This window comes from Oncorhynchus keta, chromosome 19 (genome assembly GCF_023373465.1).
Source record: "Oncorhynchus keta strain PuntledgeMale-10-30-2019 chromosome 19, Oket_V2, whole genome shotgun sequence".
Taxonomy (NCBI): Eukaryota; Metazoa; Chordata; class Actinopteri; order Salmoniformes; family Salmonidae; genus Oncorhynchus; species Oncorhynchus keta.
In genome coordinates, this window is record NC_068439.1 from 24,391,048 (window position 1) to 24,463,136 (window position 72,089).

General features: G+C 43.5%; 1 protein-coding gene across 1 annotated transcript; it reads right to left on the reverse strand.

Annotated features, from left to right (window-relative positions):
- Positions 1-988: 988 nt before the first annotated feature.
- Positions 989-50,989, reverse strand: LOC118371978 (enhancer of filamentation 1). Its single transcript, XM_052470071.1, has 7 exons — positions 50,729-50,989; positions 21,849-22,247; positions 6,343-6,441; positions 5,908-6,063; positions 3,601-4,803; positions 2,679-2,768; positions 989-2,067 (listed from the first exon to the last, which is right to left on the reverse strand). The coding sequence occupies exons 1-7, from the start codon at positions 50,738-50,740 to the stop codon at positions 1,504-1,506; spliced, it is 2,523 nt and encodes an 840-aa protein (XP_052326031.1). The 5' UTR covers positions 50,741-50,989; the 3' UTR covers positions 989-1,503.
- Between the last annotated feature and the right edge of the window lie 21,100 nt (positions 50,990-72,089).

A 72,089-nucleotide genomic window follows, 5' to 3' on the forward strand; every position in this document is an offset into this window, starting at 1 on the left:
GATCATTTGGCATGGATGGACTCTGCGCTGGCCCTGCCCTGCTTACCGTGAAATCCTTTTAGCCCCGTCTTTCATTGTCCCATCTGAGGCTTAGATGGTATTTAAAAAATCCTCATTGAATATGACATGGAATGGAAAATAACACGAGGATCCAGGAGAATAAGAGCGAAGGTGAGGCAATTTATCTTGATGTTAACCTGATTGACTGCATCTACTACTGAGTATTCCAAGAATTCCAAGTCTACTTCTTTAACATACATTTCTGTTGTTGTTACGTTCTCATTTATATTCAAACATGACTAGTATCTTCGTCCGTATGTGAAAAGGTTTACCATCTGGTCGTTATCATACCCATTTTATTTATTTCCACCACACCCAGCACTAGGTGAATGTAAGAGATGAATACCAGGCTTTAGCTGTGAGTTTCACTGTTGGTGCCGATATTGTGTACCAGTCCAGCCATTTTACCCTAGTTACTCCAGTTAATAATATCTCTGACTGGTCCACCTGTTGCGTGCGTGCGTGTGTGTCTGTCTGTCTGTCTGTCTGTCTGTCTGTCTGTCTGTCTGTGTGTGTGTGTCTGTGCGTGTGTGTGTGTCTGTCTGCCTGTGTGTGTCTGTCTGCCTGTGTGTCTGTGTGTGTCTGTGCGTGTGTCTGTCTGTGTGTGTCTGTCTGTCTGTGTGTGTGTGTGTCTGTCTGTGTGTGTGTCTGTGTGTGTGTGTGTGTGTCTGTCTGTGTGTGTCTGTCTGTGTGTGTGTGTGTGTCTGTCTGCCTGTGTGTCTGTGTGTGTGTGTCTGTCTGTGTGTGTGTGTGTGTCTGTGCGTGTGTCTGTCTGTGTGTGTCTGTCTGTCTGTGTGTGTGTGTGTCTGTCTGTGTGTGTGTCTGTGTGTGTGTGTGTCTGTCTGTGTGTGTGTCTGTCTGCAAACAAAGTGGAGCCCACTAGTCTCCAGCAGTTCTTTTTTTTTTTTTAAATAAAAAGACTCAGTCATATGGGTAAGAACAGTCCTTTACTTTGTCTGAGAACCCTACCGCTTTCAATAAAAGAAGTACGACATCAAACCATTTACACAAAGTACTACTGTAATTTCCAGCAGTAGGGTGCGTCAACAATTTACAGGTGAAAATGAAAGAAAAAAAACGGACATGTCATCATCATAAGTTGCTTTATAATATATGAAATTGGAATGTTACGAAAACATGTCCAAGTAACCCTAAAAAGCCACGGATATCACATCTATATATTCATATCATAATTAATTATATAAAACAATCTACACAAAAATAGAGCCTAATATTTACAGAACAGAGAAAACGATACTATTTACAACAGCCCAAAAATGTACTTTTAAGATTAACAATAAGCAATTATATATATATATATATATATATATATATATATATATATATATAGAGAGAGAGAGAGATACTGTATATAGGGTATATAAACAGGTTGCTGTGGTGAAGTAGGCGGGACCAGGAAGAGACAAATGACAACGCAAACTATCACAAAGCAGCCATCTGCAGCAGCTGTTCTTTGAACTGTTGAGCGTGGTGTGAGAGATCCGTGACTCTGTCCACCATGTCCTGCACGTAGGCTGTGTTGGGGTAGTGCAGCGCGGCCGTCTTGGTAGCTCCCACCACTGTCTTCAACAGGTCACATAGCACGTTGCTGGAGTTCATCACCCGGTTGGCCACTTCGGGCGTGGCTGCCTGCCTGGACAGGGTGTCACCGATGAACACCAGTTTGTGGGCGCTGAGGATGACGAACTTGCTGTGCGCCACGAAGATGCGCGGTGGCTGGCCGGCGCCCACGCAGCCGAAGAAAGCGTCCACTGCGTTGAGCAACGTGACAAAGTGCTGCTGGCACTGCTCCGCATAGAAGCCCAGCAGCTGACGGTCCCGCGCACACAGCTGGGCCCCGCCTTCAGCCAGGGAAGGGGAGGGAGAGGAGGAGGAGTCTGAGGGGGAGGAGGAGGGGCCTGTCGGGTGCTGGTGGGCGATCCACTGTGTGATGTCATTCTCCACTGGTTTGATCACCTCTTGCTCCAACTGTATGAACTGGTTAATCTGTGACATGAAAGAGTAAAGTCTGATCAATATTTTTGGTTCCATTTCTCAATTGTCTTAAAATGTACACAAGTAGATAAACTGTGTGGTATTATGGAGACGGACATCTCTAATGTACACAATAAACATGATGAAAATACATCCTACATATCAATTTCATCATGGAATTCTCCTTCTTCCATAGAGAACATAATTGCTGCATGATTACAGGAGTGAAAAGGTTAATCTCCTGTTCTACGGCAGTATGTTTGACTGCTCTGTCAGAGTGGGCCAGATGTGTCCTCCTGGCTCTGTTCTATTCTAGGAGGTAGGCACTGTCTCTGAACCCATGAAGGAAAGTTCCTCCACTGTGAGCGTTTGAATAATATTGTATGTTCAATAAATTATGTGTACAGTATGAAAAGTCTGTTTGAGAGTGGATACATTTCTCTGCCCACATCTCTCAGCTTTATAGAAAACCAACGTGGCGGAGCAACCGTTTTGTTGTTTTTCAAATTGAGGAGTGGGCCTTTAATACTGTAAATCTAGTGCATAGAAACAATACTAATACATGAATATGCATGACTAAGTATGGTGGCCCAGACTGGCCAAAAGAGGAAAGAAGCCGTTACCTGTTCCTGTCCCAGCTGTAACTTGCTTTGCTTAATGATGTTCTCTTTCTCCAGGAGCTCCTTCTGCTGCCGCTCAAAGTCCTCTTTGCCCTGAGGAGAAACAAGAGTGTGACTGAGGAGAAGACCAACCAAAGCAGCAGATTCAAACAGCAGAGGGTAAGTACACGTGTAATTCCCAATGCATAACCTGCGATGCTACTCAGATTAGGATTGAAAACATAGTCCCTCTCATATAGTCCTACATATTGATGCTCAGTAAAACATTTGTATGTTAGTTATTCCTTTCTAATCTATCTGTTGTCTTCCTGGATGAACAGATGGGACTACCCAACAGGCAGATACAGCCTGGCTTTACCCACTCTTAGAAAAAAGGGTTCCAAAAGGGTTCTTCGGCTGTCCCCAAAGGAGAAGCCTTTTTGGTTCCAGGTATAACTCTATTGGGTTCCATGTAGAACCCTCTGTGGAAAGATGTGAATAATTCTGCAGAAAGGGTCTTACATGGAACTCAAATGGGTTCTACCTGGAACCAAAAAGGGATCTTTAATGGGTTCTCCTATGGGGGACAGCTGAAGAACCCTTTTAGGTTGTAGATAGCACCTTTTTCTAAGAGTGTACTGATAATGCAGCTAGCATGCTCAACACCACCTGATCAGCGTTTCCCTTAAGGTTAAATATTGTGTCAACACACTTAAGACACTGTATAGGAATCTAGTGATTCACATCTAAACTCTCATGCATAGATCAGGGATTATATGTTGATGTGAGGGGCTAACATTTGACCTAGCTACCGTTTGTCTTACCATCTAAATTGAATGCTCGACTGTAAGTCGCTCTGGATGTGTCTGCTTAATGACCAACGTTTTGTGTACAGTAAATATAACATCTGTGTGGTAGGTCAGGCTAGAGTCAGAGTCAAACATACCTGCAGATGGACGTAGTCATAGTCCTCCATCCAGCTCTTCACACATTTCTCACTATTGTTCATGTTGCCTTTGTCTTGGTTGGAGGGCACAGGAAAGGGCTTGGTCTGGCCTACGTAGTTGTCGCTGTCCGAGGACGGGGAGGTGAGAGGATGGATGACGGCTTCCTCTGGCGTGCCCCCCCTGGGGTAGGAGGACCCATTCATGGTTGGCGTCCGCCTGAAGAGCAGCTCGGCGTTACCCCCCACGGAGGAGGCCAGCTGTTTGGCATCGTCGGGCACCGTCCTGGAAACCATAACGAAGCGGTCCAGGTTGTCACTCTTAATCTGGTGCTTGGTGCTGCTGGAGGTGGCCAGGGCGTTGAGGGCCCAGCCGCAGTTCTCCAGGCTCTGGTAGGTCTGCAGGATGATCTGCTGGGAGTCCTCCAGCCTTCCCAGCTGCCTCCTCAGCTTACTGTGTAGGCTGGGGTCTGACAGGGCCGTGGCGTTGGCCACAGCACCCCTGCCAAATACCACAAAGTCTGCCAGGGCTGCCCGTACCCTGTCCAGCATGGTGCGCACCTCGTTGGTGTGGCGCTCCATGAAGGGGTAAGTCCTCCAGTGGGAGGAGGAGGTCAGGGTCTGCAGGGCCCCCACAGAGGCCTCCACGGCCTGATGCAGGCGGTACAGCCTCTGGACTGCCTGGTCCACATCTAGGGCCAGCCGGCCCTCAGCGCTGGAGACCGTGGAGGTGGAAGAGGTGGACATGGAGCTGCGTGTGGAGCCCGTGCTGGAGAAGGACAGGCGGTTCACCCCGTCTGTCATGTCCCCCAGAGCAGGTGGGATGTCATATACGCCCTGGCCCTTCTCCCTGTCCCTCTCCTGGGGGGTGGAGCGGTGCTGGGAGGGGGGCTGCTGCATCCCCCTGGGGATATCATACAGATCGCCACGAGGCCCCGCCCCTGAGAGCTGGTGGGCGGGGGGCGGCACGTCGTAGATGCCTTCGTTGTCGCTGGCGACAGGGCGTTGGAGGTGGTGGGGTCCGATTGGCTCGGAGCTGGGGGGAAAGTCATAATTGGACTGGGGGGACGGGGAGGGTTTGGTGAGTGTGGGTGGGGGTACATCGTAGATGCCCTCCTGTTGTTTGTGTTGTTTGAGAGGTTGGGGGAAATCGTAGTTTCCCTCCTGGAGGGCTGGGGTGTTCCGGCAGGGAGGCACAGAGTACACCTGTACAGAAGAGACAAGCGTTTGGATGAGTGCCTCATAGACTACAGTATTTAAAAAACATGTATTTCACCTTTATTTAACTAGGCAAGTCAGTTAAGAACAAATTCGTATTTACAATGACGGCCTACAGTAAGGAGGGGAGTAGACAGCGCATCAACCAGCATGCAACAATGAGTCATAGCTACAGAAATACAGCTTACCAAATCAATAACAAACCGGCTTTGCACCACATTATTTCAATTAGATATTGAGGAACTGACAGAACCGACTGTTTCGGTTGATACTATATTTGCAAACCTCAGTGCTCAGCTTCCTATTCCTTCCCCATAACTCAGTATCAGCCTGAATATGGCAAAACGCATAGGCAATAAACATCTAGTATTGTCCTGACAGTGTGGAATATGGATTGTGACGTAAATGGCACGTAGCATGAAAGCGGAGCTGGATAAATAAAAAGAGTGGGCTGTAAGTGATTTCAGTCAGCCTTGAAATGTGCTCCTCACTGCGAGACAGCCCGAACCCAACCGCGATGCAAATAACGGGTTCCCACATATTTCACGTTATTACAAACAAACTGATGGCCCTAAGCCTTGGCTGGGCCTAGAACACTGTATCCAGGGTGTAATGTAAGATGCCCCAGACTACATCCCAAATGGCACCCTATTCCCTACAAAGTGCACTCATTTTGACCAGAGCCCTATGGGGCCTGGATAAAAGTAGTGCACTATATAGGGTGCCATTTGGGATATATCCCCAGAGATGTAATAATTTAGTCCTTGACTTCCCTGCTGGAGTGTTAACAGACAGAGAGAATGCTACTCAGCGAGTTTTGCTCGAACACTATTGGCAGGCAACACTTTCATTTAGGGAACCGCGAAAATGTAATAAATATGATAATTTGACATATTATTAATTTATTACCATGCAATTAAGAGGGATACTAGAGCATGTATCAATAAATAAAAGTAAAATGTTTTCCGGACCTAAATGGCTTCCGCTTCCTTTTGACTTTATTAGAATGTAGAATGACCAGGTTATAAACCTTCTATATGTGGTCTCAGTGTGGGTAGTGTTTCTCTCTGTAGTTTGAATGGTCTGACATACCCTTTGCGTAGAGGGAGGGATATCGTAAACCCCTTGTGTCCGCGGGTCCATCTGAGTGGATTGGGGAACATCGTAGACTCCTCCTTGGGAGGGAGAATTGCAATGTTGTCCAGGAAAAGGCGATCCCATAATTTTCCCAGGAGGAATGTCATACACCTGGAAAACAGAGTGACATTCCAAAATCAGGATACCATAGATTACATTGAATGGCAGAAACAGCAAAGTAAAACACTGAGGCTGTGTCTCAAATGGCTCCCTGTTCCTTATATAGTGCACTATTTTTGGCCAGGGCCCTGATGTGCTGATGTGTCAGACAAAGCCACAGTGTTTCATACAAAGTAGCTAACTGCATAGAGCATAGGGTGCCATTTTAGATTTTCCCTGATGGATTGACATAAGAAGTTCTATGTTATGTGTAGAGGTAGAGACACTTACCCCCTGTGGTCTCATGGGAGGAACGTCATAGAGGTCCTGTTGGGTGTGCTGGCCAGGGCTGTAGGCGTACGACTGTCCCACTTGTGTTGGGGTCACCACCTGTCCACACCAGGACACACACAAGAAACAACACTATAAGGACCTCTGTCTCGACAACTGGTTCATGACAGTTCCACAACAGTGATAGTCTTACAAATTACACACAGTACACACAATTCACCTCATACGTCCTTTGACTTGTTACTGCAGGCCCTGAGTCATTCTGACTAAACCTATTTATCTCTCTCTCATGGCTCCCATAGTTGGTCTGTATTCATTAGTGCACAATGGAACGGCAAGCGAAAACCAGCGTTTCTTATTGGAAATGTTCAGGTAGTCCCTCCCTGGACTCCCTTTAAGTATTCTTCTGTTTGGTGCCTAGTGAATACGACCCTGTTCTCTCGGGGTACATCCCAAATGGAAACCTATTCCCAATAGGATGCTATTTGAGATGCAGCCACGGAACCGTGAAGTAGGGGACTGAGCTGTCATGAGGTGTGGTGCTGCGAGAGAACAGACGTCCCAGAAACATGGGTGTCACATTGGCTCCTCAGGAGAAGGGAGGCGAGAAAGAAAGGAACGGACCGCTTTTTCCTCCCCTTTCCATCACTTTTTCACTCGTGTCACATTCCTCCACCTCTCTCTTTCCCGTAAGTGTTAATCACCCTCCCAATCTCTCTTTCTCCCTCCCATACCTCTGTCAGTTCTCTACTCTTACCCTGTATATCCCAGCCTTCCGAGCTCCAGACTTCCTCGCTGCGTCAGACAGACAGAAGAATGTACGGAATGCTCTTCCCCCTTCCCTGTATCCCGCTACCCCCTCCTCTCTCTCCCTGTCCCTTCCTCCCCCTCCATAGACACACCACCATCACCACACTGGAACATGCAGGGTTCACTGACAGGGCTGGAAAATGGGAACCATACGTATGGCTTCCTGCTCTAAAGACAGAAAGACTCCAGGGAGGTAGCGAGAGGCTGCTTCCCAAATAGAACCCTATTTCATAGGGCTCTGGTCAAAAGTAGTGCACTATATATTGGGAAAGGGGTGCCATTTGGAATGCACTGATGCTACACTGAGATCTCTATGGTCTCTTCTTTAGTCCCTGTGTAGCCATCCTAATACCTTCTCTTTTTGAGAAGTTATGAGCTGAATGATGGCATCCATAACCCCAACATTAGACCCCATCCATCCACCAGACTAAGATGAATGTCTCAGTGGAGAGAGGAAGAGAGAGAGATACAGAGAGTGAAAGAAAGAGAGCGGTATAGAGAGATTCAGAGAGAGATATATCTCACCCTCGAATATACAAGGTTTGAGGTCATCTGCCATTGGCCTAAAGAGCAGGGACCCAGACTTCATCAAAGAAACATGGTTATAAAGGAGACAGATCCAATGGTTGCCCTCTAGGTTACAAAGATATGGTAGCCCCATCCACCAAACTACCAGGTGTGAAACAGAGAAAAGACTCTGGGGGTGTGGTAATTTGGTATAAAACAGACTTAACCCACTCTATTAAATTAATCAAAACAGGAATATTTTACATCTGGCTAGAAATGAATAAGGAAATTATCTCAACAGAGAAAAATGTCCTCATGTGTGCTACCTATATCACCCCAATAGAATCCCCATACTTTAACGATGACAGCTTATCAATCCTAGAGGGGGAGATCAACCATTTCCAGGCCCAGGGACATGTACTAGTCTGTGGAGACCTACATGCCAGAACTGGACAAGAACCTGACACCCTCAGCACACAGGGGGACAAACACCTACCTGGAGGTGACATCCTTCCCTCCCACTTATGCCCCCCTAGGCACAACTACGACAACATAACCAACAAAAACGGGTCACAACTCCTGCAGCTCTGTCAGAGGCTGGGTATGTACATAGTCAATGGTAGGCTTCGAGAGGACTCCTACGGTAGGTACACCTATAGCTCATATCTTGGCAATTGTACTATAGACTAATTTATCGCTGACCTCAACCTAGAGTCTCTTAGAGTGTTCACAGTCAGTCCATTGACACTCCTATCAGATCACAGCAAAATCACACTCTACTTGAACAGAGCTATGCTTAATCATGAGGCATCAAAGCCAAAGGAAATTAATAATATTAGGAAATGCTATAGATGGAAGGAAAGTAGTGTGGAAATCTACCAAAACAACAATTAGGCAACAGCTAATTCAACCCCTTCTAGACAATTTCCTGGAAAAAAATGTTTCACTGTAAAACTTGACAGTAGAAAACCTGAACAGTATATTTGACATATCAGCTGCCCTATCAAATCAAAACATTTCAAGCAGACAATCTAAGAAAATGTGTTTGATGAAGAATGAAAAAACTTAAGAAAGGAATTGAGAAACCGATCCAACCAAAAACATAGAGACCCAGAAAACCTGAGCCTACACCTTCACATCACGTCAGAAATCAGCTCAATGTAATTGAAGAATCCATAGAATGTAACCCCTTCTGGGACAATTGGAAAACTCTAAACAAACCACAACACGAAGCGTTATCTATCCAAAATGGAGATGTATGGATAAACCACTTCTCCAATATTTTTGGCTCTATAACAAAGAACAAACAGCAAAAACATATACATGATCAAATACAAATTTTACAATCAACTTTTAAAGACTACCAGAACCCACTGGATTCTCCAATTACATTGAATGGACTACAGGACAAAATACAAACACTGCAAACCAAAAAGCCCTAGGGGGTTGATGGTATTCTAAATTAAATGATAAAATTAACAGACCACAAATTCCAATTGGCTATACTTAAACTCTTTAACATCATCCTCAGCTCTGGCATATTCCCCAATATTTGGAACCAAGGACTTGATCACCCCAATCCACAAAAAGTGGAGACAAAATTGACCCCAATAAGTACTGCGGGATATGCGTCAACAGCAACCTCTGGAAAATCCTCTGCATTATCATTAACATCAGACTCGTACATTTCCTCAGTGAAAACAATGTACTGAGCAAATGTCAAATTGGATTTTTACCAAACTACCGTACAATGGACCACGTATTCACCATGCACACCCTAATTGACAAACAAACAAAAACAAAGGCAAAGCCTTCTCAAGCTTTGTTGATTTCAAAAAAGCTTTAGAATCAATTTGGCATGAGGACCTGCTAAACAAATTGATGGAAAGTGGTTTTAGGGGGAAAACATACAACAATTTAAAATCCATGTACACAAACAATAAGTTTGTGGTTAAAATTGGCATGAAACACACACATTTCTTTTCACAGGGCCGGGGGGGTGAGACAGGGATAAGCAGCTTGAGCCCCACCCTCTTCAACATATATATCAACACATTGGCGAGAGCACTAGAACAGTCTGCAGCACCCGGTCTCACCCTACTAGAATCTGACGTGAAATGTCTACTGTTTGCTGATGATATGGTGCTTCTGTCCCCAACCAAGGAGGGCCTACAGCAGCACCTATATCGTCTGCACAGACCCGGGCCCTGAAAGTAAATCTCAGTAAGACAAAAACAATGGTGTTACAAAAAAGATTCAGTTGCCAGGACAACGAATATAAATTCCATCCAGACACCGTTGGCCTAGAGCACACACAAAACGATACATACCTCGGCCTAAACATCCGTGCCACAGAGGCAAGAAGGGCCTTCTATACCATCAAAGGGAACATAAAATTCAACATACCAGTTAGGATCTGGCTAAAAATACTTGAATCAGTTATAGAACCCATTGCCCTTTATAGTTGTGAGGTCTGGGGTCTGCTTACCAACCAATAATTCACAAAATGGGACAAACACCAAATTGAGACTCTGCATGCAGAATTCTGCAAAAATATCCTCTGTTTACAACGTAAAACACCAAATAATGCATGCAGAGCAGTATTAGGCCGATACCCGCTAATGATCAAAATCCAGAAAAGAGCCATTACATTCTACAACCACTTAAAAGGAAGTGATTCCCAAACCTTCCATAACAAAGCCATTACCTACAGAGAAATTAACCTGGAGAAGAGCCCCCTATAAGCAAGCTGGTCCTGGGGCTCTGTTCACAAACACAAACAGACGCCACAGAGCCCCAGGACAGCAACAAAATTAGACCCAACCAAATCATGAGAAAACAAAAAGATAATTACTTGACACATTGGAAAGAATTGACAAAAAACAGAGCAAACTAGAATGGTATTTGACCCTAAACAGAGAGTACACAGTGGCAGAATACCTGACCACTGTGACTGACCCAATATTAAGGAAATATTGACTATGTTCCGACCGTCAGCATGGCCTTGCTATTGAGAAAGGCCACACTGGCAGTCAAGGGAAGACAGGCCAGGTGCACACTGCCCACAAAATGAGGTGGAAACTGAGCTGCACTTCCTAACATCCTGCTAAATGTATGACCACTGGGCAACCAGTGAAGAACAAACAATTGTAAATGCAACCCATATATATGTTTATTTATTTTTGTTACATCTGCCCCTGCCGCACCCTCTAATTCTCATCCTGTGTCTCCCTAACCTGCTGCCATTCCCCCAGTGTTATCTCCCTCTCTCTCTCTGTGTGTGGGTGCATGTGATTGTGTGAGTGGAGACAGGTGTGCTGGAGGCAGAGCAGATCCCCACCAGCTGCAACCTGTTTCATAATCCAGGCCTCTACAAATACTCAGCCCTGCCACTTCCATGCTGCCAGATTGTAATCTCTGATCATTCCGTCCGCTCTGCCTCTGGTCCCTGTCGCTCGTCTCGTCAGTCCTGCTTCCCTGTTCAGGAACCCCTCTCTATGGCTTCCTTGGATTCCGCTCCGGACCTGCTTACCCTGCCTTCGCTCCCCTTGCCCCGGCCTCGGCCTCAGCCTCAGTCCTTGTGTCCCGGCTACCTGTCTGAGGCTCCCCTGGCCACCCCATCTTCCCCCCGCTGTTCAATAAATACCTTAGTTACCTTATCCCTGTCTCCTCATCTGAGTCTGCACTTGGGTTCACTTGCTACGCCCCGCTTATCAATTTTTCCCTTTGTACTTTAACTATTTGCACTACGTTTCAACACTGTATATAGACATTTGAAATGTCTCTATTCTTTTGGAACTTGTGAGTGTAATATTTACTGTTTTTACTTTTTATTATTTATTTAACTTTTGTTTATCCATTTCACTTGCATTGACAATTTAAACATATATTTCCCATAGAGGGAGGGAGAGATCTGTAAATACCCTCCCAGTGTAATTAAAGGTGTTCATGGTTGGGATTCCTATCCATACATACAGTTGAAGTCAGAAGTTTACATACAACTTAGCCAAATACATTTAAACTCAGTTTTTCACAATTCTTGACATTTAATCCTGGTAAAAGTGCCCTGTCTTAGTTCAGTTAGGATCACCACTTTATTTTAAGAATGTGAAATGTCAGAATAATAGTAGAGAGAATGATTAATTTCCGTTTTTATTTCTTTCATCACATTCCCAGTGGGTCAGAAGTTTACATACACTCAATTAGTATTTCTTAGCATTGCCTTTAAATTGTTTAACTTGGGTCAAACGTTGCAGGTAGCCTTCCACAAGCTTCCCACAATAAGTTGGGTGAATTGTGGCCCATTCCTCCTGACAGAGCTGGTGTAACTGAGTCAGGTTGTAGGCCTACTTGCTCGCCTCCTTGCTCGCACGTACGCACACAACATTGCTCCTTGCTCAGTTCTGCCCACAACATTTTCTATAGGATTGAGGTCAGAGCTTTGTGATGGCTACTCCAATACCTTGACTTAGTTGTCCTTAAGCCATTTTGCCACAACTTTGGAAGTATGCTTGGGGTCATTGTCCATTTGGAAGACCCATTTGCGACCAAGCTTTAACTTTCTGACTGATGTCTTGAGATGTTGCTTCAATATATCCACGTAATTTTCCTACCTCATGATGCCATCTATTTTGTGAAGTGCGCCAGTCCCTCCTGCAGTAAAGCACCCCCATAACATGATATTGCCACGGATGGGATGGTGTTCTTCGGCTTGCAAGCCTCCCCCTTTTTCCTCCAAACATAATGATGGTCATTATGGCCAAACAGTTCTATTTTTGTTCCATCAGACCAGAGGACATTTCTCCAAAAAGTACAAGCTTTGTCCCCATGTGCAGTTGCAAACCGTAGTCTGGCTTTTTAATAGCAGTTTTGGAGCAGTGGCATCTTCCTTGCTGAGCAGCCTTTCAGGTTATGTCGATAAAGGACTTGTTTTACTGCGGATATAGATACTTTTGTACCTGTTTCCTCCAGCATCTTCACAAGGTCCTTTGCTGTTGTTCTGGGATTGATTTGCACTTTTCGCACCAAAGTACGTTAATCTCGAGGAGAACGCGTCTCCTTCCTGAGCGGTATGACGGCTGCGTGGTCCCATGAATTTATACTTGCACACTATTGTTTATAAAGAAGAACGTGGTACCTTCAGGCGTTTGTAAATTGCTCCCAAGGATGAACCAGACTTGTGAAGGTCTACAATGTTTTTTCTGAGGTCTTGGCTGATTTGTTTTGATTTTCCCATGATGTCAAGCAAAGAGGCACTGAGTTTGAAGGTAGGCCGTGAAATACATCCATAGGTACACCTCCAATTGACTCAAATTACGTCAATTGGCCTATCAGAAGCTTCTAAAGCCATGACATCGTTATCTGGAATGTTCCAAGCTGTTTAAAGGCACAGTCAACTTAGTGTATGTAATCTTGTGACCCACTGGAATTGTGATACAGTGAATTATAAGTGAAATAATCTGTCTGTAAACAACTGTTGGGAAAATTACTTGGGTCATGCACAAAGTAGATGTCCAAACCGAATTGCCAAAACTCTAGTTTGTTAACAAGAAATTTGTGGAGTGGTTGAAAAACGAGTTTTAATGACTCCAACCTAAGTGTATGTAAACTTCCGACTTCAACTGTACTTCACCCTGTAGGACCTACAGACTAAACTTTTACTCACTACAGCTTAGTGTGAGTCAACCAAGCTATGACAGACTGAAAAAAGCCATGATCCTATTATTAAGACTAGGCATGGGAACCAATAGCCATGCTACATTTGATTATTCTCACGCACACACGTGTATCTTTGATTGGGTACAAGCTCCCAGGGCATGTGTAACCAGACACACCAGCATAGCTTCCCTTTACACAACAAAGGAAAGTCCTGGACTAAAAGGTCCTTGTTGCTTTCTCTGTAGTTCCTATACTCCCTGTGGCGTGACTATGTGTGGGAAAGTTGCAGTGAATGTGCATTGCACAAAAGGAGATCTCTGTTTTTGAGTTACCCTCTCTCACACACAGTCCAGAGATGGCTAACATGGTACTACCTATGAAAGCCAGAAAACCACAGTGACCAATCTGGCTCCTCAACAGGTGCATGTCAGGGTATGTCCCGAATGGCACCCTATCCATTTTGTAGTGCACTACTTTTGACCAGAGCCTTTTGGGCCCTGGTCAAAACAAGTAGTGCACTATAAAGGGAATAGGTTGCCATTCCTTGACGCAGACAGCCACTCTCTACTCCACTCTTCCTATAACGGGGTCTTGTCATTCACTGCCAGACAAACACTGCTCATTTATTTCCCTTCTTCACTCACTGTTTACCCAGCAGGCTTTGCCGCTGCGGCGGGCTCTGCCGGGGTACTTGGCGCTCCTAATGGTGGTTGGGTAAATATTGACCTGACTGGTTCCTTTATGGGGATGGGCAGGCGGACGGCGGCATCAGAAAATACAGTCTTGGTGGGTGAGTGCTGATGACATCATATATGCCAGGGACTGGGTAAATACTTGTTCCCACTCAGGTGATGGGATCTGTCCCAAATGGCAACCTATTCCCTATATACAGTAGTGCACTACTTTTGACCAGAGCCCAGAGGGAATTGGGTTCCGTTTGGGATGCAGACAGGCTCATTAGGTGGATTCTATCATGGACTAGTCACACAGGACTGTGGGTGACTACAGAAGGATCAGGTTCAAAATGGTGTCCCCAAGGTGCTGCATGCATTGTTGGGATAGTACTGGGTTGTTCTGAGTGACTCATTATTCTTTCAGCCCACACCACATTTACTTTAATGTGCTGACAGATTCTAGTTGGGACAGGTTGGGTTTTTCCCCGCATATGATTTCAGTGGTAGTCATCGTGTCATGTTGCCAACAATGACTTCATGGGTTTGATAAATACATACATAGCCTAGTATTTTAAGTAGATTTAAAATGTCATTGTCAACTGTTCACTACGACTTTGACCTTTATAAGTCAACCCTGCATTGTGATGACAGTGCTGCTTCAGCTCTGAAAGAAAGCTAGTTTGAGTGTGAATGTTTGTGTGGGTTTGTGTGTGTGAACACTGGAAGGTGTGAGCGTAGGTGTAGAAAGGCACACTAGGTTGTCATTTCACACGCTGATGACTTGATGACACATGCCAACGGTGGCCAGATCACCCTAATGGTGACAATCATATTGCCAGGCAGCCATTGACCCCTGTTAGAACTGGATGGGGTGATTCCATCCATCCATTCCCCCCTATATCGCCATCCTGACATCACCACTGTGCCCTTACCCACTCCCCAGTGTGTGTATGTGTGTGTGTGTGTGTGTGTGTGTGTGGCTGCTGCTGACACAGTAAAGCCACCATTCTCTCATATAACTTCCCCGCCCCATCCCTCCTTCATCCCCCTTCATCCCTCCCTTCACCCCCCATCTTCTCATTAGCAATTGTCAACACAATGGTGTTGTTTCAGCTTTCAGTCACTGAGGGTGGGCAGAAGCCACACAGGGAGCCATGTCAGTACCAGGGAAATTCAATCCGTTGCCCCCCAATACACATTATTAATGGTATGACTAATAGCGTGTAGGAGAGCGGCATTAGTGATGTTATTCTTTGTAAGTCACTCAAAAGGGAAGGGGTGTGGCAGAGTTCCTATAATAGCCTTTCAAGAGGGCACCTTGGTTTACAGAGGGCACCTGTCGTGCTGAATCATGGTCTGCGTCCCAAATGACACCCTATTCCCTACGTAGTGCACCGGTTGAATGTAATGCACTACATAGGGAATAGGGTACCATTTGGGATGCTACCCTTGTCCTCTTGGTTTCAAGGGGATTTCAAGGGGGCACCTGTGGTTGCTGACTCACAGTCGTATAGCTTTACAGTGTTATTATAGGTTATTTCTCAACAACGTTCACTTCAGCTGAACACTAATGTTCCCTTCCACAGCTCAGAGCGACGGTGGCCTATATAACATGGCAAACTAATTAATGCAGGTAATTAAGTGGCCAATCCCACGAGGCCTCGATCTCCATGATGACGATGTGACCATGTGGTCAAAGCCAAGTAAAGATCGGGCATTACCAGGGGCGTTAAAAGAGCCCTCACACACACACTTATGCACACATGCTCACTGATTCCATCGCTAATAAGGGTAATCTTTTATTCCCTCTGATCAAAGACTTTTAAAATCTCAAAATTGGCAGAAATTATACTAATAGGGGTAGTTTTAATGATGGAACAGCCATTTCCTGTTTACTTTCCAGGAATTTATTCATTATTAAGATGTCCTTTTTGATTTGTGAGAAAGTGAAAAAGCGGGGAGAAGGGAGACGTAGAATGTGACCTACTAGCTGTCCCTGTCAGCATAGATTTTAAACCGGGGGAAATGGAGTTACCTATCAGACAAACATTTCCTGTCCTCTCTTTCTCCCTCCACACTTTCTCTCCACTTTCTTACTCCTTGGCACTGCAGAAAGAGCATTTTTTCTTCTATCTTTACTTTTCTGGAAGGATCTCTCTCTCTCTATCTCTGTTGGTGTGCGGCAGATGGACACCAACACCAACATGGACACCAATTCCCTTTGATACAATGGGATTTATGACCTTGCCCTGGGTCAAATTACACAGGCCAGTGATTCATCACCGTGGCGACAATGGAGAGCAGACACGTGTCTAAAGGAGGGAGCCCAACAGGAAGGAATAATTCATTTTCTACACATGATTAGAGGGAGAAAATACTTCTGCATCCCAAATGGCACCCTATTCCATATAGATTGCACTACTTTTGATCAGGGCCAAAGGGCTCTGGTCAAAAGTAGTCAAGCAATGTCTTGCAAACCTCACAAACAAGCCAATTATTGGAGCTTAACCTGGTTACCTCCACTCTAACGGCCAACTCAGTTACCCAAGCAGTTCACTTCCTCAATCCTCTGTGACTTGTGGGAGTTTATTAACTCAGTCGCACTGTGTTTCTTACTGTTGATCACAGTCCACGTCAGCGAATGATAGGATCTCTACATGTGTATAAGACAGAGACAGGAAGTGGCCATAGAAGGAGCGAGCCTTGTCTTGCTGAGGCAGGATGTGAGGAAGAGGACTGGTAGGAGTAGATAAGAGGCTCGGCGGGGCCTTTGAACACAGAGAGAGAAACAGACGCACCTTTGAGAATCAGAAGAACCAGGGCCAGTGACTGATGATAAAACTGCCATCTAACACCAGTGTGACAAAGGATGGTGCAAGGCAGCTCCTGGTCTCTGTGAGGGGCTCTTTGTGTGGCAGAGAGCCCCAAGGGCTCCCAGCTTCGGGCCAGCTATGGGCCAACACTGGGGCCTTGAATGGGGCAGCTGTGGTTGGGGCGCTTTAGCTCACCCTCTCTGAAGGGTTACACAAGGACAGGCAGCCAGGGCCGCAGCATCAAACTGAGTAGCCTGAGAGAGATAGCTAGAGCCAGTGCCAAACCTCAGTGTGCATTTATATACCAAAGCCCTACGTCACATGAATATAAAATAACCAGTCGCCGATCTGAAATTTCACAGAGGGGTTGGCATGCTACACACACACACACACACACACACACACACACACACACACACACACACACACACACACACACACACACACACACACACACACACACACACACACACACACACACACACACACACACACACACACAGTTCCGTTTATCCAGATCCCTATGAGCTTCTGCACATGCAGCAGCTACTCTTCCTGGGGTCCACATAACATTTACAAATGCATGTCAAAGTACAGACAGCTATAGACAAGAAGAACAGATATTACATTTCATTCAAAATAATTTTAAAAAGTTAGATATAGGAATGACACCAAGAAACAACAAAAATACTATTTACAAACTATTTATATATACATATTCATATTCTTAAATACAGTACAGTTAAATGGATCTTTAGAGAGAGCAGAAGCGCTGTGATACAACATTTTTATTATCTGTTTTTTAAAGCTAAACTTGCATCTTGCCTGAGTAACAAAGCTGTGTCCTTTCACAGCTGTGACATGTCGACACATGGTGGCTTTGGTGGGATATGAGAGGGGCTTCTCAGTATAGGAGGCTGTCTGCCTCAATGCCCATAATCATTTGACTCCTTGAAAGGAGGAAGTGTGTGTGTGTGTGTGTGTGTGTGTGTGTGTGTGTGTGTGTGTGTGTGTGTGTGTGTGTGTGTGTGTGTGTGTGTGCTTGGCAACCAGGAAATCCCCCTAACCTCCCTTTTAACCAGCTTAATTAGCCAGAACACCACACCTGAACAGCCCTTAATGCAGTAACCACTCAGCCAGTCAACAACAGAGCTGGCCTGCCTCTTTCTTCATCAACCTAGACCAGGGTAATGTCCCAAATGGCACCCTATTACCTATTGGCTAGTCAAAAGTAGTGCACTATATAGGGGATAGGGTGACATTTGGGCCAAGCACAGCTCGGTGTTGGCAAATCAGTGAGTCACTCAGAACTCAGTGGAAAACAACACAGCACTGTCTGTCTGGACTCCACAGAGCACACAGAGGCATCCGTTGCGGCTTTCTTTAATGGCCAGTATTCAGGAACACAGCTGAAATCTGCAGTGGCACCACTTTGCTATACACAGATTGCACTTTTCGATATTGACACAGTCTAAATTTAATCTCAAACAAGTTGATTATACATTGTAGCATGTAGACACGAGGCACATTCATATAGACTTATTTAATTGACCTTTTCACCAAAGCCTTAATTCCATTCCCTTAGTAAACTCCTTATCAGTGAGAGGGGGAGTGATAGTGATGGTAGTAGCACTGTTCTGAGTGTGATTATGGTTGTGCCTCAAATGGCACCCTACTATACCCTACGTAGTGCACTACTTTTGACCAGAGCTCTATGGGCCCTTTCAGACGGAGACTGCATGTTTGCACAGTACAGGTGGGATTGATTGACAGGCCTTTCTGTTCTGAGCTCGTGTCTCTGTTCTCTGAGTCTCTTGCTCAGGCCCCTGGTGCCTCCTGATTGGCTGACTGGCTTATCGCAGCTCCATTCTTGGATCTGAAGTGTATTCCAAACGGCACCCTATTCCCAACATAGTGCACTACTTTTGACCATGGGCCTTGGTCAAAAGTAGTGCACTATAAATGGAATAGGGTGCCATTTGGAATGCATAGCTAAGCTCCAGGCGCCTGCTCCCTATTTACCCCACAAACACACACCTTAGTTTGGTAATGTCTCTGTTAACTCATGCCTTCCTGTTGAAAATACCCCCGGATAGAAGAAATACCACCAGGATATAATTAATTTCTCTCTCTTAAGGGGATGGAATAGAATGTCTTATCCATTTTTAAAAGATTTTGAATAAACAAGAAAATATATATATATATATATTTGACATAACTTCCAGTGATGTACCTCCACCACTCCCTTTCCATTGACTTCCATATGCTGTAATTATTTTTTAAATGTTTTAAATGCGATGTGAAACTGCTTGGAAACTACCTCAGAGAAACGGCCAGATACAGTGCATTCGGAAAGTATTCAGACCCCTTAACTTTTTCCACATGTTGTTACGTTACAGCCTTCTGACCATAAGGCGCGACAGAGGGTACTGCGAACGGCCCAGTACATCACTGGGGCCAAGCTTCCTGCCATCCAGGACCTATACAAGAGGCGGTGTCAGAGGAAAGCCTATAAAACTGTCAGAGACTCCATTCACAAGTTATAGACTGTTTTCTCTGCTACCGCACGGTAAGCGGTACCAGAGTGCCAAATCTAGGTATGGTACATAGCCTCGTTATTGTCATTCTTATTGTGTTACTTTTTATTTTAACTTTTTATTTTTGTCTACTTGGTAAATATTTTCTTAACTCTTCTTGAACTGCACTGTTGGTTAAGGGCTTGTAAGTAAGCATTTCACAGTAAAGTCTACACTTGTTGTATTCGGCGCATGTGACAAAGTTTGAGTTGATTTGATTTATTCTAAAATGGATAAAACATTTTTTTTAAATCCTCATCAATCTACACACAATACCCCATAATGACAAAGCAAAAACAGTTATTTTCTTTACCTTCCAGAAGGACAACCATCTCTGCAGCACTCTATCAATCAGGCCTTTATGGTAGAATGGCCAGATGGAAGCCACACCTCAGTAAAAGGCACATGACAGCCTGCTTGGAGTTTGCCAAAAGGCCCCTGAAGACTCTCAGACCATGATAAACAAGATTATCTGGTCTGATGAAACCAAGATTGAACTTTTTGGCCTGAATGCCAAGCGTCACTTCTGGAGGAAACCTGGCATCACCCCTACAGTGAAGCATGGTGGTGGCAGCATCATGCTGTGGGGATGTTTTTCAGCAGCAGGGACTGGGAAACTAGTCAGGATCGAGGGAAAGATGAACAGAGCAAAGTACAGAGAGATCCTTGATGAAAATCTGCTCCAGAACGGTCAGGACCTCAGACTCTGGCGAAGGTTCACCTTCCAACAGGACAATGACCCTAAGCACAATGCCAAGGCAACGCAGGAGAGGCTTCTGGACAAGTCTCTGAATGTCCTTGAGTGACCCAGCCAGAGCCCGGAACCTGATCAAAAATCTCTGGAGAGACCTGAAAATAGCTGTGCAGCGATGGTCCCAATCCAACCTGACAGGGCTTGAGAGGATCTGCAGAGAAGAATAGGAAAAACTCCCAAATACAGGTGTGCCAAGCTTGTATAGTTATACCCAAGAAGACTCGAGGCTGTAATCGCTGCCAAAGGTGCTTCAACAAAGTACTGAGTCTGAATACTTATGTAAATGTGATATTTCATTTTTAAAATGTATTTATTTATTTTTAGTTACTTATTTACCATTTTTCTCTAAAATGTCTAAAGACCTATTTTTGCTTTGTCGTTATGGGGTATTGTGTGTAGATTGATGATATTTGTATTTTTTTAAATTAATTTTAGAATAGGGTTGTTACGTAACAAAATGTGGAAAAAGTCAAGGGGTCTGAATACTTTTCCGAATGCACTGTATGTATTTATGTGCTTTTATTGATATACTGTAGCGTATAGGTTATTACACTACAGAAATACACAGCTATACTGTACCGTATGGAACATAAATAGACATATAGACGACTGGTGAATCCATTTGCACTGGGCTTGGTTGTTGTCTGTGACCTGAGTATTGTGTTTGAGTGCAGAGACCTAAGTACAGGCATTTGGTGCTGCACTGTTTGCTTTTCCATGAGTTGTGCCCCGTTCAGTGCCCTTCTGTGGCTTCCCTGGTCCTACACACAGCTCGCCAACACACAAAAAAAACTAATGGGAGTCTTGCTCTCTCTATACATAAAAACACTGACCTGTTCTGTGGTGAACTAACATCAGGGCACACCCTGTCCACATTTCATTTACATTTGCAGCCCTGCAATCCCTCTGGCCTGTGACTATGTCTATGTAATGACTTCCATAAGACAGGTCTGAGGCCAGTGGCGTTGCAGGAGAACAGAACATGGTTTAAACTGTAAAGCTCCAAGCCCTGTAGTATTTAATGTCTCATGTGTCTGCTGGTGTTTATGGGGTTTCCAATCCCCTTTGATAATCCCAGAACCCTGTGGTCAGGGGACCAGCTTTAGCTGAGCAGTAACTCTCTCTCTCTGTCTCTCTCTCTCTCTCTCTCTGAAATAAATAATAAAAACATTTTAGGGGGTAGATTATTTCTAATCCCCCATATATTTTTTGGGGTAAATATATATATTTACACATACATACAAATACACATGGAGGGTTTGTATTTTGTCCTGTAGTTCATTCAAAGTAATTGGAGATCCAGTGGGTTCTGGTAGTCCTAAATAGTTGATTCCAAGATTTGTATTTGATCATGATAAATAACTCTTCGTGTTGTTGTTTGTTTTCCCAGAAGTGGTTACATTCAATGGATTCTTCAATTACATTGAGCTGATTTCTGATGTGCTGTTTCTTCTTTTTCCATAGTGTATTTCTGTATTGTTTTAGTCATTCACCATAGTGACGGTGTAGGCTCAGATTTTTCTGGGTCTCTCTCTCTCTGTCTCTGTCTCTGTCTCTGTCTCTGTCTCTCTCTCTCTCTCTCTCTCTCTCTCTCTGTGTGTCTGTCTCTCTCTGTCTCTGTCTCTCTGTCTCTGTCTCTGTCTCTCTCCGTCTCTCTCTCTGTCTCTCTCTCTCTGTCTCCCCCCCCAACCCTCTGTCTCTCCAGGTCTCTTACCTTGCTGGGGGTGTTGTCTGCAGCCAGGACGCTCCTCTGTGGAGGGACCTGGTAGACATCCTGCCCTGGAGGCACCTGGTAGATGCCCTGATGACCCGGGCTCTGGGAGGGCGGCACCTGGTACAGCCCCTGGGACGAAGACACGCCCACCTTCTGCTGGTAGGCTGAGCCCGTAGGTGACGATTGGGCGGCCGGGGACTGGGTGTCGAACATGGGACCAATCAGCAGCTTGAGGCGGTTGCCGGGGGCGATGCCCTGGCGCCCATGCAGCGAGCAGAGCCACCATCCCTCAAGGCCGCCCGTGTTCTGCTCAATGATCGTTAGGATGTCTCCCTTCCGGAAGGCCAACTCCTCCGGGGACTCCGGGACGTTGTCGTACAATGCCTTGGCCATCAGGTTCTACAGAGAGAAGAGAGGAAGTCAGTCTACATTTAGCAACATACAGTTTATAGTCTTTTAGCCTGTCACTGCTTAAAGGAAAAAACTGTAGGTTGGACTATATGCTAGTCTACAGTGAGCATTGAGCAACATACAGCTGAGTTTATAGCCTGGTTTTAGCCCGTCACTGCTTTTAGCAACATGTCTACAGGCTTGAGCACATGTAGTGAACATTACCGTAAACCTATATAATACATGTAAAATGATGGTCTCCTAGTCCAGGGGTTCCCAAACCTTTTCACTTGGGGACCCCCTTCCAGCATTGGGGAACATCCCCTCTGCACACACACATCTATTATTCAATTTTTTATTCAACCAGGCAAGTCAGTTAAGAACATATTCTTATTTACAATGACTGCCTACTCCAGCCAAATCCAGATGACGCTGGGCCAAATGTGCGCCGCCCTATGGGACTCCCAATCACGGTCAGATGTGATACAGCCTGGATTCAAACCAGTTACTATAGTGACACCTCTTGCACTGAGATGCAGTGCCTTAGACTGCTGCGCCACTCAGGAGCCTATATTTCTATGGGAACAAGCACTGTTCATAACACAAACTGTTCACATTCCTCTTTTTAGTAGAGATAATTTAGCATGTTTAAACCTTGTTTCCTGCAATTGTACACATTTTGTCATTGGGTTCAAGGAAAATGTTGCAGTTTTATTAACACACATTTCCTTACAATTCTATACATTTTGCCATGTCTAATGTGTATTCATATGATATTTGAGTGACTAATTACAACAATATCTATGGGCTAAAAAAACTAAATAAAAAAACATTTGCTGACATGGGCTAGTTGATCTGGACATTTATGTCAAGTTATAAACACAGTAGCTCTCCAAGGTATACAATGACTAACATGACAAGGGGAACTGATGATGTACTATCCAATTTCGACATTGCACCTTGTGCCTTCTACTATTACAACTTTCAAAAGTACGTATTTATGGGGGGAGCACTCCCCACAGTGTGGGACCACTGTTCTAGTCCATGGGGTTGTTATGTACAGTAAATCTTAGGGTGAACTGTCACAACTGTTCACTGTGCAACTTGCAATTACCATGCAAAATTGTATTAGGTCCCATGCCAGATGTCTTTTTGACTGATTTGATCTTGATAGGATTTTCTCATTCCTTGCTGTGTGCTCCAGGGCACGGTTACCCAACTGGTTGGTTGTTGTGCAGTGGTTAAGGATAATGGTTCCCAACCACAGCACTTGAGATATGAAACCCCCACTATTGTCTCTATAGGGGACAAGCACTTATCCCAAATTGCCTTGGTAAACACATCCATCTGAGCAAACGGACATACAGTACAGAGCAAAATAAATACATCATATAGATATCCTCTGTGCTAGTAAAGCCACTCCAGTGGTATTACTATCTCAAAATACAACCACAAATATTATTCTCATCATCACATCCCAACCAGAGATAAACTGCCACAGAGGGACTGTCGGGATTGAGGTCACCGTGTAACACAAGTCCACCAGACTTACTGTTCATTTTAGATGTGCTTTTCTTAATTCAGTCAGTCTGCTTTACACACTGTGCTCCTGCTTTTCACTCGCTATGACACCAGAGAAGACTTAGCTGGGTTGGGCTGGGCATAAAATCTGACACCAAATCTGATACAGTACAAGACCATTCATTGCAGTAACAAACAGCTCGTTCTACAGAGCAATGAATAGAATACAAAAACATATAAGCAGTTTTTAGGGAACACTTGTATGCTGTTCCTGCATATAGCCTCTCATTTAAGAAATCAGGCTAAGTCCCCTCTCTCACACACACTCTTTCTGTCTCTCGCCCTCTCAAGCACACGTTATCCGACCATTTGCTATGTCACTCGGGAAGCCTTCCTCTCAGCCTGACCGTTCCCTGAATGTTCCCTGAATGTTCCGACCGTTCCATGGCCTTTTCCTTTCCCCCACCCACTCTGATTCACAGGGTTCCCATGTGAACCTCTACTAGACCGGTGGAATCCTTATCTCTCACTGGGCATCTGGCTTCACTAACCGTTGTGTCAGTGCCACCAACACTCACTGCACAATTACAGACCACAATTACCCCCCGTCACTCGGCTGCTTGCCTGCACGCCTGAAGCTCCGCTTCTATTTGACACCGTAATGTCACGGCATGTTGCTGGCCAATGGGAGAGGATCTGCTGGGATCTGTTCTTGTTCATTGGTAATCTGATGATGAACATATTACTGTTTTATAAGAGGAAGGGAGATAAATGCTGATTATTTTGAGTATGAACTGCCTTGTTAACCCCTAATACGAATATAGACATCTACATAAATCCAATTTCATCTTGCTAAGACAACAGTTCTATAAGTAAACTCCTCGCTATAGTGGTGTTCATGGTGCTTTTTAATATTTACTGAGTGAGGAGGACTGGAGAGGTATCATTTGTTTGAGGTCACTGCCATAACAGACATGATAACAACATCATCCTTTACAGACTGTTGATCTTCCACTAATTACACAGATTAATGTGATCATCTGCCAACACAAATGACCAGACAGTTCATTTTAGCACTTTGCTCAGCTAAGCTCTGAGAGTGTGAAGATAAGAGCAGTGAGATGCTGATGAAAAACGCTCCACTAATCCCAACACTTCCAAACCACCCATAGTCTGCTAGTGTTCATCTCTGACTGCCAGCATTCAGTTTCCTCTACTGTAGGGGTGTCAAACATATGGCCCCGTGAGGGGGTCCAATCCGGCCGGTGGGTGGTTTGAATAAATAATAATAATAAAAATGTCTACTAAGGAATGTAAAATGACTAAAACCAAATCCAACCTGTATAGAATGATAATGGACCTACATTCATACAGTTTCTTGACTGTGTCCAGCTCGCTAATAATCACCCAAATGAAAGCTAGACAGTCAGGGAGCATCGGAAATTACAAAAATGATGGATAGAGGACTGTTTGATTGTGTTTTTGATGGTGAGAAAATACAACACATTTTCAGTGCAGCCCTTCGGTGCAAAGTTTGACACCCCTGCCCAAGTGTCAACAGCTCAGCCTCACACACATTGCAAACACAATCACACATTTTTTCCCCCCGCAGGTCTGAAGCACCACCGGGACTTACCCTGACATGACATGCTTTAAACTTATTTTCAATTGTTGTTGGCCTAGTATTTCATCTGAACAAGTGATCCCTTATATGAGTGATTCCATAAACCTCCATTTGTTCAAAACACTTTATCTAGATGCAGTCTCTCCCTGCTGTTTGATATCGATCATCTCTCTCTCTCCCATAGATGAACGAGACTGGGTACAGAAAAATACCTTCACAAAATGGGTCAGCAAGGTCTTGATGAAGGTAAGAGCTCTTGATGAAGGTAAGAGGTCTTGATGAAGGTAAGAGCTCTTGATGCAGGTAAGAGCTCCTGATGCAGGTAAGAGCTCCTGATGCAGGTAAGAGGTCTTGATGTAGGTAAGAGCTCTTGATGCAGGTAAGAGGTCTTGATGTAGGTAAGAGCTCTTGATGCAGGTAAGAGGTCTTGATGAAGGTAAGAGCTCTTGATGAAGGTAAGAGCTCTTGATGGAGGTAAGAGGTCTTGATGAAGGTAAGATCTCTTGATGAAGGTAAGAGCTCTTGATGAAGGTAAGAGCTCTTGATGAAGGTCTTGGTGAAGGTAAGAGGTCTTGATGAAGGTCTTGGTGAAGGTAAGATCAGGACACACAAGACGGCCAGTACATTAATAGAGTAGCACAAATACAACATATACAGTCTGTCATCAGCAGTCATCACTGCTTACTGACAGTGAATAAGCTCAAAAGTTAGACTTCTTAGGAGGTCTGGTGAGTGAGCGTGTGGAGAAATGCCTAACAAACACACATCATCTGGAACACAGAGAACAGGGTGAAACATACACCCACTCACACAAATTCACACTACTACTACTGATCTGTAATTGGAGAAGGTGTGACCGACCAATCAGCGCATGTGTACATATATCCCCGGCATAAACATTGGTTAGTCATAACGAGGTGACTCAGCTGGCTGCTTATCCTCCAGTAAACACGTGTTTGCCATTTGTCAGAGGGTTAGGAGGCCCCGGCTCCCGGCTCCTAGGCTGCAATGTAGCCTTACTCTACTCTACATGATGAGAACCAACAGGCTGACTGGAACTTGGTAGTTATCTTTAAACTAGCTGTTAAGTAGCTTGGTGAGAGAGTCATTCCACCGCCTCTCATGACACCAATCATGACTAGGGGCTTTCTGGTCTTTCCCTTACCTAACGTCCCTAATGGCATGGTAACACAGGGTGACCAAGGTTTACTAGAGTTGGAGAGAGATAATGAATCACCTAGGTTTCCCACCAGGTATCTACAACAAACATTCTTCAGTGTGTTGACTGTGTCCGTCGCTTGGCAGGTGGCTTCATCACAAACTGATAACGAGTTACTATCCAGCACCAGTACTTAGATACGACTTATAAGATAAGAAGTAAACACACACAGAAACAGTTGGTGTCTAGAGACACGTACGCTAATGACTGAAGTGAAAGAAAACCCTGACACGAACTAGTTGGAGATATGCCTCACGTTTCTCTGTCCTTGGCTAGCTACATCTGGCTAGTGATATATAGCCTTGGCCTCATGCTGTTGTCAGTAGAAAGTGTGGAATAGTGCTACGTTGAGCTATCCAGACCCACACCTGGAGGCTGAAACACACACACACACACACACACACACACACACACACACACACACACACACACACACACACACACACACACACACACACACACACACACACACACACACACACACACACACACACACACACACACACACATCTAGCTGTCTAGCCCCTTTCATTCCCCTTAACTAAGACCTAACACTTTTCCATTCATTCTGGAGTGCTCTATGACTCACACACTTCTATATCAACAGGGGTATTTTTCACTGGTGTGTCTCGCCGGAGCACAAATAACAGTTCTCTCATTTGAGTGTGGGAACACGTATACTGAGTTGCTGACCAACCGAAAATAAAAAGCCCTTACGTAACGTTACCACTGAACGGGGCCCCAGCTTTCCTCCCAGTCAATAAGTGTTCAGGAAGGGCTCACTGGGTGGTTCTGGCTCAGCCTCCAGAGTACACATCAACCTAATGAAGGTGGCTTTGGGTATATGAGCTCACAAATACGACAGTCCAAATTCCCCCTCTGCCGCAGCCAACTTCACCACGACCACACTGCAGCACAGATCTGTGTCCCAGGGCAATGGGAAGGAGGGAGCAGCAGCCCTATGCTGCGTTCATATCCAAGTGGGAAGGTGGAAATGGTTGGAGACATTCACGTGCTTTCGAATTAGCTGAGAAGCGCCGGAATGGCTAATGGCCAGCATGCTGTGTCAACCATAAACTAAAAGTGCAGCTGTCATACTTGTTAACAAATAATAGTGTTAAAAAAACATGTTAATAGATAGCTTTATATAAATAATGTTTTGTTGTTGCGTTTAATTGCCGACAATGCTCTAATCAAGGTCATTTCCTTAGTAGGTCATTTCAGAGGTCAGCATGTGGGAGAAGTCGGAGCTCAGGGATGATAGACGAGTTTCCCAATAGGAATTACCATTTGGAGGGGCATTCAATGGGATTTTTCCCAATCATATGTGGTATATACCACCTTCCAACTTAGTTATGAACGCAGGGTTAGCTGCATTTAAAGAGACAATGATTTAAACCTCTCCCAAGTCCCAACAACAAGTGCCCCTCCCAACTGTGAGAAGATCCCGATGTTCCCATGAAGTCCAGATGTGGTACCCCAACCCCAGCAATGGGCTGCTATTGTGAAAATTAGGGCCATCCCACTGTAACACGTGCGCCCGGGGGTGATGGTGGCACATACTGCATAAGAACGGGTGAACCAGCACATCTCATTTGGCCTCATTACCATAGGTAAATATAGAAAATAATTATAGTAATGACGGTAATGAGGACCTGATGACTATGAACGGCCTGTTCCTCTGAGTGTACACTGCTGCTGAGGCTGAGGGTGAGAGCCAGTTCAAGGTCGTGTCCCAAATGGCACCCTATTCCCTATATAGTGCACTACTTTTGACCAGGGCACATAGGGTTCTGGTCAAAAGTAGTGCACTATACAGGAAACAGGGTGCCATTTGGGATGCAGAGCGAATAAATGGGCCTTGTGAAGGGTTCTAGGTAAAACAGACTAGTGGGACTGGAAGGAAGTTCAGAGATCATGGTAATTTCTTCATTTGGACAGATCCTAGAGCACACTGCTGACCCTCTGATTACTAAGGCTGTTTAAACGCGAGCCAATGTGCTTGTTATAACATAATTACACAGGGAGACTGGGTAAAACCTCACGTCCTGAGATTCTCAGATTCTCTTAATGCCAGTAAGGGCTATACCACCTCACAAATTAGACTTTAACATTTCTAATGTAGCCTACAAGTCTGTATGTAGGCATTACCAACCATCTATCATGGCATGCCACATTTCTTTTCCTTGCATTAGTGTATGATGCCACATGTACAGTGCCTTGCGAAAGTATTCGGCCCCCTTGAACTTTGCGACCTTTTGCCACATTTCAGGCTTCAAACATAAAGATATAAAACTGTTTTTTTGTGAAGAATCAACAACAAGTGGGACACAATCATGAAGTGGAGAGAGTTTGCTGCACAGTAAAGGGGCTGAATAATTTTGCACGCCCAATTTTTCAGTTTTTGATTTGTTAAAAAAGTTTGAAATATCCAATAAATGTCGTTCCACTTCATGATTGTGTCCCACTTGTTGTTGATTCTTCACAAAAAGATACAGTTTTATATCTTTATGTTTGAAGCCTGAAATGTGGCAAAAGGTTGCAAAGTTCAAGGGGGCCGAATACTTTCGCAAGGCATTGTATACAGACAGTACAGCAGTGAATCAATACTACAGTCCAGTTACAGACTACAGTAGTGAATCAATACTACTGTCTAGTTACAGACTACAGTAGTGATTCAATACTACAGTCCAGTTACAGACTACATTAGTGATTCAATACTACAGTCCAGTTACAGACTACAGTAGTGATTCAATACTACAGTCCAGTTACAGACTACAGTAGTGAATCAATGCTACAGTCCAGTTACAGACTACAGTAGTGAATCAATACTACAGTCCAGTTACAGACTACAGTAGTGAATCAATACTACAGTCCAGTTACAGACTACAGTAGTGAATCAATACTACAGTCCAGTTACAGACTACAGTAGTGAATCAATACTACAGTCCAGTTACAGACTACAGTAGTGAATCAACAGTACAGTCCAGTTACAGACTACAGTAGTGAATCAATATTACAGTCCAGTTACAGACTACAGTAGTGAATCAATGCTACAGTCCAGGTACAGACTACAGTAGTGAATCAACACTACAGTCCAGTTACAGACGACAGTCGTGAATCAACACTACAGTCCAGTTTTTTATTTGACCTTTATTTAACTAGGCAAGTCAGTTAAGAACAAACTCTTATTTTCAATGACGGCCTAGGAACAGTGGGCTCTAACCACTAGGCTACCCTGCCGCCCCGACGATCAACACTACAGTTACAGACTACAGTAGTGAATCAATATTACAGTCCAGTTACAGACTACAGTAGTGAATCAATACTACAGTCCAGTTACAGAATATAGTAGTGAATCAACACTACAGTCCAGTTACAGACTACATTAGTAAATCAATACTACAGTCCAGTTACATACTACAGTAGTGAATCAATACTACTGTTCATTTACAGACAGTGAATCAATACAGTAGTGCAGTAGTGAATCAACACTACAGTCCAGTTACAGAATATAGTACAGTAGTGAATCAATACTACAGTCCAGTTACAGACTATAGTACATTAGTGAATCAATACTTCAGTCCAGTTACAGACTACAGTAGTGAATAAATACTATAGTCCAGTTACAGACTATAGTACATTAGTGAATCAATACTTCAGTCCAGTTAAAGACTACAGTAGTGAATCAATACTACAGTCCAGTTACAGACTACAGTAGTGAATCAATACTACAGTCCAGTTAAAGACTACAGTAGTGAATCAATACTTCAGTCCAGTTACAGACTATAGTAGTGAATCAATACTACAGTCCAGTTAAAGACTACAGTAGTGAATCAATACTTTAGTCCCGTTACAGATTATAGTACAGTCGTGAATCAATACTACAGTCCAGTTAAAGACTACAGTAGTGAATCAATACTACAGTCCAGTTACAGACTATAGTACAGTCGTGAATCAACACTACAGTCCAGTTACAGACTACAGTAGTGAATCAATACTACAGTCCAGTTACAGACTACAGTAGTGAATAAATACTACAGTCCAGTTACAGACTATGGTAGTGAATCAATACTACAGTCCAGTTACAGACTACAGTACAGTAGTGAATAAATACTACAGTCCAGTTACATACTATAGTACAGTAGTGAATAAATACTACAGTCCAGTTACAGACTACAGTACAGTAGTGAATAAATACTACAGTCCAGTTACAGACTACAGTACAGTAGTGAATAAATACTACAGTCCAGTTACAGACTACAGTACAGTAGTCAATAAATACTACAGTCCAGTTACATACTATAGTACAGTAGTGAATAAATACTACAGTCCAGTTACAGACTACAGTACAGTAGTGAATAAATACTACAGTCCAGTTACAGACTATAGTACAGTAGTGAATAAATACTACAGTCCAGTTACAGACTACAGTAGTGAATCAATACTAAAGTCCAGTTACAGACTACAGTACAGATGCCCTTCCTCTATCTGACCTAAATAACTTGTATGTACTGTATATGTAAACTGATATATATGTATGTAAGCATGCAATTGATAGATGTGACTGTAGGCCTATGGTATAGATATCTCTGTCTTCTCGGTGTCTTGTCAGTACAGAACCTTTTTTATTTATATATTTATTTTAAATGTATGTAGCTGTCCTTGAGCTGTTATTGTCTGTTATTGTTCTGTTTTATGTCATGTTTTGTGTGGACCCCAGGAAGAGTAGCTGCTGCTTTCACAACAGCTAATGGGGGTTCTAATAAAAATACAATAACAAAATGACGCACAGTTCAGACATCGAATCTATGGGAGTCGAAATAAATAGAAATTAAGAGCGGGCTGGCACAGTGAAAAACTTTGCTTGGTGTATTGATTTGTTCATACAGTGAAAAACTTTGCTTGGCATATTGATTGGTTCATACGGTTAAGAACTTTGCTTGGTGTATTGATTGGTTCATACAGTTAAGAACTTTGCTTGGTGTATTGATTGGTTCATACAGTTAAGAACTTTGCTTGGTGTATTGATTGGTTCATACGGTTAAGAACTTTGCTTGGTGTACTGATTGGTTCATACGGTTAAGAACTTTGCTTGGTGTACTGATTGGTTCATACGGTTAAGAACTTTGCTTGGTGTACTGATTGGTTCATACGGTTAAGAACTTTGCTTGGTGTACTGATTGGTTCATACGGTTAAGAACTTTGCTTGGTGTACTGATTGGTTCATACGGTTAAGAACTTTGCTTGGTGTACTGATTGCTTCATACAGTTAAGAACTTTGCTTGGCATAATGATTGGTTCATACAGTTAAGAACTTTGCTTGGCATATTGATTGGTTCATACTGTTAAGAACTTTGCTTGGCATATTGATTGGTTCATACAGTTAAGAACTTTGCTTGGCATATTGATTGGTTCATAATGTTAAGAACTTTGCTTGGTGTACTGATTGGTTCATTCGGTTAAGAACTTTACTTGGCATATTGATTGGTTCATACATTTAAGAACTTTGCTTGGTGTACTGATTGGTTCATACATTTAAGAACTTTGCTTGGTGTACTGATTGGTTCATACGTTTAAGAACTTTGCTTGGTGTACTGATTGGTTCATTCGGTTAAGAACTTTACTTGGCATATTGATTGGTTCATACTGTTAAGAACTTTGCTTGGTGTACTGATTGGTTCATACAGTTAAGAACTTTGCTTGGCATATTGATTGGTTCATAATGTTAAGAACTTTGCTTGGTGTACTGATTGGTTCATTCGGTTAAGAACTTTACTTGGCATATTGATTGGTTCATACATTTAAGAACTTTGCTTGGTGTACTGATTGGTTCATACATTTAAGAACTTTGCTTGGTGTACTGATTGGTTCATACGTTTAAGAACTTTGCTTGGTGTACTGATTGGTTCATACGTTTAAGAACTTTGCTTGGTGTACTGATTGGTTCATACGTTTAAGAACTTTGCTTGGTGTACTGATTGGTTCATACGTTTAAGAACTTTGCTTGGCATATTGATTGGTTCATACAGTTAAGAACTTTGCTTGGTGTACTGATTGGTTCATACGTTTAAGAACTTTGCTTGGCATATTGATTGGTTCATACAGTTAAGAACTTTGCTTGGTGTACTGATTGGTTCATACTGTTAAGAACTTTGCTTGGTGTATTGATTGGTTCATACTGTTAAGAACTTTGCTTGGTGTACTGATTGGTTCATACGTTTAAGAACTTTGCTTGGTGTACTGATTGGTTCATACTGTTAAGAACTTTGCTTGGTGTACTGATTGGTTCATACGTTTAAGAACTTTGCTTGGTGTACTGATTGGTTCATACGTTTAAGAACTTTGCTTGGTGTACTGATTGGTTCATACGTTTAAGAACTTTGCTTGGCATATTGATTGGTTCATACAGTTAAGAACTTTGCTTGGCATATTGATTGGTTCATACTGTTAAGAACTTTACTTGGTGTACTGATTGCTTCATACGTTTAAGAACTTTGCTTGGCATATTGATTGGTTCATACAGTTAAGAACTTTGCTTGGCATATTGATTGGTTCATACTGTTAACAACTTTGCTTGGTGTACTGATTGCTTCATACAGTTAAGAACTTTGCTTGGCATATTGATTGGTTCATACTGTTAAGAACTTTGCTTGGTGTACTGATTGGTTCATACGTTTAAGAACTTTGCTTGGCATATTGATTGGTTCATACAGTTAAGAACTTTGCTTGGCATATTGATTGGTTCATACAGTTAAGAACTTTGCTTGGCATATTGATTGGTTCATACAGTTAAGAACTTTACTTGGCATATTGATTGGTTCATACGTTTAAGAACTTTACTTGGCATATTGATTGGTTCATACAGTTAAGAACTTTGCTTGGCATATTGATTGGTTCATACAGTTAAGAACTTTGCTTGGCATATTGATTGGTTCATACTGTTAAGAACTTTGCTTGGCATATTGATTGGTTCATACTGTTAAGAACTTTGCTTGGCATATTGATTGGTTCATACAGTTAAGAACTTTGCTTGGCATATTGATTGGTTCATACTGTTAAGAACTTTGCTTGGCATATTGATTGGTTCATACAGTTAAGAACTTTGCTTGGCATATTGATTGGTTCATACAGTTAAGAACTTTGCTTGGCATATTGATTGGTTCAGTTAAGAACTTTGTTTATATTGAACTTTAAGAACTTTACTTGGCATATTGATTGGTTCATACAGTTAAGAACTTTGCTTGGCATATTGATTGGTTCATACAGTTAAGAACTTTGCTTGGCATATTGATTGGTTCATACTGTTAAGAACTTTGCTTGGTGTACTGATTGGTTCATACGTTTAAGAACTTTGCTTGGCATATTGATTGGTTCATACAGTTAAGAACTTTGCTTGGCATATTGATTGGTTCATACTGTTAAGAACTTTGCTTGGTGTACTGATTGGTTCATACGTTTAAGAACTTTGCTTGGTGTACTGATTGGTTCATACTGTTAAGAACTTTACTTGGTGTACTGATTGGTTCATACGTTTAAGAACTTTACTTGGTGTACTGATTGGTTCATACGTTTAAGAACTTTGCTTGGCATATTGATTGGTTCATACAGTTAAGAACTTTACTTGGCATATTGATTGGTTCATACAGTTGTGAACTTTGCTTGGCATATTGATTGGTTCATACAGTTAAGAACTTTGCTTGGCATATTGATTGGTTCATACAGTTAAGAACTTTACTTGGCATATTGATTGGTTCATACAGTTAAGAACTTTGCTTGGCATATTGATTGGTTCATACAGTTAAGAACTTTGCTTGGCATATTGATTGGTTCATACTGTTAAGAACTTTGCTTGGTGTACTGATTGGTTCATACGTTTAAGAACTTTGCTTGGCATATTGATTGGTTCATACTGTTAAGAACTTTACTTGGTGTACTGATTGGTTCATACATTTAAGAACTTTGCTTGGCATATTGATTGGTTCATACAGTTAAGAACTTTGCTTGGCATATTGATTGGTTCATACAGTTAAGAACTTTACTTGGCATATTGATTGGTTCATACTGTTAAGAACTTTACTTGGTGTACTGATTGCTTCATACATTTAAGAACTTTGCTTGGCATATTGATTGGTTCATACAGTTAAGAACTTTGCTTGGCATATTGATTGGTTCATACTGTTAAGAACTTTGCTTGGTGTACTGATTGCTTCATACAGTTAAGAACTTTGCTTGGCATAATGATTGGTTCATACTGTTAAGAACTTTGCTTGGTGTACTGATTGGTTCATACGTTTAAGAACTTTGCTTGGCATATTGATTGGTTCATACAGTTAAGAACTTTGCTTGGCATATTGATTGGTTCATACAGTTAAGAACTTTGCTTGGCATATTGATTGGTTCATACAGTTAAGAACTTTACTTGGCATATTGATTGGTTCATACGTTTAAGAACTTTACTTGGCATATTGATTGGTTCATACAGTTAAGAACTTTGCTTGGCATATTGATTGGTTCATACAGTTAAGAACTTTGCTTGGCACATTGATTGGTTCATACTGTTAAGAACTTTGCTTGGTGTACTGATTGGTTCATACAGTTAAGAACTTTGCTTGGCATATTGATTGGTTCATACAGTTAAGAACTTTGCTTGGCATATTGATTGGTTCATACTGTTAAGAACTTTGCTTGGCATATTGATTGGTTCATACTGTTAAGAACTTTGCTTGGCATATTGATTGGTTCATACAGTTAAGAACTTTGCTTGGCATATTGATTGGTTCATACAGTTAAGAACTTTGCTTGGCATATTGATTGGTTCATACGTTTAAGAACTTTACTTGGCATATTGATTGGTTCATACAGTTAAGAACTTTGCTTGGCATATTGATTGGTTCATACAGTTAAGAACTTTGCTTGGCATATTGATTGGTTCATACTGTTAAGAACTTTGCTTGGTGTACTGATTGGTTCATACGTTTAAGAACTTTGCTTGGCATATTGATTGGTTCATACAGTTAAGAACTTTGCTTGGCATATTGATTGGTTCATACTGTTAAGAACTTTGCTTGGTGTACTGATTGGTTCATACGTTTAAGAACTTTGCTTGGTGTACTGATTGGTTCATACTGTTAAGAACTTTACTTGGTGTACTGATTGGTTCATACGTTTAAGAACTTTACTTGGTGTACTGATTGGTTCATACGTTTAAGAACTTTGCTTGGCATATTGATTGGTTCATACAGTTAAGAACTTTACTTGGCATATTGATTGGTTCATACAGTTGTGAACTTTGCTTGGCATATTGATTGGTTCATACAGTTAAGAACTTTGCTTGGCATATTGATTGGTTCATACAGTTAAGAACTTTACTTGGCATATTGATTGGTTCATACAGTTAAGAACTTTGCTTGGCATATTGATTGGTTCATACAGTTAAGAACTTTGCTTGGCATATTGATTGGTTCATACTGTTAAGAACTTTGCTTGGTGTACTGATTGGTTCATACGTTTAAGAACTTTGCTTGGCATATTGATTGGTTCATACTGTTAAGAACTTTACTTGGTGTACTGATTGGTTCATACATTTAAGAACTTTGCTTGGCATATTGATTGGTTCATACAGTTAAGAACTTTGCTTGGCATATTGATTGGTTCATACAGTTAAGAACTTTACTTGGCATATTGATTGGTTCATACTGTTAAGAACTTTGCTTGGTGTACTGATTGCTTCATACAGTTAAGAACTTTGCTTGGCATAATGATTGGTTCATACTGTTAAGAACTTTGCTTGGTGTACTGATTGGTTCATACGTTTAAGAACTTTACTTGGCATATTGATTGGTTCACTGTTAAGAACGTTGTTTGGCGTTCTGATTGGTTTCATACAACCGCTCTCAACACTGCAGCAGACTTCCTCATTGTTGTTGGGTCGAATTCTGGCATAATAGTCCTTCCGTTTTGGGAGTGGTAGAAAAGCAACCTTTATTTGCATGCAACTAACATATAATAATATGCATTGCCATTTCTCTCAACAGTGGAAGAACTGCTCTGGCGTGCTCCATGAAAAGGCGTGCATTATCTGCAAAGCACCGAAAGAGCGGCAGAGGCTGTGGAATTATCGTCAAAAGTCCAACGAGGCATACTTAATGGTTTCAGATGGTACTTTATCCCCAAAGACAAAGTTAAGTATTTTTTAGTTCGGTGTGGCGATAGAGCGGTGTTGGAACTAACAGTATTGAGATAACCCATAAATGACACACTCCACACTCCAGGCTGAAGCTAGCAGAGAGACTAGTCAAGGACCATATCACCTCCACCCTACCTGACACCCTAGACCCACTCCAATTTGCTTACCGCCCAAATAGGTCCACAGACGATGCAATCTCAACCACACTGCACACTGCCCTAACCCACCTGGACAAGAGGAATACCTATGTGAGAATGCTGTTCATCGACTACAGCTCGGCATTCAACACCATAGTACCCTCCAAGCTTGTCATCAAGCTCGAGACCCTGGGTCTCGACCCCGCCCTGTGCAACTGGGTACTGGACTTCCTGACGGGCCGCCCCCAGGTGGTGAGGGTAGGCAACAACATCTCCTCCCCGCTGATCCTCAACACGGGGGCCCCACAAGGGTGCGTTCTGAGCCCTCTCCTGTACTCCCTGTTCACCCATGACTGCTTGGCCACGCACGCCTCCAACTCAATCATCAAGTTTGCGGACGACACAACAGTGGTAGGCTTGATTACCAACAACGACGAGACGGCCTACAGGGAGGAGGTGAGGGCCCTCAGAGTGTGGTGTCAGGAAAATAACCTCACACTCAACGTCAACAAAACTAAGGAGATGATTGTGGACTTCAGGAAACAGCAGAGGGAACACCCCCCTATCCACATCGATGGATCAGTAGTGGAGAGGGTAGCAAGTTTTAAGTTCCTCGGCATACACATCACAGACAAACTGAATTGGTCCACTCACACTGACAGCGTCGTGAAGAAGGCGCAGCAGCGCCTCTTCAACCTCAGGAGGCTGAAGAAATTCGGCTTGTCACCAAAAGCACTCACAAACTTCTACAGATGCACAATCGAGAGCATCCTGGCGGGCTGTATCACCGCCTGGTACGGCAACTGCTCCGCCCTCAACCGTAAAGCTCTCCAAAGGGTAGTGAGGTCTGCACAACGCATCACCGGGGGCAAACTACCTGCCCTCCAGGACACCTACACCACCCGATGTTACAGGAAGGCCATAAAGATCATCAAGGACATCAACCACCCAAGCCACTGGCTGTTCACCCCGCTATCATCCAGAAGGCGAGGTCAGTACAGGTGCATCAAAGCTGGGACCGAGAGACTGAAAAACAGCTTCTATCTCAAGGCCATCAGACTGTTAAACAGCCACCACTAACATTGAGTGGCTGCTGCCAACACACTGTCATTGACACTGACCCAACTCCAGCCACTCTAGTAATGGGAATTGATGGGAAATGATGTAAATATATCACTAGCCACTTTAAACAATGCTACCTTATATAATGTTACTTACCCTACATTATTCATCTCATATGCATACGTATATACTGTACTCTACATCATCGACTGCATCCTTATGTAATACATCTATCACTAGCCACTTTAACTATGCCACCTTGTTTACTTTGTCTACATACTCATCTCATATGTATATACTGTACTCGATACCATCTACTGTATGCTGCTCTGTACCATCACTCATTCATATATCCTTATGTACATATTCTTTATCCCCTTACACTGTGTATAAGACAGTAGTTTTGGAATTGTTAGTTAGATTACTTGTTGGTTATCACTGCATTGTCGGAACTAGAAGCACAAGCATTTCGCTACACTCGCATTAACATCTGCTAACCATGTGTATGTGACAAATACATTTTGATTTGATTTGATTTAGCAGAGTTGATTGAGTTGCATCTTGCTAGAAAGCTGAAGCAAAACCGATTAACCACAGCTAAACATACCGTGTTCTGTGCAGTCAAGATATGAGGGAATCCAACCAGAGTATAGATGTCATCCCACCAACTTCCTCCTCTCATCTGTGATTCACACTATTCCGCCACACAAAGGGTCATGGCACCTAGCGATACTATCACTGAAATCACCACCCCCACATTTAACAGCATGGCAACTGTACCTTCAACAGGATATGATATTCCATGTTGTGTCTAACTGCAATGCATGCTGGGACAAACCACATGCCATACATTTCACCTTGATATTTTGGCATGATGTCTTCTTGCACCAAATGGAAGTCTCAGTTAATACAGCCTGTGGGTCAAGTTTCAGAAGAAATGTCACATGCTGGGAATACACCTTACAGTGAAATGCTTACTTACAAGCCCTTAACCAACAATGCTTTAAGAAGTTAAGAAAAAATAAAATAAGCGTTAAGTAAAAAATAGAAAATATAATTAAGAAGTAATTAAACAGTAGCAGTAAAATAACAAGTGAGGCTACATACAGGGGGTACCGGTACAGAGTCAATGTGGGGGGGCACCGGTTAGTCAAGGTAATTGAGTTAATATGTACATGTAGGTAGGGTTAAAATGACTATGCATAGATTATAAACAGAGCGTAGCAGCAGAGTAAAAGAGGGGTCTGGGTAGCCATTTGATTAGCTGTTCAGGAGTCTTATGGCTTGGGGGTAGAAGCTGTTTTAGAAGCCTTTTGGACCTAGACTTGGCACTCTGGTACCGCTTGCCATGTGGTAGCAGAGAGAACAGTCTATGAATAGGGTGGCCGAAGTCTTTGACAATTTTTAGGCCCTTCCTCTGACACCGCCTGCCTTGAGGTCGGAGGCCGAACAGTTGCCATACCAGGCTGTGATGCAAACAGTCCTGATGATCTTGATGGTGCAGCCATGCCAAATCTTGTCAGTCTCCTGAGGGGGAATAGGCTTTGTCGTGCCCTCCTCGTGACTGTCTTAAGTGTGTTTGGACCATGACAGTTTGTTGGTGATGTGGACACCAAGGAACTTGAAGCTCTCAACCTGTTCCACTACAACCCCGTCGATGAGAATGGGGGTGTGCTCGGCCCTCCTTTTCCTGTAGTCCACAATCATCTCCTTTGTCTTGATCATGTTGAGGGAGAGGTTGTTGTCCTGGAACCACACGGCCTCCCTGTAGGCTGTCTTGTCGTTGTCGGTGATCAGCAAACTTGATGATGGTGTTGGAATCGTACCTGGCCATGCATTCATGAGTGAACAGGGAGTACAGGAGGGGACTGAGCACACACCCCTGAGGGCCCCCGTGTTGAGAATCAGCGTGGCGGATGTGTTGTTCCCTACCCTTACCACCTGGGGGCAGCCCGTCAGGAAGTCAAGATCCAGTTGCAGAGAGAGGTGTTTAGTCCCAGGGTCTTTAGCTTAGTGATGAGCGTTGAGGGCACTATGGTGTTGAACGCTGAGCTGTATGAATAACATTATCACATAGGTGTTCCTTTTGTCCAGGTGGGAAAGGCCAGTGTGGAGTGCAATAGAGATTGCATCATCTGTGGACCTATTGGGGAGGTAGGCAAATTGGAGTGGGTCTAGGGTTTCTGGGATAATGGTGTTGATATGAGCCATGACCAGCCTTTCAAAGCACTTCATGGCTACAGATGTCAGTGCCACAGGTCGGTAGTCATTTAGGCTGGTTATCTTAGTGTTCTTGGGCACAGGGACTATGGTGGCCTGCTTGAAACATTTTGGTATTACAGACTCAGTCAGGGACAGGTTGAACATTTCAGTAAGACACTTGCCAGTTGGTCAGCACATGCTTGTAGTACACGTTCTGGTAATCCTTCTGGCCCTGTGTTCTTGTGAATATTGACCTGTTTAAAGGTCTTACATCGGCTATGGAGAGCTTGATCGTCCGGAACAGCTGGTGCTCTCCTGCATTTTTCAGTGTTACTTGCCTCAAAGCGAGCATAGATGTAATTTAGCTCGTCTGGTAGATTCGTGTCATTGGGCAGCTCGTGGCTGTGTTTCCCTTTCTGGTCTGTAATAGCTTGCAAGCCCTGCCACATCGACAAGTGTTGGAGTCGGTGTAGTACGATTCAATCCTCGTCCTGCATTGACACTTTGCCTGTTTGATGGTTTGTGGGATTTCTTATAAGCTTCAACATTCAAGGAGAGTCCCGCTCCTTGAGTCCCACTCCTTGAAAGCGGCTACCCTTAGCTCAGTGCGGATGTTGCCTGTAATCCGTGGCTTCTGGTTGGGGTATATATGTACGGTCACTGTGAGGATAACATCATCAATGCACTTATTGATGAAGCCAATGACTGATGTGGTGTACTCCTCAATGACATCGGAAGAATCCCAGAACATATTCCAGTCTGTGCTAGCAAAACAGTCCTGTACCTTAGCATCTGCTTCATCTGACCACTTTCTTATTGACCGAGTCACTGGTTCTTCCTGCTTTAGTTTTTGCATGTAAGTAGGAATCAGGAGGATAGAATTATGGTCAGATTTGCCAAATGGAGGGCGAGGGAGAGCTTTGTACATGTCTCTGTGTGTGGAGTAAAGGTGGTCTAGAGTTTTTTCCCCCTCTGGTTGCACATTTAACATGCTGATAAAAATGAGGTAAACTGATTTGAGTTTCCCTGCATTAAAGTCCCTGCCCACTAGGAGTGCCACCTCTGGATGAGAGTTTTCCTGTTTGCTTGTGGCCGTATACAGCTCATTGAGTGTGGTTTTAGTCAGAGGTCGACCGATTATGATTTTTCAACGGCGATACCGATTATTGGAGGACCAAAAAAGCCGATACCGATTAATCGGACAATTTTTATTTATTTATTTGTAATAATGACAATTTCAACAATACTGACTGAACACTTATTTTAACTTAATATAATACATCAATAAAATCAATTTAGCCTCAAATAAATAATGAAACATGTTCAATTTGGTTTAAATAATGCAGGAAAAAGGAAACCGCACACTGCTCTTGATAGCATCACCGATCTTTAATAAACTTCCGTATCGGCCACACGGCCTTCGTCAGAGCTTTTCGGATTTTTTGAAAGTTGCACCATTATGTGGACCTAGCCCCTCCCACATCCGTTCTACACATGGAAGGGGGTTGGAGACAAAGGAAAAATAAATAAGTGCTAGGCCGTGTGGCCGATACGTAAGTTTATTAAAGATCTGTGATACTATCAAGAGCAGTGTGCGGTTTCCTTTTTCCTTCATCTTGTTGCCATGCACCTGCTAATTAGATTGCTCAGATGTGCGAGTGCCTTTTGAATTTTGGTCTAAATAATGCAAAAACAAAGTGTTGGAGAAGAAAGTAAAAGTCCAATATGTGCCATGTAAAAAAGCTAACGTTTAAGTTCCTTGCTCAGAACATAAGAACATATGAAAGCTGGTGATTCCTTTTAACATGAGTCTTCAATATTCCCAGGTAAGAAGTTTTAGGTTGTAGTTATTATAGGAATTATATGACTATTTCTCTCTGAACCATTTGTATTTCATTAACCTTTGACTATTGGATGTTCTTATAGACACTTTAGTATTGCCAGTGTAACAGTATAGCTTCCGTCCCTCTCCTCGCTCCTACCTGGGCTCGAACCAGGAACACATCGTCAACAGCCACCCTTGAAGCAGCGTTACCCATGCAGAGCAAGGGGAATAACTACTCCAAGTCTCAGAGCGAGTGACGTTTGAAACGCTATTAGCGCACACCCCTCTAACTAGCTAGCCATTTCACATCGGTTACACCAGCCTAATCTCGGGAGTTGATAGGCTTGAAGTCATAAACAGTGCAATACTTGAAGCACAACGAAGAGCTGTTGGCAAAATGCACGAAAGTGCCGTCTGAACGAATGCTTACTAGCCTGCTGCTGCCGACCACCGCTCACTCAGACTGCTCTATCAAATAATAGACTTAGATCTAATATAATAACATACAGAAATACGAGCCTTAAGTCATTAATATGGTCGAATCCGGAAACTATCATCTTGAAAACAAGACGTTTATTCTTTCAGTGAAATATGGAACCAGTCTGTATTTTATCTAACGGGTGGCATCCATAAGTCTAAATATTCCTGTTACATTGCACAACCTTCAATGTTATGTCATAATTACGTAACATTCTGGCAAATTAGGCAGCCCAAACTGTTGCACATACACTGTTGCACATACACATTGCAATGAATGCAAGAGAAGTGACACAATTTCACCTGGTTAATATTGCCTGCTAACCTGGATTTCTTTTAGCTAAATATGCAGGTTTAAAAATATATACTTCTGTGTATTGATTTTAAGAAAGGCATTGATGTTTATGGTTAGGTACACATTGGAGCAACGATATGCACCACATTGATTATATGCAACGCAGGACACGCTAGATAAACTAGTAATATCATCAACCATGTGTAGTTAACTAGTGATTATGATTGATTGATTGTTTTTTATAAGATAAGTTTAATACTAGCTATCAACTTAACTTGGCTTCTACTGCATTCGCGTAACAGGCAGGCTCCTCGTGGAGTGCAATGTAATCAGGTAGTTAGAGTGTTGGACTAGTTAACTGTAAGGTTGCAAGATTGATTCCCCCGAGCTGACAAGGTAAAAATCTGTCGTTCTGCCACTGAACGAGGCAGTTAACCCACCGTTCCTAGGCCGTCATTGAAAATAATAATAATAACTGACTTGCCTAGTAAAATAAAGATTAAATAAAGGTGTAACAAAAATATATATTTTTTTAATGGCCAAATCGGTTTCCAAAAATACAGATTTCCGTTTGTTATGAACACTTGAAATCAGCCCTAATTAATCGGGGATTCCGATTAATCGGTCGAACTCTAGTCTTAGTGCCAGCATCAGTCTGCGGTGGTTTATAGACAGCTATAAAAAAATATAGATGCAAACTCTCTTGGTAAATAGTGTGGTCTACAGCTTACCATTAGATATTCAACCTCAGGCGAGCAAAACCTTGAGAATTCCTTAGATTTCGTATCCCTGCTGTTGTTTACAAATATACATAGACCAGCACCCCTTGTCCTACCAGAGGCGGCTGTTCTATCCTGCCGAAAAAGTGTAAAATCCGGCAGCTGTATGTTAATAACGTCGTCCCTCAGCCACAACTCTGTGAAACATAAGGCATTACAGTTTTTAATGTCCCGTTGGTAGGATATACGTGCTCATAGTTAGTCTATTTTATTATCGATTGATTGTATGTTGATAGGACCGATGGTAAAGGTAGATTACCCTCTCGGCGACGGATCCTTACAAGGCACTTGGACCGTCGTCCACGATATCTCTATCTTTTCCTCCTGCGAATGACGGGGATGAGGGCCTTGTCAGGTGTCTGGAGTAAATCATTCCCGTCCCGACTCGTTGAAGAAGAATTCCCCCAGTACAGGGTGAGTAATCACTGGCCTGACATCAAGAAGCTCTTTTCGGTCATAAGACACGGTGGCAGAAACATTATGTCCAAAATATGTTACAAATAACGCGATAATACATACACAATAGCACAATTGGTTACGGGATCGTAAAACGGCGGCCATCTCCTTCGGCGCCATCATGACTGCCATGCGATCTTTTCACATATCAAAGGTAAAATCTTCTATGGTTGATAGGACCCTTCCAATTTGATGTATCAGGTATTTCACAACTTCCAACATTCCACCGAGACAGCAGTAAAAGTCCAGATGAAAGCTGTATGTTGTGGGCAGGGCCAGAATTACAAGTAAAACAACATCTAAAGAGCTCCACTGACCAAAATCACAGAGTTGAGTCAGACAGCCTATTATGTAAAACAAACGTCTTCCAGACCCTTAGGCTTCAGTTCATTAGTGTTGGGTTTATTGTCATATTGAGGTAACTCGATGTCCACCGCTCTCCTCTCTGTTTCCTCCCCATTCCTCCTTTAACCTGCAGCAGCACTGAGGGATCTACTGCAGTCAGACCAGGATCCACCTTGCCTAGTCATCTCACGACAACACCAGCTGCCCTGCTCTCTTTCTGTCTGGACACGTAGTCAAAAGACACCATCTACTACAGAAAACAAGATAAGAAAGTTACACTGGGTTATATTCTTTCAAATGTGTATCGAATGGCCTTCTCCGGAAGGGCTTAGCCTAGTAGTATATTGTGTAATGCAGTCCTTGACATAATTGCAAGTCATGCCAGAGCTATTTCTACTCTCAACTAATGTTACGGTATTCATGTGTTCAAAGATAGGTCTCAGCTCTGGAGAGGGAGGGGGTACTATTGAGAGGAAAGGTGGGTGTAGTAGATGCCAAGGGAAGGGGGAGGGAGGGGATGTGAGTGTATCCTTGTTACCCTTGGAGATATAATTCTTCAAAGCTATTGGCGAAGACGTACGATACGTTTATGGTATCTCTACAGGACCACAATTCATGGCTTCACATAGAAACAGAAAACGAGCTCTAGATTCACTTCACACTGTCCGATCAATTTCACACTCCCCAAAGAGGTCACAAAAATATCAAATGTCCTCCTCCGCCATAAAAAGGCCCAGAACATTTACTCTGTGAAAAGCAAGATATTTGCTTGTTTGCCAAGTTAAACGAGTATAAATTATGCAAACAACTAATTTGATAGAGCCCAAATTCTATCTGCAATATTAAAACTGTATACAAGGCATTGTGCTGTGAAAGCTGAGATGGAAGAATGCCAGCAGTGTGGACCCCCGTGGCTGGACCCCCGTGTTCGCAGCTGACAAGGTCCTTGTAGTTTGACATCAAGACTGAGTCACAAATGGCTCCCTATTCTCTATATAGTGCACTACTTTTGATCAGGGCCCATATTCACAAAGCGTCTCAGAGTAGGAGTACCGATCTAGGATCAGTTTTACCTTGTAAGTCATAAGTAATAAGAGCGGGGACCTAATTTTAGATCAGCACTCCTACATGACGGCGCTTTGTGAATATGGCATCTGGGCCTATAGTGCTCTGGTCAAAAGTAGTGCACTATAAAGGGAACAGGGAGCTATTTGGGAAACACACTAATGGCTGTCCAATCTCCACAGGGATGAACTAAGCTGACAAGGGCCTTGCTAGCTAGACTACCTCTGAAAGGATCACCCTGTGAAATGCTTGGCATTCTTAAGGGAGAAGAGCTCTTTTTGCACAATGCCACACACACACCACACACACTGAAAAGACTGAACTCTTGGTATGCCCCCTGGCAGGGGACAACCCTTGTAGCCAATGAGAGGAGGCACCTTGAAACAATCAAGTGCATCTTTTAACTAACCTTTCCTCCATGCACAATTGCACATTCCTCCAGAATGTTTTTTCTCATAGGAAGCTCCTTGACCCAACCGCCCCACCCCACCCCCCATCCCTCTATACACCCAACTCTATTTACACTCCCTCCGCCTACCCACTTCCTATTTCTTTCATTTTCTTTCCCTTTCAATATTAGAAAAACCCCTCCTCCCTCCTCAATCATTCTCTCGCTGAACAATGTTTTCTCTCCGCTCTCCACCGCCCCACTCTCTTTGGACCACTGCCTGGAACCTGAGACCGTAAAAAAAGAGAGCGAGACAGAAAAAAAACACACCCCAGAAGAACTTTGGTTCACCTAATCACTCTTCACTGGTTTTGGAGCTATTTCTGCCACGGTTATGTAAGTCTCAAAAGAACCAGTGAAAAGGGGGTGGATGGTGTAAGACTATGGGACGGGTGTGTACTGTGTATATGTCCGTGTTTTTTGGATAGGGTGGGAAGGGGTCTCTTTTCCTCTCGTCCCAGAAAATAATTTTTTTGTCGTAACACCCTTAAATGCCAAGGGCCACATCATTCAAACTTTCTCGCGCTCTCGCAATTAAATTAAAATGGGCTTTATTAGCATGGGAAACATATGTTTACATTGCCAAAGCAAATTAAATTAAAATAAACAAAAGTTATATATATATATATATATAAATATAGCTCTCGCTCTCTCATTCTCTCACTCTCTGTCATACAACCCCCCCCTCTCTCTCTGTCCTCCCACCCCCCATTTCCGTGTTATGAATCCCTTAACCCTACTCACTTAGTCAGTGAGGCAGCCAGAGATCTCTGTCTGTACAGACTCGTCCTGGGGGGATTACGTGCATTAGAGGACCTATGGAAACCGAGCCCTTCCCCTCACACCTGCCCACCTGTCGGAAAACATCTCTGATGTCACAGACAAAGGCTACTGCTGCATACACCGACCAGTAGCGGTGTGTAGGTAAAATCAACTGGGAAGCTAAGTCAGGAAATAAAAGCCATATTACAACCTGTGTTGTGATAATTGTGTTGTTGGCTCTGTAACCTCTTAGTTCATATGCCTTGTCTACGTGATATATAGGCCCAAGGTCGAGACAATAAGAAGACACAGTGGCTGAATAAATTCAACCACACCTTTGTTTCATCACAAAACCGGAGAGCAACATCTGTCCGGTGGAGTCCACAAAGCATATAGCATGTAACAAACAGTTACATAACCTACAGCATGGTCAAGCAAGTTAATGTTTACACAACGTTTGATTTAAAACACTAGAGTTACTGCAAGTCGCAAAGAAAACAGGAGCTGCCTCCACTATTCCAGCTCCGTTTCAACTTCAACATCTCAACATCATAAAATCCCCTATGCTTAGTCTAATACAGTGACCACTAAAAGATTCCGAAAAAGATTTAGCCCAATCAACATAAGCTAAATAGCATATGTGTGTGTGCGTAAGTAGAAAAAACAACGTCAATGCCATCCTCCTCTCTTTCATGTTGACGAAACGGTCTATGACATACAATACACACTTTTAGTTTTTGTTGTCCTAGGCTACCTGGCTAAAATGCTTGCTCGCTAGCCTAACTTCCTTTCATGGGCAACGTTTAGCTAGGTAACATTAGTATAATACATATAGCTACATAATGAACTTCCATCTGCTCATGCCAGAGGCACAATGTATGAATTTATGATTGGATCAGAATTGGCATTATAATCACTGGCCCAGTACAGAGAATTAAGTAGAACCACAAGTCCAAATCCCTATCTCCATCCATGGCTAATTTAGGAAAGGGACCATTTTGTATATTTTTTTATTCATTTTAGCTACGGAGGGCACAGGATGCATTCCAAAATGGCACCCTATTCCCTATATAGTGCACTACTTTTGATCAGAGCCCTATTTCATATATCGAGAGTTTGGGACTATAAGGTTCTAGCTGCATTTTTGTCAAAATGTAGTTATTGATGTAGCCTTTTTCTGTTCAATGTTCTCTACCTATATAGTACTCTAAAAACCTAAATTCATGTTATTAAGTTCAAAAGAATACAGATTAAAATTGCTGACACAAATCAAACCGACGAGGGTTCGGAACTTTGAAGTAAATTATCTCAGAATCATCTTTTTGCAGATAGAACCTTATGGTCCCAAACTCTCAATGCAGTCGACTACTTGTGACTGGCCCCTGGTCAAAAGTAGCACACTATATAGTAGGGATGCACGATATATCGGTGAACATATTGGAATCTGCCGGTATTAGCTAAAAATGGCAACATCGGTATTGGCCGATGTCTAGTTTAACACTCCGATGTGCAAAACCGCTGTCAAAGCTGATGTGCATATCTATATAATACATGACGTAATGACGCCACGTAAAATGTTGTTCTATACTTAACTTCAGCGCTTCAGCACTATGAATAATTCACCCTCAGTAAGAGTGTATAGGGACATCTGATAGAGAGGACATAAAACGTCCTGTAAATATTTAACTGAAATAAAGTGGGCTACATCACAAGAAGCAGGCTGTAAACTGTAAACCTAAGTGGCTGACTCAGGAGCAGAGAGCAAATACATTATGGCTACGTCCCAAATGTGCACCCTATTCACTATGTGGTGCATTTCAAAGGGAATATGGTGTCATTTAGTGAAGGGTGAAGGGATAGTCCGCGACTGACCTATCCCAGCCTGGTGTGCATCCGCCCTTTCCCTGCACTGTTGCGTAATACAGCGAGGTTATCGCAGAATGGTGTTGGTTGTGGCAGGCTGACTGTATTATTGCTAAGCTCTTTCAGACAGAAGTGGGAGAGTAGAGAGAGGATAGGTTTACTGCATCAGAGGGTATGGCTGGCAGCATACCAATCCAAGCCCAACAGGGCCTGATAACAAACCCTGTAGCCCTGACCTACACAGCCCTATATTACTCTAGATAGCTTGTGGATAGCTGGAATGCGGTTTTAACCAATCAGCATTCAGGATTAGACCCACCCATTGTATAAAACCCTATATTACTCTAGGAATGAGGAAACCAGGTTAGAAGAACAGACCAATAATGCAACATACTGTACATAGGCATGCTGCAAACACACATAGCACACATGACGACGCAAGACTAGGCCCCTGGGGAAAGACTGCATGTGCCATGCGCTCAGAAGTGTGAAGTGGAATTCAGCCAAGTGAGTTATCATCTACCACTAATCTAGATTTGGGGTCTTTTCACCGTGACGAAGGCCAAACCAAGCCTCTACAGCATTGTGTTAACTTTACACTGAAGTCATTGGCTGTTGATACTACTGAATCACCAGGAAACGACTTTGCAGCTTTGCAAGAGAGAGCTGTGAGTTCTGGCTTTTCTAATATGGTATTATGGCACAGACTTCAGACCCAAGCACATGTCTCCAATAGAGAAGAAAAGAGGACGGAGTGAAATAACACTTAGCTGGGAAAGCACATGCGTGGTTATTTCAGTAAGTACAGTACCACAGAGGAATCCAAACAGCACGGACAGTTTCATAACGGTTTGCCAGCTCTCTTGCCAGGTGCCCTACATTCCCCAGATAGTGTGAAGTAGACAAAAGCATTCCATTCAAGAAGATCTGTGAACCTCATACCATAGTAGGAAGTTGATCTTCCCATAAGCTCCAGACAGTGCCAGTGTTAATAGTGAATGAACAGAATAGAACTATACAGAGGCCAGGTTTCCTTGGCTTGAGATTTAAGAGACAGACAGACCCATGCCTTCAAGGCAGGGTTTTATGTTAATGCTGACACAGGCCCTGATTGCCAGCGCAATCTCAGTTACTCCTTACTTTACAGAGCTCATGGACAGTGCAGTCTATTGATTTATACAATCTAAGCAGCTTTAAAAAAAACATGAATAGGCTAAGTTCTAGAAACATTAATGAATGATGACTGGGTTGCATGTTACAACAGGCTGAGGCCAGTCCACCATACAAGGCAGAATTGAACACATATGATGTCAGTGCTTGGACTCACAGGTCACACCCTCAAAGTAGAAAGGTTAAATCCACTCCACTGAATGTCTCGTTTGTTCGTCAGTCCTTGAGTGTAAACAAAATGTATTTCCCGAACAATGCTACAGGCAAGGTCGAATGGGCAGCAGGGAGAGAACGCAGCGAGAGATTGAATGCGCCAAAGTATCCTTTAAGTGCTACTAAGTAACCTGAGTCGATGCACTTATTTATTACACGCGATGAAGGTACACTGGCGTTCACTGTCAACGCATGGTCATTTGATTGCCCCATAATAAATCATTACTCACCCTTCAGAATAAGCATGGGAGAGAGAATTAATTTCCCTCGATCCAAACGTCACTGCGTTAGTTATATAGTGTGGCTTTAAATCCCACATAGCCTACGCACAGAGAAAGTAACGGGACCTATATGTATGCCAATGTAGTTCACAATATCCTTGTGTATGACTTGTGGAGACCAAAGACCGAACCAAGAGTTGACCACAGAGTATCATCTCTGCGTTGACAGCCCAATCTGCGGTGGGCTGAATGTAATCTACTTATGTAACATTGTTACAACAAAAGATTTATACAACGGTTTTAACATTGTTACAACTATGTTGTTACAATAATGTAATGTTACAGCATCCATTGACATAATCAGTCCATCATTTCAACCCTCTGTTTATCTTCAAAGAAACGATGACTTGATGATTGCTATTGTATTCACTCTATGGAACATTGCTTTGTGGTTAAAAACTGTTATGACTTTTTCCAATAAAGTTTATTCTAGAAGAGCCAAAATATTGTTGTTACACTAGGTTATGGTGACAAATCCAATACATTCATTACACTCTCATCACGGAGAATTTCTGGAGAAGTAATTTCATTGCATTGCATTGAGGCGAGTCACTTACTTTGTACTTCATTTTGAGCGCCTACAGCTCGTCTTCTCTCAGACTCCGGGAAAGTGTAAAATATCCGCTTTCGCGTCAAAGAGAAAACATCTGAATGTTGCAACGAAACGTTTTCTTTGCGATCAAACAGCCATGAAGAGTTGGTAAATGGCAAAGACAATAAAAAGCGAATGTTTCCTTCAATGATTTCCAATCCAGTTGCCCGTATCACTGTGGTTCTGCAATATACTTCTGCTAGCCCGCTGTAGGAGAATGCGTTTACTTACGACATGACTCCCTCCCTCTTAGCTCATTTACATAATGCGGGTCTCATTGGTCAAATCCGTACTGGTATCCCCCCCCACCGAGCGTCATAAAATGAATGGGCTGCTAAAATGAAAATGTCCATGCCTATTGACTAGAAGCAAGGACCAAAATGTATTGTATTAGAAATCAAGGTCTTATGCTTGGTGCAAGGTACAGAAGGCTAATACTATGGCCTACTTAGAAAAGTCTTTAAAATCCTATAGGCACCACATTGAGAGCAGAAATGCAGTTCGACCAGCAGAGCTCACCTGATGCTCCCGAGCTAGGAATGACATTACTCTCTAATCCTTTGATTAAGCGCAATGTTTTACACATCTGAAACTTGAAACATCAAGAAATGTATATATGCTGCATAAATGAGCAAAGTCTTACTGAGCAAATGGCCTATCAAAGAGTCAAGTGTTATACCCGAGGAAAGCAGCCACTGCCGTGTCATCCACCCCAGGTATTCTTAACACTTCGGGTGTTAACTGGTTCTGATAGGGGGGATGAAACAACAGAATCCATTCATTTTCAATGAGAGAGAAGCTAAGTCGGTGAGAGAACGTTGTGTGATGTGAGCATTTGCGAGGGAGAGTGAACAAGGTGGGAAGTCAATTGAGGAAAGCGGAACTGTATGCAAATATTCCACGACATCGCAGCGCTATTGACCAGTCGAAGTTCACTATAGCTTCCAGCCCCTATAGGATTGGCTGATGATACCTAACACTACCTCGCATGCTTTCTAGCACCCACAAGAGCGCGAAGCTAGCAAGGCGAGGCGAAATACAAGTGATAATTAATCAAGGCAGTAACCACCCCAACTAATACAGTTCAATCGAAACCATGGTTAACCATACAATAAGAATAGTTGCCATCCACCTGCCAGGCCCACACAGTCAGACTGAGCAAAGACAAATAAATAATACTCCTTCAACCCCCCCACCCATCAGCACCCCCCAAAACACAGCATGTTGTTCAATGATGATGAAATTAAACAATTAAGCCTACTATGTTCGTTCCACAGCCTCATGAGAGAGGTCAGACCATTGGAGCGCTCAGGGGACAGGAACACAGCGCTCAAGGGACAGGAACTTGTTTGATTTCATCATCATTGATTTCATCATCACTGAACGCGAAGTGGCTTTGAATCCAAAGTAGATTTCCAAAACATAGACATGGTAGAGATGGTGAAGGTGAATTTGTGCAAGCAGGACATGAGTGGAGAAAGAGTGAGTGAAGTTGGAGCAAGACATCACAGAAGGCTGTCTAGGTATTGTGTCCATCAAGTACAGGGTTTCATCATAGAACTAACTTACCCAATATGACACACACACACACACACACACACACACACACACACACACACACACACACACACACACACACACACACACACACACACACACACACACACACACACACACACACACACACACACACACACACACACACATGTATTTGAGTATCAGCCAGAAGAGCATTTTGTCACGAATCCCGTTTCCTGAGTCTGTTTTTTGCCTGTGTTCTGTCCTGGAATGTTTTTTCCGGCGTCCTGGAACGCACCCTGTCTGGTTGCCGGGCAATGTAGCCAGTTGGGAGTTCTGATTACCCGCACCTGTATCCCATCAGCTATCTGCACACCTGGTCCTGATCATCATCTCTCCTCTTCATAAGCCCGGACCTGACATCCATTCCCTGCCGGATCGTTAGCCATGAACATTATGTTGTGCCATAGTATCAGCCTCAAGTTGGATAGAATTAGTTTTGTTGTTTTTTACGTATTGCTTGCCTTAAACTTACCTCCGTTTGTTCTGTCTTCAGTTACTCACCCGGATCATTTACCCCATTCCCACCTGGTCGTCGGAGGATTCCACTACCCCATTGGATCCACCTATTTACTCCCATCAACTCACCACCGCTGCCCGCTACGCCACCTGGATATATCTACCCATTCACATTCACTTGTAAATAAATACTCACCTTCTTCCTACTCTCCTTGTCCTGGTCTACTTCTGGGTTCGATTTTGAAAGAACGTGACACATTTAGGCCTACCAGTTTTGAGGTTTATGTGACGGAGGGAGGCAAAGGATGTAGTAAAGTATGATGCTTTTATCAAGATCAGGCTCCAACAGAGTTTCAGTTTCTATAATGATAGATTGTTTTTCAGCAATTTAATAAACATACGTTTCTGAACTATTTATAAATGATCCATGTCAAAAAAGTGTTAGGCTTGGTTGTTTATCAGTAGCTTCTACTTTTTGTCTCGACATTGAGTGGACTTTAACCCATAATATTCACGATAACTTATCTTTTTTTCCCTGATAGACCCACACATGGACCTTGATCATGCTGTTTTGTTGTTTTATCGCCCAGTAAGTTCAACCACCCAACAGCATCTGCAAAGAACTCTAAATCAGCCCCCCAAAACAAATGTTCTGCCTAACCACCCACTTCTCTCAAGATGTAATGGTAAATGTATTCTTCAATTATAGACATAAGATGATGAGTTATTGTGCTTATTACGGAGTAATCAACAAAACACAACCTAAACAGCTTTAAATCAAGTGGACTTACCCAGTCGTTGTGTGTGCAGTGTAGTAGTGTAACAACGCAGATGAGACTTAAGATGTGGCTTAGAGCATGGGGTTCATACATACAGTAAGAAAAGAGAGGTGAGAAACAACGCCCTAGTGAGCATCTATCTGAGCTGAGAGAGCTTGGCAGGAAGGCCTTTGTTTCAACACCGTGTCATCCCAAACATGTGGTTAGACACACCACACTGAACTAAGAACAGATATAGCCCTTGGTTTACTCCAGACCTGACTGCCCTCGATCAGCACAAAAACATCCTGTGGTGTACTGCACTGGAAACGAATAGTCCCTGTAGTCCCTGATACGCAACTTTTCAGGAAAGTCAGGAACCAATACACACAGTCAGTTAGGAAAGCAAAGGCTAGCTTTTTCAAACAGAACTGTGCATATAGTAGCTCTAACTCCAAAAAGTTCTGGGACAATGTAAAGTACATGGAGAATAAGAGCATCTCCTCCCAGCTGCCCACTGCACCCAGGCTAGGAAACACTGTCACCACCGATAAATCCACAATAATTGAGAATTTCCATAAGCATTTCTCTACGGCTAGCCATGCTTTCCTCCTGGCTACCCCAACCCCAGCCAACAGCTCTGCACCCCCCACAGCAACTTGCCCAAGCCTCCCCGGCTTCTGCTTCACCCAAATCCAGACAGCAGATGTTCTGAAAGAGCTGCAAAACCTGGAACTGTACAAATCAGCTGGGCTAGACAATCTGTACTCTCTCTTTCTAAAATTATCCGCCACCATTGTTGCAACCCCTATTACTAGTCTATTCAACCTCTCTTTCGTTTCATCAAAGATTTCTAAAGATTGGAAAGCTGCCGCGGTTACAGACCTATATCCATCCTGCCCTCCCTTTCTAAAGTCTTTGAAAGCCAAGTTAACAAACAGATCACTGACCATTTTGAATCCCACCGTACCTTCTCCGCTGTGCAATCTGGTTTTCATAGCTGGTCACGGATGCACCTCAGCCACGTTCAAGGTACTAAACAATATCATAACCACCATCGATAAGGCTTTCGACTCCATATTCTAATCGGCAGGCTCAACAGCCTTGGTTTCTCAAATGACTGTCTCGCCTGTTTCACCAACTACTTCTCAGATAGAGTTCAGTGTATCAAATCTGAGTGCCTGTTGTCCGGACCTCTGGCAGTCTCTATGGGGCTACCACAGGGTTAAATTCTCGGGCCGACTCTTTTCTCTGTATATATCAATGCTGTCGCTCTTGCTGCGGGTGATTCCTTGATCCACCTCTACGCAGATGACACCATTCTGTATACATCTGGCCCTTCTTTGGACACTGTGTTAACAAACCTCCAAACGAGCTTCAAACACTCTACTCAGCAAACTGGATGCATTCTATCACAGTTCCATCCGTTCACCGTCACCAAAGCCCCATATACCACCCACCACTGCGACCTGTATGCTCTCGTCGGCTGGCCCTCGCTACATATTCGTCGCCAGACCCACTGGCTCCAGGTCATCTATAAGTCTTTGCTAGGTAAAGCTCCGCCTTATCTCAGCTCACTGGTCACCATAACAACACCCACCCGTAGCACAGGACCTTCTTTGAACGCCTTTCCTTCCAGTTGTCTGCTGCCAATGACTGGAACGAATTGCAAAAATCACTGAAGTTGGAGACTTATATCTCCTTCACTAACTTTAAACATTAGCTATCTGAGCAGCTTACCGATCGCTGCAGCTGTACATAGCCCCTCTGTAAATAGCCCACCCAACTACCGACCTCATCATTTTGATGTACTTTTTTGCTCTTTTGCACACGAGCAGTTCTACTTGCACATCATCATCTGCACATCTATCACTTCAGTGTTCATTTGTTACATTTTTGTTACTTCGCTACAATGGCCTATTTTTTGCCTTACTTCCTTACTCCATTTGCACACACTGTATGTATATTTTTCTATTGTGTTATTAACTGTATGTATATTTTTATATTGTGTTATTAACTGTACTTTTGTTTATCCTATGTGTAACTCTGTGTTGTTTTTTGTCGCACTGCTTTTGTTTATCTTGGCCAGGTCATAGTTGTAAATGAGAACTTGTTCACAACTGGCCTACCTGGTTAAATAAAGGTGTTCACAACTGGCCTACCTGGTTAAATAAAAGTGTTCACAACTGGCCTACCTGGTTAAATAAAGGTGTTCACAACTGGCCTACCTGGTTAAATAAACGTGTTCACAACTGGCCTACCTGGTTAAATAAAGGTGTTCACAACTGGCCTACCTGGTTAAATAAAGGTGTTCACAACTGGCCTACCTGGTTAAATAAAGGTGTTCACAACTGGCCTACCTGGTTAAATAAAGGTGTTCACAACTGGCCTACCTGGTTAAATAAAGGTGTTCACAACTGGCCTACCTGGTTAAATAAACGTGTTCACAACTGGCCTACCTGGTTAAATAAACGTGTTCACAACTGGCCTACCTGGTTAAATAAAGGTGAAATAAATCAAAAAGAAATCAAAAAGTACAGCAGCCTCATAGAAAAGCAGAAGAAGGTACAGATGTCATTTTAACGTCTAGTTTTGATCTACATTTGGTTTAGTTGTCAACTAACGTAAATTCAACGTGAAATCCAAAAAGTCATCATGTTATTGGTTTTTAGTTCAAAGTTAGGTGAAAATATGACGAAATTCCCTTACGTTGACTTTTCAGTTTTCCACATTGATTTAATGTCAAATATATTGTTTTGTTAAAATGACGTTGAAACAACATTCTTTCAACCAGTTTTTGCCCAGTGGTTCCATATCTGAAGTTATCTGGGGATCTATGCTGCAGGTGTCATATCTCTAACACTTTTCATAGCCTCAGCCTGACTAGTTTGTCTCTGTGGTGGTTTCCATTGTCTATATATGTGCAGTCACCATGTGACTGGAAAGAGGGAGAAAACACCTGTAATTAACCACTTTTCATGTGTTCGTTCTCAAATTTTATCTTTCTAATTACTGTCAGCTCATTTGTCACAATCACAGAATCACAGGGCCTCGAATAACTCTCATTGTCTGTGCTGCACAGTCATATCCTCCATTATAATACTTCTTATGGAAACGCTCAAAACAATCACTTGTGTTGCGTGTCCCATGCCCAGCTGGAGACCATTCTTTGGTCAGAAAAGCCTTCTCTCTCTGTACAGGATAATAGCGTGTGGTTGTCGAGAATATGCACCTGTTTCCTATGACAAACACAGCCCTCATTTCCCTCTGTTTATAAGTCACAACATCGAGAAAAACTGCCTGAAACACACTAAAGGTTTGTTTATTCCTTTTTGCACGACCTTCAGCTTGATTGAATGAGGTGTCAGATACTGCCAAGCAGCAGTGCACCTCAACAGTATGTGTCAGTTTATGCAGTAATGTATTTGTTTTTTATACTATTTGTAGATAAGATGGAACTGATAAGGATCCAGAAAGCCACGACCATGGAGGTCCTGCATTACATTCTATGCTAGATTGTGTATCCAACCAAAATCCTCTGTTTGAAGTTTCTGCAGACAAACCAAACAAGCAATGGCCATAGAAAGATTTGTTTTAGCATTCAGGCTCACAGCATTCCTTCGCTACCACACGTCCCAATGACAACAAGTCACCACAGCCGTAGCATTTTGTTCTAGTTCAACTGTAGTGTGGTGGCAGAAGAGTCAGTGTAATCCACTTATAGACACACAGCTCCCAGATCTGTTTTGTCTTGCCAACTTCCTTGCTCTATCATCATGCCAAACAATGTCAACAGTGGAGTTTGGCAAAACAGCACAAACCAATCTGGGCATACACTATAAATGGTATTGCACTACTGTTTTTCAGCACGGACTGAAATAGCCCTACAAATAGCCTGACATGAAAAATGAGCAGTCACCTTTTCATCTTGTGTCTGGTTATGGGTTTTGTGAAGTTTGGGTTGCATAAGAGCCCTGTAGAGTTGACCTTTGTATAACAGGGCCAGATGGGTCATACGTCTTCCATACATGTTCCATAAGAAGTTCACAAGGTCAAAGCAAACTAAAACTGGGGCTTATTCACTAGTAAGCAAACGGGCAGAAATGAGGAGGGACTAACCTGAACTTGTCCAATAAGAAACACTTGTTTTTGCTACAATATGCACTAATGAATACACCCCTGGACTGACGGAGGCAGGAGGCAGGGTCTCCAGGCGGTGTACCCTGACAACAGCCTCTCTGTGCTGGATAGAAGAGGGTAGAGGTGGTCCTTCGCGGATTACAGGTCCCCCTGTGAATAAGGAGCTTCAGCACTCTCCCCAAACCACCTCAAGCAGATTTATAGGTCTCCTTCCCTACCCTACCCTACCCTGGCTGCCTCCCACCTCGTCCAACAGGGCCCAGACTGGTGTTGCAACCCAAATGGTACCCTATTCCCTATATGGTGCACTACTCCAACATTGCTCATCCTAATATTTATATATTCCTTAATTCCAATCTTTAACTTTCATATTTGTGTGTATTATGTGAATTGTTGTGAATTGTCAGATATTACTGCACTGTTGGAGCTAGAAACACAAGCATTTTTCTACGCCCGCATTAACATCTGCTAAACTGTGTATGTGACCAATAACATTTGATTTGATTTGACTTGCTCCGGACAGAAGTAGTGCACTATATAGGGAATAGGGTGCCATATGGGACTTAGATAGGGTGAGGCCCCGTGCTCGACCCCCCGCTCGTCTTCACTGTCTCTTCTCTTTGTGGGCTGTGACCCCTAGTGACCTCGTGGCCTGGCAGCAGTGTGATGGAATGCACGGCCCGCTAAGGCAAGGTCGTCTGAATAAGGAGTTATGAGCCTGCCTGGCACACACTGTTCCTTGCTAGGAGCCATTTTGAATTGACACTGAATACATCTTCTCCCCATGTGATTAGATGTGCACAAACAGGACCCCCAGCTGAGTTAAAGAGGTTTCTCTGGAGAACATTTGAGGGATCATGGGCTGCATTCCAAATGGGAGCCTGGTCAAAAGGAGTGCACTAAATGGGAAATAGTGTGCCATTTGGGATGCAGACATCTTGGTCTAGCTGTGTGTACCTGAGACAGAGGAGAGCTGAAAACGTGCCGGTCTGGGACTAGCCCGGTCCTCCCTCCTCAAGCCTCAAAGCTATTTACTTTTCTTGGGGTTGTACAATCTGGGTGTTTTTGTGGAGAATCCACTGCTCTGCTGTCTTCTTTGAAACTGCAGTGCAGACATCCCTCCTCTTTGTTCTTTATTTTCTGGCTTATTCTGAAGTCAGTCGGAATAACTGACAAAAACACTGCATGGGTTGTTCTTGAATAATGATCCTATATTGTCTTAAAACGCTTCTGGTTCATTACGTTTCCAAGTAGCGATGCAATTGAAAGCACTTTCTTTTCATGCACAAATGTGATATATCCTTGTGATTAATTATATAGTTATTCTATGTCGCCATGCACAATGACAAAGTATCTTGGATTTATGGAATGGAATTTTCTCAGCATCATTAGTTGAATTACTTGTATATCAGAGTGAATAGTAATGGCCCCAAGATTAGACCCTGTGGCGCACCAGGAACTGTCAGTTGACTCCCATTTTACTAGCCCAGCCAATGTGAAGGTTTCATTTAGGTCGATTGTCACAGCTATAACTCAAGGAGCTGAATAGATCTCCTTGTCCCAGGCTAACGGCTCCTCTTTATTTGAGCTTTCAGACTGAGGTGGTTCAAATGATACACAACCACCCAAAACAAGGTCATAAAATCCAGTCTGAGAGTTGGATTACGCTTGATTAGGTAAACATTCAGAGTATTTTCAAATTATGCTCTATAGCTGTATGACCCCAAGGTGAGTTTTTATGCCATTTTATGGTGTTTTAATTCAGGTCTAACCTTCTATCCTGTTTGTTTCTTATTTCTTATCCAGTCTCTCATTGTACATTATTATGACACAGCTTCACATGTGAATAATTTGTTTCTGTATAACTCTCCATTTCTAGTACGGAGCCAACTGTTCATCATCTTGGCACCAGCCACAGCCAGCCACTGCAGAACCATACTTCAGTGTCAACTAGAGTTTTACAATTTAAAGTCTTCACATCTCATACATTTGGAATAGGTATAGGAGTAAGGATTCCATTGCGCTCTAGCAGGAAAAGCTACGTATCTACTTCTGAACAAATCCTTGATCATGCAAGTGCATCAGGATAACATACCCCACCTTGAAAGTGTTATCAAGGCCCTACATCTCAGGCAATCATTCAGTCCATTGAACAGAACAGCAAGTCCATACCACCGCTCAATTTATCTACCCAATCACCTCAATACATTTCACAAACACTACGCCTGCGTCTCAAATGGCACTCTATGCCCTACAGTGCACGCATAGGGCTGTGGTCAAAAGCAATGCACTTTATAGGGAATAGGGTGCCATTTGGGACACCCACAAGGTGCCTCGGGATATTAAGGTAGGGGGGTGTTGGGGTAGCAGGGGTTCAGTTATACAGCCCAGTGAGTGATGAGAGCCGATAACGTGTTGACACTTACATTTCCTAGCGCGAGACACCCCATCTGTTTGGGAGCACGATAAGACCCTCCGTTGGCACGGTGACAGACTGTGTGATGGTTATGCGAAGGACCCCCTCCCTCTGTGTGTGATGAGGTTGGGGGGCAGTGGGGAGGAGGCGGAGGGATCTGTGAGTGCTGCGTGCAGCTTTTAATCAGGCCACTAATCCCACAGGGTTTTAAAGCAGCCCCATTGTTAGAGTGAGGGTGTGAGTGAAATGAGACGGTTTAAGGTGATCTTGAGACGATGAAGGGGGGTTGTGTTTGTCTGTCTGGGAGGTCATAATTGTGGGTCTACAAGGGTGTATATGGATATGAGTGTTATCAATTTCATCCATTTATCATTTGCAATGCGTTCCTTAAGGGCCCAGTACATTCAGAAACGTGAATTTCCTGTGTTGTGTATGTATACAGTATTTCCACACTGAGGTTGGAATAATGCTGTGAAATTGTGAAAATGATGATCATGCCCTTTTAGTGTAAGAGCTGTTAGTGTAAGAGTCTGTTTTGGTTGGATGGAGTTGTGGCCTACCTGGTGACATGGTAAACATGTTACTAGACCAATAAGAAAGAGAGTTCCAAACCTCTCTGCCAATAACAGCTAGTTTTCAGTTTTCTTCTCTCCACTCTGTCCCAGACAGTCCAAGCTAAATTCTTTCTTGATAAATTGCTCTTTAATAAGAAGCTATTTTTTTTTTACCCTTTTAGTTGAAAACAATCACAGTAATGTACTTAAATGTTATCCCGAAATGATTTGATATTGAGACATAAAAAGGGATGCATTGTACTGTTTAATTATCCTGCGAAGGACGTCTGCTCAGTCTCATCCACTTTACCACTTATCTGTCATTCCCACTTCTAAGTGTGCAGATTTCTTCCTCTTTCCTTCTTTTGGTCCGTCCATGTCCGCCGATGAATTCTCCCTGTATATATTTTACAGGCAGATCCAGTGCATGTGGACAGCTACTTTCAGTCAGGGCCAAAGCTATGAAACAATGCCTTGAGAGGAAAACATAGTGGTTGTGGCTGGCCTCTCCTGGTTATTTAGGGACAGTATCCATCCACCCTTTTTTTGTGGTCAGTGGTGGAAGGGGCGGTGCGGGTGGGACTTCTAGAGGCTATAAACTAAGCATCTCCCCAATAGACTCTGGATAGTGTAGACACAGAGAGGAGATGGTGCCCCTGGCCTTCAAAACAAACACACAGACAGACACATATACACACACAAATGCATGCTTGCAAACAGGCACACACACACACACACACACACACACACACACACACACACACACACACACACACACACACACACACACACACACACACACACACACACACACACACACACACACACACACACACACACACACACACACACAGTAAATCGAACCCTAACCTCTCCCGGGTCCAGTCCTGCAGTTGCCAATTTTCTTTGGAGACAAACAGCCTTCAGCCAAGTGACGTACTTAAGGGTCTTACTACACCACTACATGCTAACCTTTTCTCCTTCTCCCTTTATTCAGCTATCCCTTTTTGCATTCCTCCTCTATATGTCCATAGCTTCACCAGCCTCAGGCTATACCTATATACAGTACGCGTTAGACCCAGGCATGTTTTGTTAGCTTAATCTTACCAAAACATGAGGAAGAACAAAAGAGGCATGTACAAAGACAAAATATCTGGAAGTACGCAAGGAAAACCAGCAAAAAGCAACGCTGTGATACCATACAAACCATCCGTGCTGCTAGGCTAATTGTCCAGTCTCTGGTATGAGTGGCAGTCTGGTTGGTTGGTGGAAACAGGGCTCTGGGTTCCTGCATACTCTGGTACTCTCTACTCCTGCATACCGCTCTGTGCTCACAGAAAAAAAACGCCACTCCAAATTCGCTCCATTCATTAAAATCACAATTTAACCAACACCCATCTATTTTTTGTGTCTACCTGGTATTTTAATAAACATGAAAAGGTGAATGTAAGAAGCGCTCATCATTTCAAATAGCTATATGTCATATTAAACAGCATCTAAACACTCTAAATAGGTCAGGAGTCAGACAGGGAGCCTAAGAAGGAACGGAAATTAATTATTTAGGCAATATTATTTAAATGATTTCAAGGCTAAATTCTACAAAGAAATACATTGTGAAGCATTTTCCAGTTCAACACAATAGGCTGATAGGGACATAAAGTGCTCAGCAAAACAACCATTTGTTGTATTAAATCATTATAGTCTATAAATTATGCAAATATAATTAAATACAAATTAAACAAAAAATGAATTATTAGCGCCTTTGAATACATTTTAAGAATGATTTTTTAGAAACAGGAGTTTGGACAGTCTGTGGCTCAAGACTCATGCGATGTTGCCTGGAGAGCAGGCCAGCAGCAGAGAGATATTCTCCGAGCTTGCAGAGCCACGGGATGCTAAACACCCTTTTGGCCATTTTTGTCAGGCTGGGCAGAGATGCAGTTTTTTTTTCTATAGGCAAAATAACCCAATCAAAACAGAAAGCTCCTTGAAAGTGGAAATATGCCAGTCCTATTGGGCCAAAAACAATGATGGCCTATTGTATAGATAATAGTACAAAAAGGAAGAAAACTTTTAAGAGATCAGATTTGTTGTTTATAAATACTTTGCTACAATGATACACTTAGTTATCTACCCACCTCATTCCTTTCTTTTAGCATGTGCACTTAATAAGTACACCATCAAGCTTTCGGGGAATGTGTCTTGTCAAATTCCAAAAGGATTCTTTAGTTGTGGACACTACATCACCACACTGCCTCTCTTGCTCTTGGTCGTCATCTTTGTAAGTCACCTTGATTTAGCACCTGTGTGTTTTATCAGTTTCTTTATGAAAATATGTAGTAAACTCCATGACAGTAACTTAAGCAAGGGGCTATAGCAGCACCCAAGTAGACTACAATTGTATGCTGGGCCGTGCATGCCCTGAGCTCATGAAGTGAGCTCTACTGGAGTGAAATTGGAGCGGGCGAGAAGGCCGACGCTCGAGCCTTTGGGAATCTCTAAACGCGCTCCAGTCAAATTGGGCACCATCCGCTCACATACTCTGTCTCTGAGGAATGGGTGTGTAGTCTGGGGAAGTTCTTCATCAACTGATTGGGTGTAGTCTGACTCTCTAGAAGTCTAGGGCTGTGTCCCAAATGGCACCCTTTTCCTGGGCCGTGGTCCAACGTACTATATAGGGAATAGGGTGCCATTTGGGCCGAAGGCCAGGATGACTATTGCTCAAGACCGTGTCTGTGAAACCATCGCTGTGAAACCCTCGCCGTGAAATGATTGTCTTTTATGTTGTCGCTGTTGTTGTTATGAGCCTTCCCCGGTTGGGCCCTGTGTGGTTTAGTACAACCCTGTTGTTTGCGTCCCTGTTTACTGGTGTGGTGTATTTTGATGAGATGGTGGTGAGAGGAACATCTCTGGCTGGGATTACTGAGGCAGTGTTCTATCGATGTGCTAAAAAAAAAACTGGTGACATCAACCTTTCCAGTTGTGGGAGTATACTATTTCCCTCTCTCTCTTTCACTCACTCACATGCACACACACACACACATTTGTTTTAATAACCTTGTGAGGACCAAACAATTGATTGTCATTCAAAATCCTATTTTCCCTTAACCTTTATTTAACTAGGCAAGTCAGTTAAGAACAAATTCATATTTTTCAATGTTTGGCCTACCCTGGCCAAACACTCCCCTAACCCAGACGATGCTGGGCCAATTGTGCGCCGCCCTATGGGACTCCCGATCACAGCCGGTTGTGACACAGCCTGGGATCGAACCAGGGCCTGTAGTGACACACTGAACACTGAGATGCAGTGCCTTCGACCGCTGCACCACTTAGGAGCCTAAACCTAAACCTAACCGTAACCTCTAACCCTAAACTCTAAGCCTAATTATTACAGTAATCTAAGCCTAATTCTAACTCTAACCCTAAACCTAACACGGAACTCAAACCGGCTGCGCGCGTGCGCCATCGTGCGCCATCGTGCATACATTTATTTTGTCCCCCTACACCAAACGCGATCACGACACGTAGGTTAAAATATCAAAACGAACTCTGAACAAAGGACATTATTTTGGGGACAGGTCGAAAAGCATTAAACATGTATGGCAATTTAGCTAGTTAGCTTGCACTTGCTAGCTAATTTGTCCTATTTAAGCTAGCTTGCTGTTGCTAGCTAATTTGTCCTATTTAAGCTAGCTTGCTGTTGCTAGCTAATTTGTCCTGGGATATAAACATTGAGTTGTTATTTTACCTGAAACGCACAAGGTCCTCTACTCTGAAAATTAATCCACACATAAAACAGCAATCCGAATCGTTTCAAGTCATCTCTCCTCCTTCCAGGCTTTTTTATCTTTGAACTTTTATGGTGATTGGCATCTACACTTTCATAGTATTACCACGACAACCGGCAAAACAGCTCGTCTTTCAATCACCCACGTGGGTATAACCAATGAGGAGATGGCACGCTTCTATAAACCAATGAGGAGATGGGAGAGGCAGGTGTAACGGTTCTCTAGGTGTGGTGAAGGAGAGTCGGACCAAAACACAGCGTGTAGATTGCGATCCATGTTTAATGAACAAAAAGGTAACACGAATCTAAAATACAAACACTACAAAAACACAGAACGTAACGAAAACCGAAACAGCCTATACTAGTGAAAACGAACACAGACAGGAACAAGGACACGAAGGACAATCACCCACAAATTCAAAGAATATGGCCGCCTAAATATGGTTCCCAATCAGAGACAACGATAAACACCTGCCTCTGATTGAGAACCACTCCAGACAGCCATAGACTTTGCTAGATCACCCCACTAGCTACAATCCCAATATATACACACCCACATACAAAAACCCATGCCACACCCTGGCCTGACCCAATACATAAAGATAAACACAAAATACTTCGACCAGGGTGTGACAGAACCCCCCTCCTAAGGTGCGGACTCCCGAACACACCTCAAAACAATAGGGAGGGTCCGGGTGGGCGTCTGTCCATGGTGGCGGCTCCGGCGCGGGACGTGGACCCTACTCAGTCAATGTCTTAGTCCCCTCTCCTCGCGTCCCTGGATAGTCCACCCTCACCGCCGACCATGGCCTTGTAGTCCTCACCCAGAACCCCACTGGACTGAGATGCAGATCGGGACTGAAGGGCAGCTCGGGACTGAGGGAAAGCTCAGGAGTGAGAGGAAGCGAAGCTCAGGAGTGAGAGGAAGCGAAGCTCAGGAGTGAGAGGAAGCGAAGCTCTAGAGTGAGAGGAAGCTCAGGAGTGAGAGGAAGCTCAGGCAGGTAGATAGATCTACCAGATCCTGGCTGGCTGGTGGTCTCAGCAGATCCTGGCTGACTGGCAGATCCTGGCTGACTGGCGGATCTGGCGGATCCTGGCCGACTGGCGGATCCTGGCCGACTGGCAGTTCTGGCAGATCTGGAAGAGTCTGGTTGACTGGTAGATCTGGAAGAGTCTGGTTGACTGGCAGATCTGGAAGAGTCTGGTTGACTGGCAGATCTGGAAGAGTCTGGTTGACTGGCAGATCTGGAAGAGTCTGGTTGACTGGCAGATCTGGAAGAGTCTGGTTGACTGGCAGATCTGGAAGAGTCTGGCTGACTGGCAGATCTGGAAGAGTCTGGCTGACTGGCGGATCCTGGCAGACTGAAAGATCTGGCTGCTCTATGCTGACTGGCGGCTCTGACTGCTCCACGCTGACTGGCGGCTCTGGCAGCTCCATGTAGGCTGACAGCTCTGGCGGCTTCTTACAGATGAGCAGCTCTGGCGGCTCCTTGCAGACTGGCAGCTCCTTGCAGACTGGCAGCTCCTTGCAGACTGGCAGCTCCTTGCAGACTGGCAGCTCCTTGCAGACTGACAGCTCTGGCTGCTTCATGCAGACTGACAGCTCTGACTGCTCCATGCAGACTGACAGCTCTGACTGCTCCATGCAGGCTGACAGCTCTGACTGCTCCATGCAGGCTGGCTGCTCTGGATGCTCCATGCAGGCTGGCAGCACCTTGCAGACTGACAGCTCTGGCTGCTCCATGCAGACTGACAGCTCTGGCTGCTCCATGTGGACTGACAGCTCTGGCTGCTCCATGCAGACTGGCAGCTCTGGCTGCTCCATGCAGACTGGCAGCTCTGGCTGCTCCATGCAGACTGGCAGCTCTGGCTGCTCCATGCAGACTGGCAGCTCTGGCTGCTCCATGCAGACCGACAGCTCTGGCTGCGCTGAACAGGCGGGAGACTCCAGCAGCGCTGTAGAGGAGGAAGGCTCTGGCTGCGCTGACCAGGCGGGAGACTCCGACAGCGCAGGAGAGGCGAGGCGCACTGTAGGCCTGATGCGTGGTGCTGGCACTGGTGGTACTGAACAGAGGACACGCACAGGAAGCCTGGTGCGGGGAGCTGCTACCGGAGGGCTGGGGTGTGGAGGTGGTACTGGATAGACCGGACTGTGCAGGCGCACTGGAGCTCTTGAGCACAGAGCCTGCCCAACTTTACCTGGTTGAATACTCTCGGTCGCCGTGCCAGTGCGGCGAGGTGGAATAGCCCGCACTGGGCTATGCAGGCGAACCGGAGACACCGAGCGCAAGGCTGGTGCCATGTAAGCCGGCCCAATGAGACGCACTGGGGACCAGATGCGTAGAGCCGGCTTCATGGCATTTGGCTCGACGCTCAATTTAGCCCGGCCGATACGCGGAGCTGGAATATACCGCACCGGGCTATGCACCCGCACTGGGGACACCGTGTGCACCACTGCATAACACGGTGCCTGCCCGGTCTCTCTAGCCCCCCGGTAACCACAGGAAGTTAGCGTAGGTCTCCTACCTAGCATAGCCCTACTCCCTGTGAGCCTCCCCACCAAGAAATTTTTGGGGCTGACTCTCGGGCTTCCATCCGCTACGCCGTGCTGCCTCCTCATACCTGCGCCTCTCAGCTTTTGCCGCCTCCAGTTCTTCCTTGGGGAGGCGATATTCTCCAGGCTGAGCCCAGGGTCCTTTACCGTCCAGTTCGTCCTCCCATGTACATTTCTCCAGGTGGTGCAGCCTCTCCCACTGCAGCTGCTGCTGCTGCTCCTGCTACTGCTGCCTCTCCTGTGGCTCCTGCCTGTTGACACGCTGCTTGGTCCGTTTGTGGTGGGTGATTCTGTAACGGTTCTCTAGGTGTGGTGAAGGAGAGTCGGACCAAAACGCAGCATGTAGATTGCGATCCATGTTTAATGAACAAAAATGTAACACGAATCTAAAATACAAACACTACAAAAACGTAATGAAAACCGAAACAGCCTATACTAGTGACAACTACCACAGACAGGAACAAGGACACTAAGGACAATCACCCACAACAAACTCAAATAATATGGCTGCCTAAATATGGTTCCCAATCAGAGACAACGATAAACACCTGACTCTGATTGAGAACCACTCCAGAAAGCCATAGACTTTGCTAGATCACCCCACTAGCTACAATCCCAATATATACACACCCACATACAAAAACCCATGCCACACCCTGGCCTGACCCAATACATAAAGATAAACACAAAATACTTCGACCAGGGTGTGACAGCAGGATTTGCAGCGCGATCTGCACCAGAAATAGAAAGGACTTCTATTTTAGCCCTTGGCATCGCAGATGCTCGTTGGTGCGTGCGAGCTCTGTGGGTTCAATAATTGAATAACATGGATTTCTACATTTATTTTGCGAGCACGTGACATGTCCAGTCTGGTCAGCATGTAACCCCTAAGCCTAAAATAACCATTTTCCTTGTGGGGACTGGCGAAATGTCCCCAACTGTCTAAATAGTCTTTGTTTTACTATTCTGTGAGGACTTCAGGTCCCCAACAGGATTTTAGTAAAACTAAAATCAAACACAGACACACAGCCGGTCTAATAATTTAGTTACTTCTCCCTGCCATCCGGAGTGTTTTCGCCTTGCTGCCGTATTCCAATCCACTCAAAGTCAATCACTGCAGAGACAAAGCTTCCCTGGTACAACATCATCTCTCTCTGTCTTTCTCTTTCTCTCTGTCTTTCTCTCGCTCTCTCTCTCTCTCTCTCTCTCTCTCTCTCTCTCTCTCTCTCTCTCTCTCTCTCTCTCTCTCTCTCTCTCTCTCTCTCTCTCTCTCTCTCTCTCTCTCTCTCTCTCTCTCTCTCTCTCTCTCTCTCTCTCTCTCTCTCTCTCTCTCTCTCTCTCTCTCTCTCTCTCTCTCTCTCTCTCTCTCTTTCTCTCTTTCTCTCTCTCTTACCCCTGAATGTCAAGCAACCTTATCATAGTTAGGGTTGGTACCATTCTGTGCATAGCAACGTTTAAACCCCATTCAATCATAACATTGACTTGGTTTCTGTTTGGTCTGTTATTTTCTAAAACCGAGTTGGAAGTAGGACACTTTGATACAGAGGCATGGAAGCTGATACAACCTATTTTAAAAACATGGAAAAGTAAATAGCATTGCTTCTGACTGCTGGAATCAATACAAGATAAAGGAACAACAACAGAGAGGGGTTTGAAACGTTCCCTCCCTGACAACAACATTACATGTAGATATGATTACAGTTCTCTGGGAACTGTGTTATAGACATACGAAATTACAGTTCAGAAGTACAGTACAGTTAAAGCCATTTTTGTGAGAAGATTGATTTTCTGGATGTCTCATGGGAATTCTTCCTCTGCTCTGTGTTCGCTAGCTACACACTTCAGTCTGAGACTGCCATCGTTGATGTCTTTTGTGGTGACATTAAAATGAGGGGTGTTGTCTAAAACAGTCATCAGCAACTGGATAATCTCTAACCAATCAGAGTATCAAAGCCAATGACGAATTTTCAAAACGCAGCTTTCTCCACATGTCTTCTGGCTCTGGCCTAACTCATCAGCTTATGGGACCGATCAGAACGGTTAGAATGTGTTTGCGTTCTAGAAATCCTCGGGAAGGTACTCAGATTCACACTCATTGCGTAGCGTAGTGTTTGACCAGAGCAGGGAGTTTGGGTAGCCATTTGGGACACAACCTTCAATTACAATCTTAATCCCCAACGAGTTGCTGTACACTGACATCACAACTTTCCAGACAGATGCTCTGGAGTAGAGAGAGTGTTCCAAGTAACAAAAGCTATAAAACAGACAAAACTTTATAGCAGACAAAAAACATGAGGAATGGAATTCATATTATATCAGGCTTAGTGCCAATGATTTGTTTTTGCTTTTGAGTATATCTGGGCACAGGAACTGCATGATGTTTATGTTTGTATGCTTCTGGCCATAGAATTGGATCAACCTTGATGTTTATGTTTGTATGCTTCTGGCCATAGAATGGGATCAACCTTGATGTTTATGTTTGTATGCTTCTGGTCATAGAATGGGATCAACCTTGATGTTTATGTTTGTATGCTTCTGGTCATAGAATGGGATCAACCTTGATGTTTATGTTTGTATGCTTCTGGCCATAGAATGGGATCAACCTTGATGTTTATGTTTGTATGCTTCTGGCCATAGAATGGGATCAACCTTGATGTTTATGTTTGTATGCTTCTGGTCATAGAATGGGATCAACCTTGATGTTTATGTTTGTATGCTTCTGGCCATAGAATGGGATCAACCTTGATGTTTATGTTTGTATGCTTCTGGCCATAGAATGGGATCAACCTTGATGTTTATGTTTGTATGCTTCTGGTCATAGAATGGGATCAACCTTGATGTTTATGTTTGTATGCTTCTGGCCATAGAATGGGATCAACCTTGATGTTTATGTTTGTATGCTTCTGGTCATAGAATGGGATCAACCTTGATGTTTATGTTTGTATGCTTCTGGCCATAGAATGGGATCAACCTTGATGTTTATGTTTGTATGCTTCTGGCCATAGAATGGGATCAACCTTGATGTTTATGTTTGTATGCTTCTGGTCATAGAATGGGATCAACCTTGATGTTTATGTTTGTATGCTTCTGGCCATAGAATGGGATCAACCTTGATGTTTATGTTTGTATGCTTCTGGTCATAGAATGGGATCAACCTTGATGTTTATGTTTGTATGCTTACATTTACATTCACCTTATGACATCCATAGCTTCTGGCCATAGAATGGGATCAACCTTGAGCTTTTCCTTTCAGAAAACATGTCTGTCATCAGAAATCACTTTGTATGACCACAGACAAAAACCCAGAGCTGTGACTTAGTTTTCTGGAAGCAATGCTTAATACTTATTCATATCAAATATACGTAATTGAAATTCAGAAAAACATCATACCAACATCATTACATTGACTTTCTATTTCTCTTCATACTGTATGAAGATCCATTGCTGTGTGTTATGACAAACCTCAGCACAGTCTAATGAAGAAATCACAGTATCCAAAGTCGGTCTTAAAGTAGGATCATCGGATCCTAGATCAGCATTCCTACTCGGAAAGCTTTGTGAATATTGGCCCTGATCTGTTTCAACCCAGCATAACCCAGTAGCGGAAACATCATTATTCTCTGTGACTGGCTGACTGCATCGCTTCATCAACTAACTTGAGGAGAGGTCATTAAAATTGTAGAGCGCCCTGACTTCTCCCCAGTCAGCAAAAAATATGGAATCCTCATAAAACGCTACTGAATGCTGGCTTAACCAATTCCACAAAGAACTGAGGGTTGCTCCCTACATGGATAGCTATGTTATAGGTTGTATCCCAAATAAAACTGTGTTTCCTATTGGCCTTGGTCAAAAGTAGTGCACTATATAGTGAATAGTGTGCCATTTGGGAGGTAGACCTTGAACTTGTTGTTTCCAGCCCGAGGGGGCATATTTTTCATAGAAGTGGAATGAAAACAGGGTACAGTACCAGCTGTAAAAATCCTGAGCTATGTCTGTCAGACAAACACACACACACATCCCCCCACACATTCCCCCACACATCCCCCCACACATTCCCCCTCAAGTCCGCACTCAGACTCCGACCAGACTTCCTCTACACATTCTACACAAATGCCTGGGGGACTGCAACATAGCCATGCTGCAGTATAAGTCATACTTTTATTTTGGATGCATTTTAGGAATGCCTCAATGATAAGAGCCTTTAGGGTAAACTAGGGTAATCTCTGGAGGTTCTTTAGATTTGTAGATTCAAAGTGATCCCCAAGCCAATCTCTAGTTTAACTTATTACATAATCACATCTGTGAACATTTCACTCACAGTCATTCAGTCTGAAAATTACACCTTATGCTTGATGTTACACAAAAACCTCTGAAACCTTTGATTTTCAGTGAGTGTACAAAACATTAGGAACATAGTCTGACCAGGTGAATCCAGGTGAAAGCTATGATCCCTTATTGGTGTCACGTGTTAAATTCATTTCAATCAGTATAGCTGAATGGGAGGAGTCAGGTTAAAGAAGGATTTTTAAACCTTGTGACAATCGAATGTGTGCCATTCAGAGGGTGAATGGGCAAGACAAAATATTTAAGTGCCTTTGAATGGGGTATGGTAGTAGGTGCCAGGCGCACCGGTTCGAGTGTCAACAGTTTCCTGTGAGTATCAAGAATGGTCCACCACCCAAAAGACATTCCAGCCAACTTGACAGAACTGTGGGATGCATTGGGGTCACGACACCTTGTAGAGTCCATGCCCTGACTAATTGAAGGTAAAAGGGGGTGCAAATCAATAATAATAAGTTGTTCCTAATGTTTTGTGCACTCGGTGTCTAAGCTCCTGTAAGTGCCTGCTTGCCTTGGCTAGCCTTTCAGGCAGATGTATGCAGTGTACAGTTTATAGATAGAGGGTATGACCAGATTTCCCCCATCTTTGTAGTTGCCAAAAGAAGGATAAAGTCTGACCACCGCCAATTCATCCGATTCATAACTCACTGATACAATTATCCCTGTATTAAGTATTTATATTATTTTCAGTGTGACGTTGTTTGGATTGCCCAGTAGACCATCCCTTGGTCTTATTGTT

Excerpts from the sequence above, each read along its gene's own strand:
- LOC118371978 (XM_052470071.1), bottom strand. Across the intron at positions 6,064-6,342 it reads CTCCCATGAGACCACAGGGG|GTGTATGACATTCCTCCTGG; the intron begins GTAAGTGTCTCT and ends TCTGTTTTCCAG. Across the intron at positions 2,769-3,600 it reads ATGACTACGTCCATCTGCAG|GGCAAAGAGGACTTTGAGCG; the intron begins GTATGTTTGACT and ends GTTTCTCCTCAG.